Source organism: Hyla sarda, chromosome 5 (assembly GCF_029499605.1).
Source record: "Hyla sarda isolate aHylSar1 chromosome 5, aHylSar1.hap1, whole genome shotgun sequence".
Lineage (NCBI taxonomy): Eukaryota > Metazoa > Chordata > Amphibia > Anura > Hylidae > Hyla > Hyla sarda.
The window spans coordinates 351765986-351838074 of record NC_079193.1 but is presented as its reverse complement, the minus strand read 5'-3'; the positions used below and the strand labels follow the sequence as shown (position 1 = coordinate 351838074).

Genomic DNA, 72089 nt, shown 5'->3' with positions numbered 1-72089 from the left:
GTTTTCTCACAATTCTTCTGTGATTTTCACCCCAATATTTATTTTTAATAGCATACAAAATGACTGTTGTCTCAGATTTTCCCAGCTTGCAATGTGGTCGAGACCTGACTCACTAGTCAGCAGATAACAGGGAGCCTGTCTGCTTCAATGGGTGGAGAGAGCAATCTGCAAGTAATGCAGCAGCTGGAGGCACCCTGATTGAAAACCACAGGTCTGCAGCTCATTTATGTTTCAATGGGTGGGGTAGCTGATGTGTGGGAGGGAGGAAAATGGAATTATGGGATTTGTAGTCAAACAGGAAACCTGAAAACAGGAAATACAAGTTCACAGAAAGCTAGCCACAGTGTTATGGTAATCTCACAACATAGTCATTTAGCCCCAAGACAAGCGCAGATTCTTTCTAAGCATGTCCATCACTGTCTGCCAGGTACGTACTAAAATTGTCTTATGGTGGATAACCCCTTTCAGATTTTTAAATAGAAGTAATTTACAAATCTGTTTAACTTTCTGGCACCAGTTGATTTAAAAAAAAAATTATTTCCATGGGAGTACCCCTCTAAATCCTGTTTCTTTGAGACAACAGGACCTGCTAACTCTAACTCTTTTTGAAGCTCTCCACGAGTGTCCTTGGCTCTTGGACAATTCTTCTGATTCTCTTTCTCACCGATATCTTGGTATATATCTTCTTCTACATAAAAACTCTCAAACTTGAGTAGGTGGCAGATCTGGCTTATTGGCACACATGGCTCCCAACTTGTTAAAACCCCCGACCACCCCTGCCCCCCACCCCCAGGATAAGTCCCTCCCACTGCAAATCTCTTTGCAGTCTACCTCTTTATTATAATCCTAGATTTATGGAATAAATGCAGGGGATCAATACACTTATGGTGATCTACAACTGCCCTGTGGTCCACCGACCTGCCGGATCTCGTGTATTCATGTATTATGTCATTATATTAAAGGGGTACTCCGCTGCTCAGCGTTTGGAACAAACTGTTCCAAATGCTCGAGCCAGCGCCGGGAGCTCATTGACGTCATAACCCCGCCCCATCATGATGTCACACCCCGCCCCCTCAATGCAAGTCTATGGTAGGGGGCGTGACGCTGTCACGCTCCCTACCATAGACTTACATTGAGGGGGCGGGGTGTGACATCCTGATGGGGCGGGGCTATGATGTCACAAGCTCCCGGCAGCGGCTCCAGCGTTCGAAACAGTTTGTTCCAAACGCTGAGCAGCGGAGTACCCCTTTAATGATTAAATATTTTGTAAGAATTCATTGTAATCTCCAACAAGTTTTTATTAATTCAAACTTTGATGTATTTTTGCAGATACAGAGTTTTTACATATATTTAACACTATATTTTGTCAAAACATAACATGTACATGCAAGGTAGGTTAGATTTTTCACACAGTAGTAAATCATTAAATTTCTTCCCCATGGTCTTTTCCAATTTGCCATGTCCATCCACTGACCCTAAAAAATGTTCATGTCCTAGCACTGCCATGTATTGGTAGTAGAGATATAGGTATTCTGACAGATTATTAAAGGGGTGCTCCGGTGGAAAAATCAACTGGTGCCAGAAAGTTAAACAGATTTGTAAATTACTTCTATTAAAAAATCTTAAACTTTCCAGTACTTATTAGCTGCTGAATACTACAGAGGAAATTATTTTCTTTTTGAAACACAGAGCTCTCTGCTGAATCACGAGCACAGTGCTCTCTGCTGACACCTCTGTCCATTTTAAGAACTGCAAAGAGTAGAAGAAAATCCCCATAGTAAATATATGCTGCTCTGGACAGTTCCTAAAATGGACAGAGATGTCAGCAGAGAGAGCTGTGCTCGTGATGTCAGCAGAGAGCACTGTGTTCCAAAATAAAAATAATTTCCTCTGTAGTATTCAGCAGCTAATAAGTACTGGAAGGATTAAGATTTTTTTAATAGAAGTAATTTACAAATCTGTTTAACTTTCTGGCACCAGTTGATTTAAAAAAAAAAAGTTTTCCACCGGAGTACCCCTTTAAAGGAGGACATATTATAGGAATACCACTTACAGGAGGCCCATTACAGGTAAACCCACTCGGTTTGTTCCAAATGCTGAGCAGCGGAGAACCCCTTTAAGGCCATGTATTGACAACAATGGTCGTAACAGTGACACATTTTGAGTCAATCCTACCCCCAGAAAAAAGGAATTTGAAATCTCCCTATCTGCAAATAGAGGGTACAGAAGCTGTACAATGGTTTTGTAAGGGCAGACGGCAATGGTCCTGTGAGACCCCAAATACAAACCCCCTATAGAAGAAATGGGACATACCCATGCCTCTATTTCCCACAATGTAGTAGCCCATTTAACCACCCACACTCGGGTAATAGATAGTGATGGGTGGCAGGGGCCATATTCGAATTTGCGATATTTTGTGAATATATGGACGAATATTCGTCCTATGTTCGCAAAATTCGCATATTTACTATTATATTTTTTCCATGCGAAAATTCGTTATGAAATTCGCATAGTGCGCATGCACGATTATATCTTTCACCTAAAAGAAGGGAGGGATCGGTGTCCTCTGGAAGGACATATTTGCATATACAAAATATTCCCGCTCCGCACCGACCCACACAGTAAATAAGATTGGAGCCTTCTTTGGACCACAAGTTGGAAGCAGGGAGGGATCAGATCACTTTTCTATTTACACAGTACATATCATTGTTATTATGTGAACTGTGAAGGAAAAAAAAAACTAATATGCGCCATTACGAATATATATCGTTATAATCGTGAAGTGCCGATATTCGTGGTAAAAATTAGCATTTCGAATATTCACGCTCAACACTATTGGGTAAGACCTGTAACATCAAAAGTTACTATACATGAGATACCAGGAACATTATCTACATCATTTATATGTCCCTGTGGGTGGGAGGATGCAGATGGTTAGAGATAGAATTAGCAAGTCCACCATATGCTGTAATAACTCCCAATCCTACAACATTTCCCAAACTCACACCAATGCTATGAGGTCATAGAACAGGTGACACCACCAAGGAGGGGGGGGGGGGGGTGATGTGCAAAAGCGTTTACCATGTCAGAAAGCGTTCTGGGTCCATACCCTCCAGATGGTTAAAGGTGGTATTCCAGGAAAAAAATAACTTTTTTTTTATTTTATTTTTAGTTATTTTATCAACTGGCTCCAGAAAGTTAAACAGATTTGTAAATTACTTCTATTAAAAAATCTGACTCCTTTCAATAATTATCAGCTGCTGAAGTCGAGTTGTTCTTTTCTGTCTGACAAAAGTGCCGCCATCTCTGTTTGTCTCGGGAACTGCACAGAGTAGAAGAGGTTTGCTATGGGGATTTGCTTCTACTCTGGACAGTTCCCGAGACAGGTGTCATCAGAGAGCAAAAAGGACACCTCAACTTCAGCAGCTCATAAGTACTGAAAGGATTAAGATTTTTTAAATAGAAGTAATTTACAAATCTGTTTAACTTTCTGGAGCCAGTTGATAAAAAGAAAAAAAAAAAAGTTTTCCTGGATAACCCCTTTAAACCAATAGGGAATATAAGACATCCTCTTTATTGAATTAACATCTGTTATGCTTTCTTTTCTCCTTTTATATATTGCAACTCATTTACAGTGATCCCTGGTGTTATGATTACCTATGTTATGCTAATCCCTACAGAAGTGTCATACCTACTAACATATAATTCTTGTCTTTATGATCCTTACATCAATTCAGTTTTCTCATTTACATATATTTTTATATACATTTTTTTTATTCATTTACCTATACACGTACTTTGTATCCTGTACATGTTTGTGCTTTACATATATACTAAAGTTTTTGTGGAATGTTTTGACGTGCTGTTTACTTTTCCTATGGTAATGGTGTCCGGTAGACGACAACATCTGACGTCATCACTCTGTGTCGCCATGAGCATATACTAAGCTCAGGACAATGGAGAAAGGCAGAGTGCCGTCCTGTTTCTTTGTTCCGGTAACCTAACCATGTAAAGTTCTCTTTACTTGCAACCTTGGTGAGTGCTGGAAAAATTCTATTTATTGCTATTGATGGAGCAATAATTGCCCACTAGCACCTCGCACCACTGGGTGCCAATACACCTATACAAGACTAGTGTTGCTCGCGAATATTCGCAATTCGAATATTATTCGCGAATATCGCATATTCGCGAATTCGCGAATTTCGCGAATATAGCGCTATATATTCGTAATTACGAATATTCGTTTTTTTTTTCTTTGTTATTTTTTCACATTACACATCACAGTGATCACCCCTCTCTGCTTCCAGCTTGTGTGGTGTAAAGAAGGCTCTAATACTACTGTGTGAGACTGGCGCGCGAAAATTCGCATATGCGAAAATTCGCATATGTAAATTTTCGCATATGCGAATGTTCGCGTATACTTATTTTGTATATGCTAGTATTCACATATGTTAATTTTCGCATACGCGAATATTCGCATATGCGAAAATAAAACGAGAATATAACGAATATGCGAATATTCGCGAATATATGACGAATATTCGTCCATATATTCGCGAATATTCGCGAATTCGAATATGGCCTATGCCGCTCAACACTATACAAGACTGCTAGCAGAGGCTCTGATGGCAGAGTGAAACCTAAGACCATGTCAACACATAGAGAGATGGACCACCTTACAGAACAAACATGTTAATTGCAATCTGAACAAATATTACAACATTCTTTGTAGGAAAGACCAGAACTGGTTTGAGTTGTGTTGAGTTTGAGTTTCCAGACCATTACATTCCCATCTTGGGTCCAATATGCAGACTCAGTTTGGCACATTGGACGTGGATAATCCCCGGTCATGGATTTTTCAATGAACTTTCTCCAATCGTCGTTCATTTATAATAGATTATATTTAGTCATAGGTTGATTGATGGATCATCCCCATTCAAAGGTTATTTGTAATGGAAAGATATGAAGAAGTAAAGCAATCGCACTCATCACTAGTGATGAGCGGCATATGCCATATTCAAATTCGCGATATTTCGCGAATATGAGGACGAATATTCATCCCATAATGAATATTCCTTATATTCGTGACGTTTTTTTTGAATTGCGAAATTTCGCTATTGCGAATGCGAAATTAATAGCGAAATTTCACTCATCTGCGCATGCGCGCTATAACATCATGCGAGGGACGTTGCTAAGCTCTGACAACTGTGCTTGCAGAACTCTCATTGGCTCACAGGCATAAGTAGGGCGGAATTTCCACAAATATTCACATTGCATAAATCTTTCGCCTCACAGTCTCATCCCTGGGTCTTTAATGAAATGATACAAGCATTGCATTTATCAGTCGAAGGAGATCCCTACAATGTGCTCAGTTTTTAAAACAGTTAGAAAAAAAAGATGAATATTCGTAATAGCGAATTTTTATTGCGAAATTCGTAATATTCGCGACTATGCGATATTCGCGACGAATATTCGAATTGCGAATATTCATGAGCAACACTACTCATCATTCTGTAGTAGCATAATTTATTCAAGCATATTCAGTGGGTACAGTCGGGCAGGGGCGCCTCCAAGGGACGGGTCTGTTTCACGTGACAAGCATGCTTCGTCTAGCCAACGCCAATGGCGTTGGCTAGACGAAGCGTGCTTGTCACGCGAAACGGACCCGTCCCTTGGAGGCGTCCCTGCACGACTGTACCCACTGAATATGCTTGAATAAATTCTTCTGTTACAGAGTGGTGAGTGCGATTGCTTTACTTCTTTATATCTTTGCATCACCAGTAGTGTTGAGCGGCATAGGCCATATTCGAATTCGCGAATATTCGCGAATATATGGACGAATATTCGTCATATATTCGCGAATATTCGCATATTCGTTATAACCTCGTTTTATTTTCGCATATGCGAATATTCGCGTATGCGAAAATTAACCTGTGTGAAAAGTTGCATATACAAAGTTAACACACGCGAAAATTCGCATATGCGAAAATTAGCATATGTGAATTTTCGCATATGCGAATTTCCGCACGTCAGTCTCACACAGTAGTATTACAGCCTTCTTTACACCACATAAGCTGGAAGCAGAGAGGGATGATCACTGTGATGTGTACTGTGAAGAAAAAAAAAAAAAAAAAAAAACGAATATTCGTAATTACGAATATATAGCGCTATATTCGCGAAATTCGCGAATTCGCGAATATGCGATATTCGCGAATAATATTCGAATTGCGAATATTCGCGAGCAACACTAATCACCAGCTGAGCCGCCTTTTGGCCACAGTTCACACTGCTGAGAGTTGTCTCAAAGAGTCGATAGCTCCACAGTTGAAGTGCCGGACTAAGGTTCTGTAATACAGAAATCAGTATCTTTATTTGTAATGGAGCTTCTCCAGTCATGTATTATTTCACTAGATCATCTTCAGTCATGAGTTGCTTGATGGTTCAACCACATCATTAAATATTTACAATGGATAATTTCCAGTCATTGGTTATTTGTAATGAATCCTCACAAGTCATGAGGTATTTGTAATGGATCACCTTTAGTAATGGGTCATTTGTAATTGATCATCTCCAGTCATGAATTAACTTGATTGATCATCTCCAGTCATGATTTATTTGTAATGGCTCATCCATGGTTAAGGTTATTTGTAATGGCTCATCTATGGTTAGGGTTATTTGTAATGGATCATCCATGGTTAGGGTTATTTGTAATGGATCATCCATGGTTAGGGTTATTTGTAATGGCTCATCCATGGTTAGGGTCATTTGTAATGGCTCATCCATGGTTAGGGTTATTTGTAATGGCTCATCCATGGTTAGGGTTATTTGTAATGGCTCATCCATGGTTAGGGTTATTTTTAATGGATCATCCATGGTTAAGGTTATTTGTAATGGCTCATCCATGGTTAAGGTTATTTGTAATGGCTCATCCATGGTTAGGGTTATTTGTAATGGATCATCCATGGTTAGGGTTATTTGTAATGGCTCATCCATGGTTAGGGTTATTTGTAATGGCCCTTCAATCTTTAGGGTTATTTGTAATTCATCATCATTGGTTAGGGTTATTTTTAATGGCTCATCCATGGTTAGGGTTATTTGTAATGGCCCTTCAATCTTTAGGGTTATTTGTAATGGATCATCCATGGTTAGGGTTATTTTTAATGGCTCATCCATGGTTAGGGTTATTTGTAATGGCCCTTCAATCTTTAGGGTTATTTGTAATGGATCATCCATGGTTAGGGTTATTTGTAATGGATCATTCATTGTTAGGGTTTGTAATGGATCATCCATGTTTAGAGTTTTTTTGTAATGGATCATCATAGGTCATGGGTTATTTGTAATGGATCAGTCTTTAGTTATTTGATGGGTCATCTCCAGTCATAAGTTATTTGAAAAGGATCTTCACCATTAATGGATTATTTCTAATAGATCCTCCTTCATCACCATGGGTTATTCGTACTTGTGGACTATCTCAAACAAAATCCACTTGAATTAAATAGTAGTTCCAATATTTAATGTTATCAGACAAGCGCTCCCATCAGGAGTCAATGCTAATCAACTTAGATTATATTTTGTATGGTGTTCGGATTGTATAAGGTAACTGCATGAATTTCAGGACTCCAAGTACTTGCAATAGAGTGACAAAAAGACCTTGAAGAGGCGCTGCTGGTTCCAAGTTGGATGTAACAAACCAAAACCAGAGATGCAGGAGTACATAACACTGGAAGGTTTATTTAAAGAAAACAAATAAAAGAAGATTATGCATTTCGGGGGAGCCACCCCCTTCTTCAGATCAGTATACATACAGTGGATACAGTCAGACTTTAAATAGATATAAAAAAGGTGCCAACATCCTAGTGGGAGGGGCCTGAGCAAGCACTCATCACATGATGTACAGTTAAAACAGTAAAAATTTGACATCAGTAGTAAAAATTAACTTAGTTTTAATAAGAAGTAGGAGGATGCAGGAATAGTGTATTAATAATCAGTAGGATTGAAACAAAAACAGAATTAAACATTGGGCCAGTGGTGGCAACATCGGACTGTTGCTGAGAACATCCGGATTTAAAGGAGAACTCCAGAATATAAAAATTGTCCCCCATACTGCCGGAAGTAAAATAATAAAGATGTACATACATATAAGAGGCAATACAAAGTGCAGGTAATAGGAAAAACACAATAGTATAGTAACATGATGTTATAGACAAAATATAAGGCAATGTAACGCTTATAGAGATGGGGCGATTAAGGGCCGTATGGTGAACATAATAGTATGAAATACTACTAAAGTCTTCCACAACTACATGCATATGTCAGCGGTTGGTATGCTCTCCATAAGAGGTGACACAATTGTAACCAATAAAATTGGCAGAAGGACGTGCTGAGCCATAGTAAAGAAGGATGGTAAAATTATATATAAGGGATGAAAAACATAAAAATATAAATACATGAAAAAAATAGTATATAAAAAATATATGTATATATTACATACAAGATATATACAGTCATGGCCTTAAATGTTGGCACCCATGAAATATTTCTAGAAAATGAAGTATTTCTCACAGAAAAGGATTGCAGTAACACAGGTTTTGCTATACACATGTTTATTCCCTTTGTGTGTATTGGAACTAAACCAAAAATGGGAGGGAAAAAAAGAAAATTGGACAGAATGTCACACCAAACTTCAAAAATGGTCTGGACAAAATTATTGGCACCCTTTGAAAATTGCGGGAAAATAAAATTGTTTCAAGCATGTGATGTTCGTTTAAACTCACCTGGGGCAAGTAACAGGTGTGGGCAATTTAAAAATCACACCTGAAAGCAGATAAAAAGGAGAGAAGTTCACTTAGTCTTTGCATTGAGTGTCTGTGTGTGCCACACTAAGCATGGACAACAGAAAGAGGAGAAAGGAACTGTCTGAGGACTTGAGGACCAAAATTCGAAAAAACTCAAGGTTACAAGCCCATGTCCAGAGATCTTGATAATGTTGCGCACTGTGGACAAAGGCAAATCTAGAAGTTTTTCAACCCATGGCACTGTAACTAATCTGCCTGGGTGTGGACGGAAGAGAAAAATTGATGAAAGGTGTCAACGCAGGATAGTTGGGATGGTGGATAAGCAGCCCCAGACAAGTTCCAAAGATATTCAAGCTGTCCTGCAGGCTCAGGGAGCATCAGTGTCAGCGCGAACTATCCGTTGACATTTAAATGAAATGAAACGTTATTGCAGGAGACCCAGAAGGACCCCACTGCTGACACAGAGACATAAAAAAGCAAGACTACATTTTGCCAAAATAAACTCAAGTAAGCCAAAATCCTTCTGGGAAAACATCTTGTGGACAGATGAGATTAAGATAGAACTTTTTGATAAAGCACGTCATTCTACTGTTTACCGAAAATGGAATGAGGCCTACAAAGAAAAGAACACAGTACCTACAGTGAAATATGGTGGAGGTTCAATGATGTTTTGGGGCTGTTTTGCTGCATCTGGCACTGGGTGCCTTGAATGTGTACAAGGCATCATGAAATCTGAGGATTACCAACGGATTTTGGGTCGCACTGTACAGCCCAGTGTCAGAAAGCTGGGTTTGCATCCGAGATCTTGGGTCTTCCTGCAAGACAATGAGCCCAAACATACGTCAAAAAGCACCTAGAAAGTGATGGCAACAAAGCGCTGGACAGTTCTGAAGTGGCAGCAATGAGTCCAGATCTAAATCCCATTGAACACCTGTGGAGAGATCTTAAAATTGCTGTTGGGAAAAGGCGCCTTCCAATAAGAGAGACCTGGAGCAGTTTGCAAAGGAAGAGTGGTCCAACATTCCGGCTGAGAGGTGTAAGAAGCTTATTGATGGTTATAGGAAGCCACTGATTTCAGTTATTTTTTCCAAAGGGTGTGCAACCAAATATTTAAGGGTGACAATAATTTTGTCCAGCCCATTTTTGGAGTTTGGTGTGACATAATGTGTGCTATTTTTTCCTCCCTTTTTGGTTTAGTTCCAATTCACACAAAGGGAATAAACATGTGTATAGCAAAACATGTGTTACTGCAATCCTTTTCTGTGAGAAATACTTCATTTTCTTGAAAAAGTTTCAGAGGTGCAAACATTTACGGCCATGACTGTATATAGAAAATGAATGAATAAATAAGGTCCAATAATTAGAGATCAATAAAGATAAGTATAGACGTACACTCTGACATGTATGTGGATGTTCAGTGGGAAATGGCTGAGGCTAAAAGGAGAGCACAGTACACTTATTGTTCAATACAGAACCAATCCTCTCAGGAATCTAATAACCCTAACCATGTCATCATGGATACCCATCATCCACACATATCCAGACACCGTAAGAAGGGTGCCCCACAGAGACGCACCCCTTATAGGGGTCCAAGGCCCACCATTAATCAGGACAGATCATTTCAACCTCCCAGATCCTTTACTGCTTCTTCTACTCATCTGAACACCCATAAACCACGGGCCTCCAACACCCCCAACCTATATTCTACCACTGCTACATTACACAACAGGACACAGAAACCCCCAACCAGCTCACCCTTCCTTCTCCTAAGAGTGCAATCCACCTGGTCCACTCACACCCGGTAGACCCTCCGTCTACCTCTGTTTCCCCCAGCCCCATCCATCCTGACTCAGTATCCACTTCAGTCACTCTGCTGCCATCTACCACCTGCCCTTCGGCCAATCCATCTTCCATCCTATCCACAATTCCAAATGCTCAGGACATTCTGACTCAGGACATGCTAGACCTAATGGGACACCTGACGGACCAACAACCAAATCTACCTTCAGGCAGGTTCCGCACCCACTCAGACACTATCCTTGATGACTCTCTAACTACTACCACCATTACTGAGACCCCTCTCAGACGTCTATCTGTTCATCAGTTCTAGACTCCGGTCAGTACACCTCATAGGACTGACAATAGCCTGACACATATCTCTCCATCATCAGACTCTTCACCCACCAACAACACCACATTTTTTTTAGGACTCCCAATCCTAGTGAAGAGCCCCCTATACTTGTTAATCAAAAAGAACTTCTGGATTCACTCTCTTCGTACCCTGTCCCCCAGGTGTCTGAATGAAATGTTCGAGTGTAACCATTAAATGCCCATTAACCTGATATTTTCTGTTATAAACACTATCTCTATTACCTGAATAACTGGTTTGAACAATAAGTGTACTGTGTTCTGCTTTTAGCCTCAGTCATTTCACAATGAACATCCACATACATGTCAGAGTGTACTTCTATACTTATCTTTATTGATCTCTATTTATTGGATCTTATTTATTGATTCCTTTATATATATATATATATATATATATATATATATATATATATATATATCTTGTATGTAACATATACATATATTTTATATATACTATTATTTTTCATGTATTTATATTTTTATTTGTTTTTCATCCCTTATATATCCGCTGGTTGCTCTCACGACTATATATATAATTTGACCATCCTTCTTTACTATGGCTCAGCACGCCCTTCTGCCAATTTTATTGGTTACAATTGTGTCACCCCCTATGGAGAGCATACCAACTGCTTACATATGCACGTAATTGTAAGACTTTAGTAGTATTTTATACTATTATGTTCACCATACGGCCCTTAATCGTTCCATCTCTATAAGCGTTATATTGCCGTATATTTTGTCTATAACATCATGTTACTATACTATTGTGTTCTTCCTATTACCCGCACTTTGCATTGCCTCTTATATATCCCTTCTACATTTTTGTCCCATATACCATTTCTTTATCTCGCACACACTCTTGTTTCCAGCGTTATGAGCTGGTACTTTCATCTTGCATTCCCCCATGCAGTATATTCAGTGCAGTACATGCACAGCTGCTGCACTGCACCCTGCACAGTCAGTTTATTACGACACTGCTGCCGGGCAGCTGTCAGTGATCGCTGGCGTCACATACCGTTCACAATTGTTGATGTCGGCTCTTACAGTCAGCGCTGACACCACTGACAGTCTCTCTTTCTCCTGCCAAGGTTTCCCTCCTGATGATTGGACATCATCATCGGTAGTCACATCGGTCATTGGACATCGGTAATCACGCGTTCTTAGCGAAGTGTCCGTGACTACACTTCTTTCCGCTAAGCAGAGGTTTTCACAAGCGCATCAGCACATTCCTATGCGCTTCTCCTGATGTCAGTATTGTTTACATCTTAAATCCGGATGTTCTCAGCAACAGCCCAAATGTTGCCACCACTGGCCCAATGTTTAACTCTATTTTTTTATTTCAATCCTACTGATTATTAATATACTATTCCTGCATCCTCATACTTCTTATTATAACTAAGTGAATTTTTACTACTGATGTCAAATTTTTACTGTTTTAACTGTACATCATGTGATGAGTGTTTGCTCAGGCCCCTCCCACTGGGGTGTTGGCACCTTTTTTGTACTTATTTAAAGTCTGACTGTATCAACTGTATGTATACTGATCTGAAGAAGGGGGTGGCTCCCCCGAAACGCGTAATCTCCTTTTATTTGTTTTCTTTAAATAAGTGTTTTGTACTCCTGCAAATCTGGTTTTGGTTTGTTACATCCAACTTGGAACCAGCAGCGGCTTTTCAAGGTCTTTTTGTCACTCTATTACAAGTCTTCATCTAGGACTGGTTCTCCCTCTCTGGCGACCTCAGGCTTAGCACCGGTTCCAGCTTCAACTGTAACCCCAAGTGTGGGTTGATACACAAGTTTTTATTTGCTCTAAGGTGAGCAGCCACTACCTAGGGGGTCACACGCCCCCTGCCCTATTTGCTCTGATTACTCAATGGTATCACACGAGGCGACCCCTCCGGTCTCTCCCTTTTTTTTCTCTCTCATATAAGCAGGACATCAAGTAGGCTGCATCAAGCTAGTTTCCTTTTTCATCATTTAAGTGACCAGAAGGTGGCAGTGTATATGGCTACCGTTTCGTTTCAATATGTCTGAACATCTTTCCATCATGCCAGTTAGAAGGGAATAATTATTTGTAATGTGGGTTGTAGTCAATTTCCAATTCTTATATATTTTATTAAGTTCATTTTGCAGAATACTGATCTTCTAGCATCTGAACCATAGTTAAGCCTGAAGACTTGGCTTATTCGCCTGGCTCACAGCAAAACATACACTCCGGATTCTGTTCTTCGACTGGTTCAACTTGAATGGTGACTGAATGGAAGGGGAAGTTGTCAAATATGTTCCTGGTAACTTCCTTTAAAATTCGAACAGATTCTTCAGAGGCATCTTAAAAAAAATTATAAATAGCAAAGATTAATAATACATATGGTAAAGAGGGTTTTGTAGGTGACTAAGAACTGTCATTAAGACGAACCATTTAAAAAAACAATCTCTGTATGCATAAATCAGGAATCTGTCACAGCATCACCTGCACTAACCTCTTTGTGTAGGCTTGTAGTTTGGGTGACACTGATGACAATGGTACTTATCGTTTTCCGATCCATGCCTCCATACTGCCGATATTCTCGCTATTTTTAATATGCTAGTGAAGGAGCTTGGTGCACTGTGAAGTCCGGCTTGTCCTTGTGCTGAGCCTCCTCCTCGGCTGCAGAATAAAGCTCCACAGGAGACATGAAGTAAAATATCTCTGCTCACAAGAGAAATTTCATAGTGGAGGACAGGGGTCTAAATGCAGAGTGCAGCACCGTTCTGTAGCGGAGGAGGCATTTACTATGAAGAATAAATCCGGACATCACTGTGACACCCGGGGGCTTGAGCACGCCCCTGGGAGAACAAGCTCCTTCAATAGCATATTAGGGAAATCGGGAATATCTGTGGAACAGGGGCACACATCTGAAAACAGTAAGCACCATTGTCATCATGCCTGCACCAACAAGTGTGGGTGATGCTGATGCCCCACACAAGAAATGCCAGGAATGCCCCAAAAAGAATTAATTTTGGGCAGGATTTACATAACTCTTGTCCACTTTGCATTTTAGTTCTTAGGATTGTTCCAGCGAAATTGGAACTATTGTCAAGTTGGCGGTATGATATCCTAATAGAGTTCTGCTAGTGGGCACAATTACAACAACCAAACTGCCGGTTCCTAATAGGATGGGAAGGCCATAAAAATGTAAAGAAGTTTTTTTGGCCTAGTAGAGTCACAGGTTGTCTCCTGATCTTTTGTCAGTACTTCTGATGACTGACTGAGAAGGATCATGGAGTCACAAATAATATCCCACAATGCTTCTTAGTCAATCAGCAGAACTGACAGCTGTCACTGGCGCTTTGAGGGCTGTAAAGTGGGTGTAAATGTACTTGGAATTAAGTATATTTCTATTTTTGATCATTCTCAAAAATATCGATTTTCTCTAGCAGTCCTAAGAAAAGGTAATAAGATCCTTCTGCATGACCTGAGCCACCTTTGTTCTAAGTTTCAGAAACTTTTTAGACAGTTTTTTGTCATAACTGAAATGGGGTTTGGCCTCGGTAAAGGAGGGCGTAGATTAAGATGAGATAAAAATTCTATAACTGCCTAGTCTAAAAGTGCCCATACACTTTAGACTCTTTAGGCCAACGGCTGTCCGGGCATACAGGGAGTTGTAGTTTTGCAATAACTAGAGGGCAACAGTTTGGAGACCACTGCCTTAGACTAAAGTCCAAGAAGATGTTGGTTCGGTCGACTGTCTAACGTGTATGGCGGCCCACCGACTCTCCACCGACTGGATGATGTTGGTGAAGATCATGTAAAATTTTGGGCATGTAGAATTTTTTATCCTGTTATTCTGGGAGGGATAAGCAGGTGCCAGAGCTGGGCCATCTGGCTAGGTCAGTAGCAAAAAGGAGTATTAAGATCAATTCTTAAGCTGTTTTCACATCAGTCTTTAAGGCTGTATGTCGGGTTTAGTCACATCCTTATCGCTCCCCCACTTTAACTGTTATCAGAGGAGACATAAAGGAGAGTTCTAGCCAAAACTAACTTATCCTCAGGATAGAGGAAAAGTAGCTGATCGCGGAGGGTCTGAATGCTGGGAACCCCTGCAATCTCTGGAATGGGACCCAGCACCAGTGAGGAGCACTGCAAACAGCATGCGCTCCATTTATTTCTACAGGAGCGCTGAGTACAGCATCTTCAGTGCTCCCATAGAACTTAATGGAGTACGTGCGGTCTACCGGTAGACTACACATGCACCTCATTGTCAGCCCTCCCCGTGATCAGTGGATGTGGGATAAGTTAGTTTTGTGGATCCTGTGGATCAAGTTCTCCTTTAAAAAGTCCCCATACACATTACATGGTTGGCCCAACCCACTAAAATCTTTGGGTTTAGCCAAAATGTAACTAATAAATATAACCAATTAAAGGTGGGTTTTGACGAAGGTGTGGGTAAGGAGCCGCACGGGTTCATCCTTTATACCTTTCTTTGGTCTTTTCTTTTTCTCTACTATATATTATTGTTATTTTTCTTCTATCTTTTATTTGATTCGATTAGTGGATGTTTTCTTCAATATTTCTCATACTTCTCACTATCATGGTACACTCCACAGCCACATGAATGGAAAGGACAACATAAGATTCCAAGTTATACTATCCTCTCCTTTGACTGGAGCGTACGACTCAGGATAGTTGGAAAATATTAAGCACAAAGGTTATCTAGAGAGGGAAATTTTATTTTGTTTATATACCATATGATAATCACTCTGTGTTCAACATCATTTCTATCATTTGCATAGCTTGGAGACACTTTACTGATGCTGGCTTACTTATATACGTGTCTCAGATATGCGGATATGCTTTATTGATGTTTTGTATCAGATGGACATGTGAAGATGGGAATTAATGAGAACTGTCACCAATTTGTATTTTCTCTGTTTTCCTGGTCCTACGTTTCTGCTTGTTTTCTAATTGTTAATGGAACTATTTCTTGTGTTGTTCTTATTCTTTTTTCCTTTGGAAAAATAAAGGGGGGGGATCATACTTTCCTTCTGCTGTTGGTACGAACTGTCTGCTCTGTTGTCTTCATTGTCACAATTACTGCCTAGTGCACATCCTGTAAGGGTTTTCTTGTTTGTGCTGTACACTCTAGCTGGGAATTCAGCCAGTTCTATCTCTCTGCATTGTTTTATTGAATGAGTCTAGTACTACAGCTCCACATTATTTCTTTAAATGGGCATTACTTTTTTACATATTGTACATCTTCGAAAAACATTAACCTTTCTAATATACTTCATAAAAAATGTTATCTCCATTTTATAGAAATCATCACTTAAAAAAAAGATCACCAGGGATCCCAATACCATTCAGAACACATCCTGTCTGGCTGCAGCATCAACTTTGTCCCAGCTGAAGTGAGTAAGGGCGGGACTAACACTCCTCTGTGCTTACTCCTGTCCTATCAGACTCCTGTCTAAAAACAGAGAGGAGGGGTTACAGAGCAGCCTGCAGTGATTGGAGGAAGAGACCCAGCACAGGACAGCAGACTCAAGGAGGAATTGAATGCATGTTGAGTGAAGGCGGGCTCAGTGCTTGTCTCGGACATGCCCCTTCCTGAGCAGTGGTTGTCAGAATGAGTGAGCAGCAGAACAGAGGAATAAAAAAAATAAAAAAGACTAAAAGCACATTATGATGTCTGACGTAACTGCATTGCTATTCCTTGCTTAAAACACTCCAATAAAGTATACTTTCTCATTGTATCGGACGTTGTTCTAGAAGTCGCCTTTTCAGACTCCGTAAAGCCTCTTATGTACAGTGTATATGAGTGATGACTTGCCGGTGACAGACATTTTGCAGTGGCAGACAGGTCACTCAGAACCTAAGCCATTGTATTTGCTGATAGAAAAATCTCATAGCTGAGCGGCCGGTCTCAGCAGTAAAGCACATTGTGATAAAAGCTGTTGAAGGGTTGAATGACAGGTAAAGCATTGGTATAAAAGCGCAAAAAAAATGACTTTATTGGCCAACAATTGAACTTCTGTTCCATGCACACATACATTTACTGACCTGTGGCAACGTGAACTGAGACGATGACTTGGTTCATTGTTAAAGCCATGAGATGGAGGCTGTGTACCGATTTAACCCCATTCACCGCGAGAATACTCTGCTTTACAGCGCCATAATTAATCCCCCGGGGGACTCCTATAGGGCAGAATGATGTCTCATAAGATACTTAGTGATAATAACACTTATAATGGAACTTAATGCTAGTTACCTGTTCAGAAGAGTTTTACAAGTGTAGCAAACACCATGAAAGACATAGGATCGAATAGAAAGTTACAGTATCTAGTTGATGTCTTAAAGGGGTACTCCACCCATAGACATCTTATCCCCTATTCAAAGGATAGGGGATAAGATGTTTGATCATGGGGATCTGGCTGCTGGAGACCCCCGTGATCTCTGCTGCGAAACCCAAGACATCCGGTGCATGGAGCGAACTTCGCTCCATGTCGAAAGACTGGCAATACAGGGTGGAGGCTCACGATGTCACGGGCACACCCGCTCGTGATGTCACGGCCACACCCCCTCAATGCAAGTCTACAGGAGGGGGCTTGACGGCCATCACGCCCCTTCCCATAGACTTGCATTGAGTAGGCGTGGCCACGACGTCACGAGCGCGGCATGGCCGTGACTTCACGAGCTTCCGGCACTGCACTCGGCGCTCTGAACGAATGCCAGGTGAGGCAGGGAGATCGCGGGGGTCCCCAGCGGCTGGACCCTCGCGATCAGACATCTTATCCAAAGGATAGGGGATATGATGTCTAGGGGCGGAGTACCCCTTTAAGGGATGGGTGACATGTAGTGCATCAGCTGCATATTTGACGCTGCGGATGCGCTACTGCCTGTCTCGAGAGTGTGCCTCCAGCTGTGCCCGTGTGTTCTGCTCGCAGCAACAATCCGCCGCCACGAGCAGACACAGAGAAAGCTGCGTCGTGCATGCACATGCATAGTGTACTCCAGACATTGCGGCCGCTCTTGGCCTAGCTCAGGCAGCAGGGGAAGCGGCCATCATGTCTGGAGAACTGTGCATCCGCATGTGAATCGCAGCTCCCTCAATGTCTGCTTGTAGCGGCGGATTGCTGCGGCGAGCAGGACTCCCAGGAACAGCTGGAGGCACACTCTAAAGACAAGCAGTAGCGCATCCGCAGCAACAAATACGCAGTGGATGTGCAACATGTGACCCCACCCTTAATGTTATTTCCACTATATATGGTTTAACCCAGTGGTCCTCCAGATGTTGCAAAACTTCAACTCCCAGCATGCCCGGAGAGCCAACGGTTTTGCAACATCTGGAGGGCCACAGTTTGAGACCACTGGTTTAACCCCTTCATGAGAAAGCCATTTTTCATTTTGTTTCTCATCTCCTCCTAAGAGCCATAACTCTTTCAATTTCCCATAGGAATTTTCCATATGCTTGCTTTATGTGGGTTTCATGTTACCACAAAATCTATGGCAAAATAAAAAAATTTTTTGTGGGGGCGGTAAAATCTTTGGCATGGCGGCTCTGCATAGTTACAGTACAGGCGCAGGATTTTCAGATCAACTGGTGCCTGAAAGTTAAACAGATTTGTAAATGACTTCTATTAAAAAATCTTGATCCTTCGAGTACTTATGAGATGCTGTAAAAAACAGAAATTTGTGAATTTCTTTTCTGTCTGACCACAGTGCTCTCTGCTGACACCTCTGTCCATGTCAGGAACTGCCCAGAGCAGGAGAGGTTGTCAGGCTGGAAAGAACTTCCCAAATTTCTCTGTACTATATCTGTAGTATACAGCAGCTGATAAGTACTAGAAGGGTTAAGATTTTTAAATAGAAGTGATTTACAAATCTGTTTAACTTTCTTGCACCAGTTGATTTGAAAACATTTTTTTTCCACCCGAGTAACCCTTTAAAACATCAAAGGAGATTTATCAAAACCTGTGCAGGGGAAAAGTTGACCAGTTGCCCATAGCAACCAATCAGATCACTTCTTTCATTTTTCAGAGGTCTTTTTTAAGAAATGAAAGAAGCGATCTGATTGGTTGATATAGGCACTAGCCAATTTTTCCTCTGTACACTTGTTGAGAAATCTCCTTTATAGTGTCTGATCGCGGGGATCTCCAGAACGGGGCCTTTCTCTTACCTCGCTCCGGCCCTCTCCTTTCGAGATTAAAGGAGTACTCTGTGCCTAGACATCTTATCCCCAATCCAAAGGATATGGGATAAGATGTCTAATCGCGGGGGACCCCTGCGATCTCCCTGCTGCACATTCGTTTAGAGCGTCAGGTGCAGCGCCGGAGGCTCGTGACGTTATGACTGCGCCCCCTCAATGCATGTCTATGGGATGGCCGTCATGCCCCCCTTCCATTGATTTGCATTGAGGGGGCATGGCCGTGACGTCACGAGCCTCAGCCCCGCATTGCCAGTCATCCCGCATGGAGCAAAGTTTGCTCCATGCACCGGATGTCTGGGATGCCACAGCCAAGATCGCGGGGGTCCCCACCGGTGGTCCCCTGCAATCACACATCTTATTCCTAAGACGTCTAGGGGCAGAGTACCTCTTTATCTGGTTTCAAGAGTGAGGGCCCGTTCCACCAATTACAAGCTGAGGCGGGAAATCACTGCAGCTGGGGATTGGTAGAGTGGGAAGTTACTCCTGACACCTATTCTGTGGATGGGAAATAATTTTATACATTTTAAAAATACTTTTGACAGAGTCATGTGAAATGTTTTAAAAGGGTTATCCAGGAATAGAAAATTAGAGCTAATTTCTTTCAAAAACAGCTCCATGTCTGTCCCCAGGTTGGGTGTGGTATTACAAGTTAACTCCCCTCATTTCAACTGAACAGAACTGCAGAACCACATCCAACCTGGAGACAGACAGGGATTGGGTTTTGAAAGAAATTAGCTCAGTTTTTGTATTCCTGGATAAGACCTTTAATCTTTACATATCTCTCCCAAGAGTGGTATGTAAAGATATTTTCACCATCACTTACCTTCCATTAACACAAGCAGAATATCTCGTAGAACAGTAATCGTTGTGGCCAGCACAAAAATGGAGAATATAAACGTGCAAATTGGGTCGGCTATCTTGTACTGTGGCTAAAATGGAAAATTACTATTGTTACGATTGTTATTCACACATATCATTCTAAAACTATTACATTTAAATAAAAATTTAAAATAAAATTCAGCAAAAGAAGGTGCCTCTACCCCCTGACCTAGCCCACATCAACATAATGTTCTTCTGTTTTCTTCATGTCATCTGCTGTCTACTATCATGGTTACAAAAATCACTGTTTGCAGGCATACAGTAGCCCTAGACACTTTCTGCATGATATTTTATTATTCAGAAGCCTGCAAACAATAACGAGAGACATTAGACATCATGGCTACAGGTGAGAATTCATATGAATAACAATGGTTTTTACTGGAGTTGTCCTTTAACAAAAAATTATCTGAAAGTAAAGCAGGAAGCCGATCCCCAGTGCAGAAACTTTAGAATCTGCAGTAGAGGATTGAAAGGCATTGCTTTTTATGAATAAATAGTTGCTTTTGCATGGCTGACTTAAAGGGGTACTTCGCCCCTAGACATCTTATCCCCTATCCAAAGGATCTTGGCTGCGGCATCCTAGACATCCTAGACATCACAAGCGGGACGCGGCCATGATGTCACGAGCCTTCGGTGTTGCACCCAGCGTTGCACCCAGACAAATCAGGTGCCTCCTCCAGAAAGTCCACACTGTGCCTGATAGGTAAATCAAGGTTTTTTTCTTATTTCTGACCATCCATTAAGTCCTAGGAAGCTGTCCCTTGTGTAAATACTTGTGTTCTTACTATGTGAACAGTGCTGCCTCCTGAATGTAATCCTCCCTCGTTCTCTAATCAGTGATCTTACAAGGAGCCACCAATCTTATCATCAGCAGCAGTTTAAAGGGGTACTCAGCATTTGTAACATTTTGTTCTGAATGCTGGGGCAGTGGAGTACCCCTTTAATGCTTAAATCAGTGATGCTGTTGTGATGTAAATCCTTCCTTGCTATGATCCTGTTGCTCACACAGCACTTACAGAGCAATAAATATCTGCTCCCCTCACAAATTCGCGAATTCGCAAATATTACGAATATATTCGCTATATGTTCAAAATTATATGTTCAAGAATATTCATTTTTCCGCAAATGCGCATTTGTGAATATTAGACATGTGCAATTCGTTTCGGAACGAATACTAAACTTAACGAATTTTCCCGTTTTCGGGTGTTCGTTACAATCCGAATGCACAAAAAAAAATCGAATATTTCCGAAAAAGAATATGAATACGAATATACAGTTAACGAATGCATTCGTTAAGTAACGCATAATGAATAATGCATGTTAACAAATAACGAATGCATTTGTTATGAGTAAACCGAATGTAAGGAATGAATTAGATTCTTTTCATTGGGTTTACCTGAGGAAAACTTGCCTTCCTACACAGAGAAAACTGCAAAAAAAAGGTGAAAACAACAAGAATCCTAAGGTAACACCTGCTATTTATTACAAAAGAGGATCAGCAAGTGAAACTAATGTGCATTTCGTTTAGTAACGAATGCTAAACTTAATGAATTTTACAGATATAACGAAAGATCCGAATTAACGAATGCATTCGATGTTATTAACGAATGCATCCGAAAACGAAAGAAATTGCCGCGGATGCATCCGAAAAACGAATATGACGAATGCACAGCATTCCGAATATTCACAGAACCGAAAATTTTAAAAAAAATGAAAACGAACAAAACGAAAAAAACAAAATTTTTGGTTCTGCACATGTCTAGTGAATATTCGCATGTGCGCATATTCGCATATGTGAATATTCGCATATTCCTTCTTTTTCACTTGTGGGCTAATTAGAATGATGCAAATACACTTGTCAGAGGTTATTAACAAAATCCCTAGCAACCAATAGTAAAGTTGCCCACCCCCTCACTGTTTTCTTCCTTGAATACGCGAATATGCAAATATTCGCAAATGAGAATATTCGCATATGTGAATATGAGAATATAACCAATACGTGAAATTCGTGAATATAGGACGAATATTCGTCTATATATTCGCGAAGTATCGCAAATTCGAATATGGCCAATGCCGCTCATCACTAGTAGTGTGCTATAAATCATTCCCCTGCATAATTCACTTTTAAAAGCACAATCTCTTGACATAGTAGTTGCTGTCCTGTAATTGGCCAGACAAGTAAGGGAAAGAAAAGCCAGATGTGAGTACTACTAGCAAACAGAATTAGCTATGCATCAAGGAGGAGATTCTCCTGGGCTCAATCACAGCAGTGAGAGTCCTGAAATCACATTGCCTGTATTCTTAGGGGTTACTCTAATAAAACAATGCAGGTTTTTAAAATTCTTTTGAAAGTGCAGGTACACTTTGATGTAAAACTATAAAAACATGCGTCTACGTCAATGACCCCTGGTTCCTGAGAGGTTGTTTCCTTCTCCCTGTATCCCTATAGTGAACACACAGTATGCTGCCAATTCCTTTCATAAGAAGATATTATGAACTGACCTTGAAGTATATGATGAGGGCGCTGATGAGTACACTAATACTCTGAAACAGGTCTCCAATGACATGGATGAAGGCGGCACGTATACTGGCATTAGTCTGAGGCTGGTAATCGGGTGCCATATGTTGGTGTTGACCTCCTGAGTGACTGTGACCATGTCCTGTATTATGCAGGACCAGAGCCAAGCTGTCAAGTCAAAACAAGGAGAAGCAGTCATGAGTAGAACACCAGGAAATGTTATGGGCTCCGTGTTCAGGATCGACTTGAATAGAAGTTTTATAGACAATTTGAAAAGTTAACCTGAACATGTGAACTCTAGTCAGAACACATCCTCTCTACATATATTTTATTTCCTTATTTTCTGTCCAGTTTCAAACATTTTTAACAAATTCAGAATAAAGTGCAGTATATGAGGACAAATGCAAATACATATGCCTGAATCAAATGCAGCATGCAGTCTATCAGCAGCCAGACACCCCTGTGATGTCACAGCCCTATAAAATCGGCAGCCTTCTTGCAGCCAGTCACTTAAGCCTTTTATTGCAAAGAGATAGAGAGGGACAGACAACGCTGTGTGTTGCACAGAAAAGCATTTTTACAGCAGCAATTCCCCTACCAGTCACTACAGCGTTCTATTACAGAGAGGGACAGAGAGCAGTGTGTTGCGCAGAACAGCAGCGATTCACCTCAAACCCAAATTCTGCCTAGAAGCACTGATAGGGAAGGGAGTGAGTTTGAGAGAGAAAGTGCAATTTTGGGTGTAGTACACAGCGACTATGTGCTGCAGCACTGGTGTGTACTGCTGGTGTTGTACACAAATACTATTTTAAGTGTAATGGAGCGCATTGTCCTCCCCTCATAAGTGCATACCACATACGTTCATCTAAGTGGTGTACTATTTTGTTCCTGTTAAAGTCTTAAGGGTATAGATGCTGTGAAAGGCCAGGCAAAAGTACACACCAGCTGGTGTTGTACACAAATACGGTTTTAAGCGTAGTGAAGTGTATTGTACTCCCCTCATATACGCACTAACTATGTAAGGCAGAGAAGTGCCAGGGTGTGCACAGAGGAGTGGCAGAGGCCTAAATTCATCAGGCAGAGGTCGCAGCAGACTAGGGGGAGTGCCAGCAGGAGTCGCAGCGAGAGGGCTGAGCTCCCGGTATCAGCTAGTGGTCATGTCTCGACCAGCAACCCATCTGAAATCGTTGGGTTAACAGGGTCATCCACTTCATCACAAGTGACATCTGACACCCCTCAGTCAACAGTCGGTGGGTTCCTCAGACACAACCCTCAGTTGGCATGGCCCGGAAGCAGTCCCTGTCATCCCATTGCCTCTGTCCTATGCTGTTCCCTCCCACACAGAAGTATCTTATGCTTTGGGTTCAGCTCCACTATTTAGTGAGGATTATCTAGAGGACAGTCAGCAGCTACTGCCCAGCCAAGAAGTGGAGAAGACATCCGCCACTTCCTCCACTAGAAGGGCAAGTAGTGATCAGGAGAGTGGTGTGGGAGGTGGTGTTGCAAGCGTTCAGGCTCTTGAAGCAGACACTGTTGAGGAACCTGAAGAGGACATCAGTGACGTGCAGACACAACTCGATGATGATGAAGCCGATCGCACTAGGGAGCCGGGTGCAGAAGGGGCTTCATCATCATCATCAGGAGAAGGGGGTTGAAGGTTGCCCGTGAGGCAGCAGCTGAGCCAGCAAGGTGGTAGCATGGTTGTCAGTCAGCATGGTGGCAGAAGTGGAAAGTCTGGAGCCAAACGTGCCCGGGGTAGACCACCTGCTTCGCAGCAGCCTACCTTCCCGGGAGGTAATGAAACAGGGGTTCCTGGAGACGGCGGCAGTAGCAGTCAATCAGTGCGGACTGTTGGTGGGAAAATCAGCTACTAGGCGGCATGGCAGTTTTTCATTAAGCATCCGGAGGAGGTTAACATGGCCACATGCAAGATATGTCGGCAGAAGGTGAAGCGTGGCCAGGGTCCCAGTGTTGGCACCACGGCCCTGCGTCAACATGTCCAGCGTCACTATAAAGCAGCCTGGGAGAACCGTGGCTCCGATGTGGTGGTCAAGCCTGCTGCATCACCCAGTGGCACGCCGCTCCCTGTTTCAGCCAGCCAAGGCTCCACAACCTCAGCCGAAGGGAGCTGTGTGTCATACCTATCTTCTGTCACTCCAGATGCTCCTCCTACTTCGAGTCAGTAATTCCACCAACAATCCATCGGCGAAGCCTTGTCCCAGAGACAACAGTATGCGCCCACTCATCCAATGGTGCAGAAGCTGAATGTGCTCCTGTGCAAGTTGCTGGTGCTGCAGTCCCTCCCTTTTCAAATGGTGGACTCTGCACCTTTCAGAGCACTGATGGCTTGTGCCGAGCCGAGGTGGAGAGTCCCAAGCCGTCATTTCTTTGAGAAGAAGGCAGTACCAGCCATGCACAATTTTGTGAAACAGAAGATGGGCCAGTCCTTGAGCTTATCGATGTGTACCAAAGTGCACGGCAGCGCCGACGTGTGGAGCTGTAACTTAGGTCAGGGACAATACATGTCCTTTACATCCTACTGGGTCATACTGTTGTAATGGCCTTGTTTATTGTATTGTAAAAATTCTTGAAAAATTCAATAAAAACCATTTGAACCTACTGGGTGAATGTGGTTCCTGCACAGCCACAACAGCAACTTGGACAGGTCACGCCACTTTTGCCTCCACGCTCTCAGGCCATTGGTCCTGTGACAGACAGTGTGCGACTCCGCCTCCTTATCCTCCACCATGTCCTCAGCCTCCACTGCATGGACAAGTCTCAGTGCCCCTCCAGCATACCATGTGGGCAGGGCACGGTGGTAGATGCTGTTCTTCACATGGTTTGCTTTGGTGAACGGAGTCATACAGGGGAGGAACTCCTAAAAGTCATTCATGAAGAAATAAAATCATACTCCACGAAAACTGGAAATGAGAACCATGGTGACCGACAACGAGAAGAGCATCTTGTCTGCGCTGCGATAAGGAAGCATGAGCCATGCGCCCTGCATGGCACACATGTTCAATCTGGTTGTCAAGCGGTTTCTGAAGTGTTTCCCCATGTGCAAGGCCTCCTAACAATGGGAAGGAAACTTTGCATGCACTTCAGCCATTCGTACACCGCAAAGCACACCCTCCTTGAGCCACCCACACAGTAACCAATCCGTATTTCCACCTGAAAACCCTGGGAAATAGCAGTGTGTGTAGGTGGAAATAGGGAGAGGTTCCTGTGTGGGGCCACCCTTTTTAGGGTGAGTAACACTTGCAAAGAAGGGAATTAATAATGGGAGAGTAGGGCCTTACAGGGGAAGTTTTTACCCCCACCGGTTACAATGAAGTTGTTCCCTTCCACCTTTTATAGGTCTTTGCATCACATTAATACTTGGTGGTGTAGGTGGCACATGGTGTTTTTTGCACAACTTTCCTTTTTGTTTAATTTAAGAAAAAATTCCATATATAAAAGTCCATATATTTTATCCTAAGCATATTATGAAAAGTTAAGTTTTACATAATGCATATCCTCAATACTTTCTTGTGTACACTAAAACTTTTAGAAAAGAGACCGTTTTCTTCTGACTACCTGCCTCAGCTACTATTCTGATCCTGCCACCTGCCTGATGCCACACATCTGATGCCAAGTTCTCCTTTTTTCACCCATCTTCGTCACCGGGTACTGGTATTGCCACACACCGCACCACTCTGTCACCGGGTCACTTTCAGTACTCATGATGCTGCTGCTGCCACCTCCAAGCTGTCTCATTCTGCCACCATATGTTCTCCTAATGCTGATGCCAGCTTCAAGCTGTCTCATACTGCCACCATATATTCACCTCATGCTGCTGCCACCTCCAGGCTGCATCATTCAGCCACTATATGGTCTCCTCATGCTGCCGCCAACTCGAGGCTGTGTCATTAACCCCTTAAGGACCTAGGGCGTACATGTACGCCCTGGCTCCCTGGGACTTAAGGACAGTACACCCTGGCTCCCTGAGACTTAAGGACAGAGTGCATATCTGTACTCCCGTGGGAATTTCGGTCCCCGCCGGGTGCCAGGCGGGGACCGGAGCAGGATGCCTGCTGAAATAATTCAGCAGGCATCCTGTGACAATGCCTGGGGACCCTGCCCCCCCATGTTGGCTATTTGCGCCGATTCCGGGCTGATACGGTCTCTGGTGACCCGATAGCCTGGAAAATAGGGATGATCGGAGCTGTCAGAGACTGACCAGCCAATCGCAGGGCAGGGGCCGGGGTGAGAGTTCAGATCCCCCGCTCTGCCCGCCCCGGTCTGGGCAGAGCGGGGGAAGATGGCGGCGGGGGCCGTTGATGCAGGGGGACCGGCGGCAGGTACCTTGGGAGCATGCGGGGACAGGGACTGGCAAGTGGAGCAGGCAACGGGAAGGACCGGCAGGCAAGTGGAGGTAGCGACGGTCTCTGAGGCAGCAGTGAAGATCGCTGTAAAGTGATCTTTACTGCTGCTTCTAGGACTTTCAAAATTACAACTCTCAGCATGCTCAGACAGCCTTTGGCTGTCTGGGCATGCTGGGAGTTGTAGTTTTACAACATCGGGAAGGGCACAGATTGGAGACCACTATACAGTGGTGTCCAAACTGTAGCCCTCCAGATGTTGCAACACTTCAACTCCAAGCATGCCCAGATTGTCCAGGCAGATGTCCAGGCCAGCCCTTCAGATGTTGCCGAACTACAACTCCCAGCATGCCTGGGCAGTCTGAGCATGCTTGGAGTTGAGGTTTTGCAACATCTGGAGGGGTACAGTGGTCTCCAAACTGTTTTCCTCCAGTTGTTGCATAACTACAACTCCCAACATGCCCTTTGGCTGTTTGGGCATGCTGGGAGTAGTATTTTTGCTATAACTGGAGGCACACTGGTTTCCTACATTGTCTGTTTCCTAACTCAGTGTTTCCCAACCAGTGTGCCTCCAGCTGTTGCATAACTACAATTCCCAGCATGCCCTTCTACTGTCACTGCATGCTGAGAGTTGTAGTTTTTGCAAAAGCTGAAGGCATACTGGAGAGTTTGTTACCTAACACTGAGAGTGTGTTACCTAACTCAGTGTTGCAAACTACAACTCCCAGCATACACTGATAGACCGTACATGCTGGGAGTTGTAGTTTTGCAACCGCTGGAGGCACATTGGTTGGGAAACACTGATTTAAGTAACAAACTCAGTGTGTTGCAACTAGTGTGCCTCCAGCTGTTGCATAACTACAACCCACAGCATGCACGGACAGCCAAAGGGCATGTTGGGAGATGTAGTTTTGCAATAGCTGGAGGTTTGGGTACATTCACATGGGCGGGTTTACAGTGAGTTTCTCGCTGCAAGTTTGAGATGCAGCAAATTTTCCGCTGCAGCTCAAACTCCCAGCGGAATACTCGCTGTAAACCCGCCCATGTGAATGTACCCTAAAAACACTACACTACACTGCACTACACTACACAAAATAAAAAGTCAAAAACACTACATATACACATACCCCTACACAGTCCCCCCCACCCAATAAAAATGAAAAATGTCTTGTACAGCACTGTTTCCAAAATGGAGCCTCCAGCTGTTGCAAATTAACAACTCCCAGTATTGCCGGACAGCCATTGACTGTTCAAGCATGCTGGGAGTTTAGAAACAGCTGGAGGTACCCTGTTTGGGAATCACTGGCGTAAAATACCCCTATGTCCTACCCAATGCAAATCCCTAATTTAGGCCTCAAATGCGCATGGTGCTCTCTCACTTCGGAGCCCTGTCGTATTTCAAGGCAACAGTTTAGGGACACATATGGGGTATTACTCGAGAGAAATTGCCTAACAAATTTGGGGGGGGGGGCTTTCATCCTTTCACCCCTTATGAAATGGTAAAGTTGGGGTCTACTCAAGCATGTTATTGTAAAAAAAGTAATTTTTTACACTAACAACCTGGTGTTGCTCCATACTTTTCATTTTTACAAGAGGTAAAAGGGGAAAAAAGACCCCAAAAATTTGTAACACAATTTCCCCTGAGTATGGAAATACCCAATATGTGAACGTAAAATGCTCTGCGGGCGCACAACAAGGCTCAAGAGTGAGAACGGCATGTACATTTGAGGTATTTGTACAGGGGTAGATGATCATTACAGCAGTTCTGACATAAACAGCAAAAAAACACCCACATGTGACCCCATTTTGGAAACTACACCCCTCACGGAACATAACAAGGGGTATAGTGAGCCTTCGAAGAGTTTTCATTAAAGTTGGACGTGAAACTTAAAGTTTTTTATTTTTTCACTAAAATGCTGGTGTTATCTTAAATTTTTCATTTTCACAAGGGGTAATAGGAAAAAAGTCCCCCCATAATTTGTAACCCCATCTCTGCTGAGTATATAAATACCCCATGTATGAATGTAAAGTTCTCTGCTGGCGCACTACAGGGCTCAGAATAAAAGGAGCGCCATTGGGCTTTTGGAGAGAGAATTTGGCTGGAATTGAAGGCCACGTGTGTTTACAATGGCCCCATGGTGCCAGAACTCTGGAACCCCCCCCCCCCATATGTGACCCCATTTTGGAAATTACACCCCTCATGTAATGTAATATAGAGTGCAGTGAGCATTTACACCCCACAGGTGCCTGACAGATTTTTTGAACAGTGGTCCATGAAAATGAAACATTTTATTTTTCATTTGCTTAGCCCATTGTTAAAAAAGTCTGTCAAACACCAATGGGGTGTAAATGCTCACTTCACTCCATATTACATTCTGTGAGGGATGTAGTTTCCAAAATAGGGTCACATGTGGGGTGGGTCCATTGTTCTGGTAGCACGGGGGCTTTGTAAACGCACATGGACAAACAAATTCTTGTAAACGCAAATTCATTCCAAAACAAATTCTCTCTCCAAAAGCCCAATGGCGCTCCTTTTCTTCTGAACATTGTAGTGCACCCATAGAGCAATTTACATCCACACATGGGGTGCATTTTCTCCTATAACCTCTTGTAAAAATGGTAAATTCGGGGGGCGCGGGGGGGGGGGATTTTAGTGAAATGCACCTGTAGGGTGTTAAGGCTCAATGTACCCCCTGTTATGTTTCTTGAGGGGTGTAGTTTCCAAAATAGTAGGCCATGTGGGATTTATTTTTTGCTGGCCTGGCACCATAGGGGCTTCCTAAATGCGACATGCCCCCCAAAAACCATTGCAGCAAAATTTGCTTTCCAAGAGCCAAATGTGACTCATTCTCTTCTGAGCATTGTAGCATCCGCAGAGCACTTGACGTCCACACATGGGGTATTTCCATACTCAGAAGAGATGGGGTTACAAATTTTGGGGGACATTTTTTCCTATTACCCCTTGTAAAAATGTAAAATTTGGGGAAAACCATAATTTTAGTGAAAAAAAATTATTCATTTACACATCCAACTTTAACGAAAAGTCGGCAAACACCTGTGGGGTGTTAAGGCTCACTGGACCCCTTGTTACGTTCCATGAGGGGCGCAGTTTCCATAACAGTATTTCATTCTTTTTTTTTTTTTTTTTGCTGTTCTGGCACCATAGGGGCTTCCTAAATGTGACATGCCCCCCAAAAACCATTTCAGAAAAACTCACTCTCTGTGCAAAAAATGCCGAGTCCTTGCGGTGAAAATGGGTTGGGTCCTTAAGGGGTTAAGCCACGATATGGTCTCCACATGCTGCCCAAACTCCAGGCTGTGTCATTAAGCCACTATATAGTCTCCTCATGCTGCCACTAACTCCAGGCTGTGTCATTCAGCCACTATATGGTCTTCTCATTCTGCCGCCAACTCCAGGCTGTGCCATGCAGCCACTATATGATCTCCTGAAGCTGTGGCCACCTCCAGGCTGTGTCATTAAGTCACTATATAGTCTCCTCATGCTGCCGCCAACTCCAGGCTGTGCCATTCAGCCACTATATGGTCTCCTCATGCTACCGCCACCTCCCCGCTGTGTCAATCAGCCACTATATAGTCTACTCATGCTGCTGCCACCTCTGGTCACTCTCCTTTTCTGGGTCATCGGGTCCCACATGACCCAGATGACCCCGAATAACCACAGATCGCCGGTTTGTCTCAGGACCCCCCTCAGTGATATGCCGGGATGCCTACTGAACGATCTCAGCAAGCATCCCAGTCCGGTCCCTGCCCGGTAAGTGGCGGGGACCAGAGAGACACAGGGCGTACCTGTATGCCCTGAGTCCTTAAGGACTCGGGAAAGGGGGCGTACGGGTATGCCCTGCATCCTTAAGGGGTTAAAAAATGGAAGGATTCCACCCAAGGAGGGGGATAAAAAATAATGTGTCACTCCAGTGTAACAATTACAGCCCAAAAGAAATTAACACATCAGGCACATATAAAATGCATATCCCAAAATGAGTAAAGTGCAATAGATGTAAATGTAAACAATTACATGGCAAAGTTAGCTACAACGATATATAGGCACTATACTTAACCATACTCAAAGTCACTGGGCAAATGGACATCGGAGCGACATCACCCCTCCGGAGCGACACCACCCCGCCGGAGAGACACCACCCCACCGGAGCGACACCACTTCATCTTTACAATAGAAGTGTTAGCTTTCATTTTAATCCTCTCTGAGATAAAAATGTGATGATGGCTGAGAAGTGATTTCTGCAAAACAGGAATGGTCAGCCTTTATGAAGCTTAGTGACCAGTGGTGGTGTGAATGGTGGATCCTTTATTATCTATATAAAGATGTAATCTTTGATTGTAATCTAAATCGTGATAATAATGTAATGACTACTGAAAAGTATTCTCTGCAGAATCGGAATGGTCAGCCTTTCATGAAGCAGTAGTAGAGTAGATGAGCTGTGACCATCACCTATTGTGAAAGGTGAATCCTGTATTATCTACACAGGTGTTAACTTTCACTGTAATGCCTCTCTGTAAGATGACATTAAAATGACCTCTGAAAACTGATCTCTACGAAACAGGAAATGTCATTCTATAATGAGACTCAGAGTGAAACTGCAAGATTTCAGGAATATGGGTAAATTAGAAAAACAACATAAAAAGCTCCAAATAAATAATATTTGATGGTGAGTAACATAACTGTATTTTTAAAACTCAATTTGTATTCAGATTTTTTAATACAATAAAAAATATAAAATACTGAATGTAAATGTGTTAAGTCAGATAGCTTTGTTGACTTAAAGGGGTGCTCCCGTGGAAAACTTTTTTTTTTTTTTTTTTTTAAATCAACTGGTGCCAGAAAGTTAAACAGATTTGTAATTTACTTCTATTAAAAAATCTTAATCCTTCCAGTACTTATTAGCTGCTGAATACTACAGAGGAAATGGTTTTCTTTTTGGAACACAGAGCTCTCTGCGGACATCATGACCACAGTGCTCTCTGCTGACATCTCTGTCCATTTTAAGAATTGTCCAGCGTAGGAGAAAATCCCCATAGCAAACACATGCTGCTCTGGACAGTTCCTAAAATGGACAGAGATGTCAGCAGAGAGCACTGTGCTCGTGATGTCAGCAGATAGCTCTGTGTTCCAAAAAGAAAACCCTTTTCCTCTGTAGTATTCAGCAGATAATAAGTACTGGAAGGATTGAGATTTTTTTTTTAATAGAAGTAATTTACAAATCTGTTTAATTTTCTGACACCAGTTGATTTAAAAAAAAAAAAAAAACAGTTTTCCACGGGAGTACCCCTTTAAATACTTTAGAAAAAGAATATATATATTAGACATGTATACTGAAGGTAAATAAATGTATTCAAAATAATAAAGGATATTTTTACTCTCAGTGTAAAATTGTTTATGCAGTATATGAATAAATTAGAATTCAGTCTATAGAAAAGACAATGTAATAAAAAATTGTATTCTGTGATCATTAAATGTCTCAGTTTTGTGCTATTTATTTTTATTACAATTTTTGTATACTACAAAAAAGGAAAAACTACCAACAAATCAGTAACATAATAACACAACTCACACTATATTGGCGCCTAATGCACAGACAGATGTCATGAGCATCACGGCGCCGTCAATGGTGTAATCCGGATGGAGGATTCTTTCACAAGCCAGATAGACCAACACTCCCGTCACCACCCATATGGTGACCATAGAAAGCAAGGCACCAACAATTTCTAAAAAGATATAGAAAAAAATAAAATGCTGTGTTGGAAAAATTCTCCAAGCTCCAAGAAAAATTCATATTACGAGAGATATTTCATTTGCTGATATTGGGCATTTTTCAGATAATACAAGAGAAAAGCTGGTTGACTCCTTCATAATTTGCTTAAAGGGCCGTAACATAAATGTATCAATTGCTTTAGATATTGGTGGTCTTCTAAACATACACTAAACCTAGGTAATAAAGAAACAATTTTGTGGGAATATGGCACTAATATTCAATATTGTTTGAAGGAATCAGTTTCCAAAGGGGTAGGCAGGGGAGTAACTATAGAGGGTGCAGAATTAGCAGTTCCAATGGGGCCCTGGTGCCTAAGGGGTCCCCAAAGCACATCGGCCCCATGAGAGACCAGTACTATAAATGGAACATGGGGCCCTATTGGAGATTTTTCATTGAGGCTCAGAAGCTACAAGTTACTCCTCTCGGGGTAGGGCTTAGTCTTATTGGGTTAAAGTGTTTTTGCCGCCTATCATTCTTCACCCAAACACAAAAACACAAAATAATGCGTCTACGGTGCAGTATCGGGCACAGCCATGACTGTATATATGTATGTTCTGTGCCGCGATAAACAACTTAGTTACTGCAACACTCCATTTAGAGTTGTAGCATCGCGGTCAGGCGGTGGGAGAACGGGGAGGCTGAGATGTTACGGGGGGAATCAGACATCAGGGCCACAGCCGTATCGCACCCTTTGGTGCTTCGTCAGCCCCCTGAAACTGGTGAGCTGCCCCGTAATTCTTTTTCTTATGTGTTCAGTTATTCACTTGCCTTATCTCAGCGTGAAGCACCACCTACACTGATCTTTGGACTTATAGCATTAAATCAGCAGCATATGCTTACATTTTAGGAAGGAATCATAGCATAGCCGGATATCTTTTTCTGTTACTCTATAGTGGAACAACTCCATTTAGATTATTTGTAGGGGCACCGGGAGTTGGACCTCTACCAATATTATTTTGTTGACTTCTCTCAAAGGATCTGTCCAGTGATATATATATATTATTATTATTATTATTATTATTTTTTTTTTTTTTAAGGTGTCCATGTCCATGTTTTTTTCTCTATTTGAGTTTGACTTTAAAAAAAAAAACCCCGTTGAAGTGAGGGCCGCCTGGGAGGCAGCCTGCTGGATCAGAAACCTTCCCCCACTGCATTGCGTGCAAAGTTATTTTCCGAGACTATTATAATGAAACCTAAAAGCCTGTAAGGCGGTACAAATGATCTTTTAAAATAATCAGGTTGACAAAAAAAGGGAAACTGCCCGATCCCCCACTGTTGCTTTGCCCATGTCCATGTTTTTTTCTCTATTTGAGTTTGACTTTAAAAAAAAAAAACCTCACTGATTAGACTATCCTGATGCTCACTGAAGCGGCTGAGTGGGTATTTCCCTAAGTCGAGAGAGGATCAGGTAGCTGTGATCACAAGGATCCAACAAGTGTTGGCAAAGCAACAGTGGGGGATCGGGCAGTTTCCCTTTTTTTGTCAACCTGATTATTTTAAAAGATCATTTTTACCGCCTTACAGGCTTTTAGGTTTCATTATAATAGTCTCGGAAAATAACTTTGCACGCAATTCAGTTGGGGAAGGTCGGCACCCTAGCAATCCGCAATTGATGGCTTTTCCTGAGGATTGGACATCACTCACTTCTGCCTGATAAATCCTCTTAGGAAGGCAGCCTAGACCCCAGTTCTATTCCAGTTGGGATTTTATTAACATTTCTAGAAAAAAAACATTTCCCACAGAACATTGACTTCAAATTTTTTACCTGCTCTGTACCAGCCGTAGGTGAGTCTTTTTGTTGCTGGTTTTGATGACAACCACAGGGAGCAAAGACTGATTAACAAACTAGAAAGATCAACAAAAAGGTGAGCGGCGTCAGCTACCACGGCCAGGCTTCCTGCAATGTAACCACCTAAAGAAAAAGTAGACAAACTGCACTTTATTAATAAGCAATAAAAATGTCAACCTACAGAGTAAGAGTAGACTGGACCTGTGGACAATATTGGTCAACAGTTAAAGGGGTACTACGGTGGAAAACTTTTATTTATTTATTTATTTTTCATCAACTGGTGCCAGAAAGTTAAACAGATTTGTAAATGACTTCTATTAAAAAATCTTAATCCTTCCAGTACTTATTAGCTGCTGAATACTACAGAGGAAATTGTTTTCTTTTTAGAACACAGAGCTCTCTGCTGACATCATGACCACAGTGCTCTCTGCTGACATCTCTGTCTATTTTAAGAACTGTCCAGAGTAGGAGAAAATCCCCATAGAAAACATATGCTGCTCTGGACAGTTCCTAAAATGGACAGAGATGTCAGCAGAGAGCACTGTGGTCATGATGTCAGCAGAGAGCTTGTGTTCTAAAAAGAAAATAATTTCCTCTGTGGTATTAATTAAGATGTTTTAATAGAAGTAATTTACAAATCTGTTTAACTTTCTGGCACCAGTTGATTTAAAAAAAAAAAAAAGTTTTCCACTGGAGTACCCCTTTAATGAATAGGTATGTATTACACATAATACATACCTATTCATTTGTTGAGGCTAAAGATGGTATCAAATACCTAGGGATTCAGCTTTCTAAGGCTCCTCTAGGTCTAGAACAAGCTAACATGAATCCCATAGTTAATACCATTAAAGAGGCCCTGTCTAGTAAGATGCTAAAACCAATAAGCCCGACTATTAGTTCTACTCTGTCAGTGTGGAAATATGCGACCACCAAGCGCCTTCTAAATCTTATTTGTTTTTCAGAGACTCCAATAGCAGCGCTCCAACTTTTACTCATAGACACAGATCTTAAAGGGGTACTCCACTGCTCAGTGTTTGGAACAAACCGTTCCGAATGCTGGAGCTGGAGCCGGCGCCGGGAGCTTGTGATGTCATAGCCCCGCCCTCTCATGACATCACATCCCACCCCCTCGATGCAAGTCTATGGGAGGGGGCGTGACGACTGTCACGCCCCCTCCCATAGACTTGCATCGAGGGGGCGGGCGTGATGTCATGAGGGGGCGAGGCTATGACATTACGAGCTCCCGGCGCCGACTCCAGCATTCGGAATGGTTTGTTCACATCGCTGATCAGCGGAGCACCCCTTTAAATATTGGGAAAATAAAGGAATATATTCATTGTCAGATATTTCTCACGGTACAACTTTTTGTTCTTTTGAGGAAATTCGATTTACCGTCACATGATTTTTTTAAATATTTGCAAATAAGGCACTTGGTGGCTGCTATACACTGGCAGAAATCACCCTATGGGAAATATTTCATAAACAAAGATAATAGTAAGCGACGTATATCAACGACATATTCCTGCATGGCAAAATCGGAGTGTTGTGCTCTTCCTTTGTTATTTCTCCTGGAAATGTAAGGGTTAATTCATACTATGAAATCTCCACCAGATAATGCGGGCGGAGATTCTATCTGTATCTGGCCCCAGCAGAACAGGCCAGCACTAGGGACATTTGGAAATGTTCCATCTCCATAGATGGCAATGCATTTCTGAGTGGATTCTGCCAAAGGAATGAACATCTTAAAGGGGTACTCTACTGGAAAACATTTACTTTTAAATCAACTGCTGCCAGAAAGTCAGATTTTTAAATTACTTCTATTTAAAAATGTTAATCCTCTCAGTACTTATCAGCTGCTGTATGTTCCACAGGAAGTTCTTTTCTTTTTGAATTTCCTTTCTGTCTGACCACAGTGCTCTCTGCTGACACCTCTGTCCATTTTAGGAACTGTCCAGAATAGGAGCAAATCCCCATAGCAAACTTATCTTGCTCTGGACAGTTCCCTACATGGACAGAGATGTCAGCAGAGAGCACTGTGGTCAGACAGATAGGAAATTCAAAAAGAAAAGAACTTCCTGTGGATCATACAGCAGCTGATAAGTACTGAAAGGATTAAAGGGGTTATCCAGAATTTTATATATATATATCACTTGAGAATGCTGGCGTGAGGCCGGCGAAACGTCGCTTTTGTACCTCATGGAATAAAAAGCACTTTGCACTTGAATTTTGGTGTGCTGCATATTACTACGTTTATCATTAAGGAACCAGTGGACCGTGGCTCCAGCATGCGTGCACCCTACCTACATCTTTTTCATTACCTCGATGTGCTGCTTATTTTGGGATTTTTATATATATATATATATATATATATATATATATATATATAAAGTTAAACAGATTTGTAAATTACTTCTATTAAAAAATCTTAATCCTTTCAGTACTTATGAGCTTCTGGAGTTAAGGTTGTTATTTTCTGTCTAAGTGCTCTCTGATGACACGTGTCTCGGGAACTGCCCAGTTTATAAGAGGTTTTCTAAGGGGATTTGCTTCTAAATTGGGCGGTTCCCGAGACACGTGTCATCAGAGAGCACTTAGACAGAAAATAACAACCTTAACTTCAGAATCTCATAAGTACTGAAAGGATTAAGATTTTTTTAATAGAAGTAATTTACAATTCTGTTTAACTTTCAGGAGCCAGTTGATTTATAAAAAAAAAAAGTTTTTTCCTGGATAACCCCTTTAATATTTTTAAATAGAAGCAATTTACAAATCTGTATAACTTTCTGGCACTAGTTGATTTAAAAGAAAATGTTTTCCAGCAGAGTACCCCTTTAATCCTTTTTACAGAGTCTGGGATATGGAATTTTCATGGCTGAATATCCACCATGGAAATTCCATTGTGTGAATAGTGCAGCAGAATCCTACTAAAAACAATGCACCAGATTTAACGCAGTGGAATTTCAGAGCAGAATTCCGTTCAGAAAATACGTAGTGTGAATTGGCCCTGACGGAATTTTATGCAGTGATGCGAATTCCGCCATAAGAATTCACGTCAATTCTTTAAGCAGAGGTTGAAATAGGATTTTCCCTGGAAGATGTTTCTCCCAAGGAAATTCCACCGTGTGCACAGTTCAGCAGAATTCCATTAAATACATTGGGAATTTCAAATAAAAATTTTCAGTTGGATTTTGCTTGGAAATGCTGTCGTGTTAAAGGGGTATTCCGGCCATAGACATCTTATCCCCGATTCAAAGGATAGGGCATTAGATATCTAATCACAGGGGGACCCCAGCGATCTCCGTGCAGCACCCGCATTCTATGACCGGCTGCACTCCAGTCTCCGAAACCTCTGTGTTTCCGGGACTGGAGATGTGACGTCATGCCACGCCTGCCACGCCCCCTCCATTCATGTCCAACCACGGGCAGGCGGCGTGTGACGTCCCGCCTCCGCCCCCGTGTGACGTCACGCTCCGCCCCTCAATGCAAGCCTATGGGAGGGGGCTTGACAGCTGTCACACCCCCTCCCATAGGCTTGCATTGAGGGGCAGAGCATGACGTCACACGGGGGCGGAGGAGTGACGTCACACGCCGCCTGCCCCGTGGTCACCGGTAATCAGACCCAGAGCAAACATGCTCCGGGGACTGATTTTTACTGGGGTGCTGCGTGCAAGATCATGGGGGTCCCCAGCGGCAGGACCCCCACGATCAGGCATCTTATCCCCTATCCTTTGGATAGGGGATAAGATGTCTAAGCGCCGGAGTACCCCTTTAAGTTCCGTTCCATCCCTAGAATATAACAGTGTACACTTTATGAATGTTACCTGCAATTTCTGCTACAATAAACGCCAGGCAAATGGCTGCTGCAATGCAGAGTTTCTTTTTGGCCATGTTTTGTTCTTTCTGTCTGGCATCGTACGCCTTTGTATTATTGTTGTGGCAGTGGTATGGGTTAATGGACTCTTCTTCTTGATGTTTTTCCTTATTATAGTTACTTTGTTCTGCACTAAATAGAAAATAAAAACATAAATTGTAAAAAAAAAAAAAAAAAAACCTGCAGAAAATAATGGAGTATTTAAAGACAGAGTTCATTTTAAGATCACCCATATTTATGTGACAATGAATGGAAGTACCGGACAAAGGCATTGGGTTCTTATAAGTTGCTCCCACATATAAGGCATTTCCAAGGACCCTTTTTCTCCTAAAATCTTTGTTTTGAAATAACAGTTTGTAAGAAGATAAGTACCAGCAAGGCTTCACAGCTTAATTTCTTTGTTTCCAAATTGCCCTATTCAGAAAGTTATAGCTTATTTTGTTTATTTCCCATTAATGTATCAGTATGAGGGTTGTTCTTCCCCGCCCCCCCCCCCCCAAGATTATCTTAGTATTTAGAAATGGCGCCATTTTAAGGCACTTAAAGAAAACCTGTCATCAGTGTCACCTGCACTAATCTGTTGGTACAGACAGGTAGTGCAGGTGACACTAATGACAACGGTACTTACCTGGTCCCGTTCCGTGCTGTGGTTCTCAGGCAATCCTCTTCAGCATCTTCAGTACCGGGCCTGACTTGGAGCATGGGCGGAGCTTAGTGACGTCACTGCTGCTGTTTGCTAGCAGCAGGACCCAGCAGGACCCAGCAGAGAACAGCAGCGGTGACGTCACTAAGCACCGCCCATGCTCCAAGTCGGGACCGGAGCTGAAGATACCAAAGAGGATTGCCTCAGAACCACAGCACGGAATGGGACCAGGTAAGTACCATTGTCATCAGTGTCACCTGCACTACCTGTTTGCAGGTTTGTTCAGGTGACACTGATGACAGATTTCCTTTAATGCTATTTAAACTGATTCTATAAAGCATTTACCTATGGACCAGAGTAGGAAGGCCATAATACCTTCAAAACATGTTGTCTGATGTTCTTTTACACAATAACACCTTTTTCATTTTCACCACCTATCCATGGTTATCATTACAGCATTGCACGGGATCACACAGAAAGCACCTCTTTCTCCAGGACTACTGGGAGTCATGTTCCTCCTAATGTTCACCATGTGGTGTACATAACATATTACCTTTATACTGTTACGGAGCTGGATGTGGATCTTCTAACCTGTGTGGCTGATGACAAGGACCGTATCGGGTAGCGGAGTCTAAGGTGCCGCTGGTCTTCACCAGAGCCCGCCGCAAGGCAGGATAGGCTTGCTGCAGCAGGCGACACCCAGATCGCTACCCCTGACATGGCTCGACCACCCAGGTAGCTGGGCAAGGCGAGGTACCAAAGGATAAGGCAGTAGCGAAGTCAAATGTAGCAGAAGGTCAAGGCAGGCGGCAAAGGTGCGGAGTCAAATAACGTAGCGGGAAGGTCTGGAAACCCGGCTAAGGCAAACAGGCAAAATTGAATGCTTAGTCTTGGGCTAGGGGCACTGAAGGTCTGGCAGGGAAGTGTGGAAGGTGCAGGGACTTTATAGATTAGTGTCAGATGTACAACTAATTATGGGCGTACTGGCCCTTTATATTTCAGAGCTCCAGTGTGCGTGCGCCCTAGGAGACGAGGACATGCGCGCTGAAGCTGAGACACAGTGGAGGGGGCAGCAGCAGAGCGTGGTGAATAATGGACTGGGACTCCTGCAATGCGAATCCCAGCCCCGCCAGCAGCCGGGGACACAGTAACAATGTGCTCGCGGTCGGTGCGTGTGGCCAGAGCGCGAAGCGTGACATATACGGCCTGCGTCACTACTCTACCCAGTACTCTACCCAGTGAACAGAGGGAGAAGAGCAGTGTCATCAGCGGTGCCGGCTGTCGATCAAACCTAGTAGGAGTGGTTACAGCCCAGATCAGCGGTGACTACATGAGAATGCCACACACTCTGGGACTACTTGCAGGGCATTAGCATACGGCGCAGGATGATATCATATCCAAAAGCAAGGACAGCCTGGAGGGGACATGGTGAGAAAGCAGATTTTAAGTGTTGCTATTAGTTATATGGGGTAAAATTTGATGACTGGTCCCTGTTAATTCCCATCCCCCTGTTAAGCCACCTAGATGCTGTCTGTCTTATTGAAGGTGGCATATAGGTGGTTAAAAAGCTCAGATCACCATGTGTTTACCATGCTCGATATGCAGAAAAAATTGGAAACACAAAAGGGAAGCGCAACAATGTGCCATAAAAGTTTTCAGATATAACGAAGACAAAGAGGTGAAAAAAACGTGCTCACCTTCTGGTGTTGTGCAGTGGGCACAACACCATATCGCGCTTGTATCCCATTGCAAAGGGAATAGTGAAATCAGGGGGTGCAGCTCACACCGTGGCGTCCTGGGATTCCTGGACGTCTGGAGAATGCAAGAGGTGAAGATCCCCGGGGCTCCGGTTCATGTGTAAAAAAGGTGTGTTCGAGCGCTCACTCCTGTAGAATAGCTTGGCTGGGATCGTGGCAGTAAGAAGTAGCCGGACACGGTTAAAGATATAATAACCGGATTTTATTTGGATAGATCACAGATAACGCGTTTCGAGGGGTGGGACCCCCTCTTCGTCAGATCATTGAACCGGAGCCCCGGGGATCTTCACCTCTTGCATGTGTTTACCATGACATACATGCATAGCATTCCATAGGGACTATTGTATTTGGTCCTCTGATATAAAAATGTAGAAGACTGTCAGCAGAAAAGGACCATTTGGTCCATCTATTTTGAATCAGGGGTAAGCTTAGACTTTATCAATCGCTGGACCAGCTAGGGTCTAGTATATACAGGACCATCTACAGTATATACGGTATGTAAAAACTCTAGATGTCATCTGCTTGGGAGCTATGGGACCCAACTAACAGTCCTAAGTATTTGTCCTTTAAAAGGTTTTTTTTTTGGTGACTTCTCAGGATAAGCTGTTGTATGGAGAAGGAGCACTATTTATAGCCAGGCTATAAATTGCATATGATACCAGATTTCTGCTCTGTAAGCTCCATCTCTAATTTCAGTTGTCTCTGAACTAGTCGGTGTAGACTTGTTCCTCTGATGTCTCCATACACACAGAAGAGCTGATCCTGTACCCCTCAGAAGCAGCAGCACAGAGGACATTTTAGATCATTACTGAGCAGTTTAAGCTGTGAATCCACCACTGTGGCGAAATCTAATACTTATTAAAATCTTCTTTAGTTTCTCTGCAGCCTATCTGTATGCTTTTGGCTCTTTCCAGCAACTCCCACCTCCACTCCCTCTTCCCTCCTATCCTCTCTATGGACTTTTATGGGCAGAATGTAAGTTGACCCCTCAGGAAGAGGAAATTCTGTCTTTTCTCTCAAAATGCACTTGAGCTGTTTTTCAGAGTAATTGATATGTTTAGAAGGGGCAACAGGAAAAGAGCCTGATGAGGAGATAGAGAATGTTTTCTCTGTTAAAGGGGTACTCAGCCCCTAGACATCTTATCCACTAGCAAAAGGATAGGGATAAGATGTGTGATCACGGGGGTCCCACTGCTGGGGACCCCCGCAATCTTGGCTGCGGCACCCCAGACATGCGGTGCACAGAGCGAACTTCACTCAGTGCCAGATGACTGGCAATGTGGGGCGGAGGCTTGTGATGTCACTGCTGCGCCCCGCTCTTAATGTCACAGCCACGCCCCCTCAATGCAAGTCTATGAGAGGGGGCATGACGGCTGATACGCCCCCTCCCATAGACTTGCATTGAGGGGGCGCAGCCATGACATCACAAGCCTCAAGGGCTGCACCCAATGCTCTAGACGAACGCCAGGTGCAGCAGGGAGATCACGGGGGTCCCAAGCGGCGGGACCCCGGCAATCAGACATCTTATCCCCTATCCATTGGATAGGGGATAAGATGCCTATGGGCAGGGTACCCCTTTAAGGTATACTAAAAAGAGTTCCTCTTTCTCTTGGGGACCTAGGATGTCTGTGCCTTGGACAGCTCATTTATTGTAATAGGAAATTTGCAATGTGCCATTTCTCCTGTGAAGGCGCTATAGAGGGATCGAACACTTGCTGACAGAATAACTCACAGTTAACATTTGATGCAGACATATTTACATAATTGAAGGGCATTCAAGGGTAGACATTCTCTTTCTTCCATAATGCAGGTCTTTCTGTCCACCTTGTGTAATCAGTTTACATCATTCTATTATTACAATGTTTTTTGTTTTTTTTTTATTCTCAATTGTAACAAAGTAGTTTGATGCCTTCAGATTTTCAGATCCATAATAGTCGTCATTATTCTCTTTTAAATATCTCTATTTCTTAATGAGAGACTCTGCGGCGATGAGAATAGCAGAATGTTCATTATTGAAGCTGATTGTTTCCTGATTGTGATTTATAGAGCGGATTGTCAATCTGAACCTTCGCCTTGGAAACTTGCCAGGGTATTGCAGTATCAGAGAAGACCAATTCTATTACTCTCAACGTGGTCAGATGAACGGTCCACTTAGATCACACACTTGGTTACATAAATATAAATTGTTTATCAGTCTGACTTCCGAATACTGGTGAACGAAGTAATGATAAGAAAACCCTCCATTATTACAATACAAATATTGAAGGGATACTCTGCCCCTAGATACCTTATCCCCTATGCAAAGGATAGGGGGTAAGAAGTCTGATCACGGGGGGTCCGCTGCTGGGGATCCTCGTGATCTCGGCTACGGCACCCCAGATATTCAGTGCACGGAGCGAACTTCGCTCTGTGCCGGATGACTGACCATGCGGGAAAACAGCCATGCCCTGCTCGAGACATCACGGCCACACCCCCTCAATGCAAGTCTATGACTGTGCCGGATGACTGACCATGCGGGGAAACAGCCATGCCCTGCTCGAGACATCACGGCCACACCCCCTCAATGGAAGTCTATGACTTGCATTGAGGGGGTATGGCCGTGACGTCACGAGCAGGGCATGGCCGTTGCCCCGCATGGTCAGTCATCCGGCACAGATGGCTCTGCACCCGACGCTCTAAACGAATGCCAGGTGCAGCAGGGAGATCGTGGGGGGGGGGGGGGCAGCGGCGGGACCCCTGCGATCAGATATCTTATCCCCTATCCTTTGGATAGGGGATAAGATGTCTAGGGACAGAGTACTGCTTTAAGTCTTTCATCTCTAAAACAATCAGGCTACATCTGTGTCTTTGCCTTTTGATCTCTATAGCACTCTAGCTAAACAATGGCCACAAAGTCAAGAATTTTTTTTTAAAACTATTTGTTGATACTTTACAAGAGCCACTTGATTTGAATCTGTAGTAATGGCCCGCTCAGCCAATCACTGACTGAGGTAGGACACCGGGACTGAGGAGGCGGTCAGTGCCGAGAAGAGTCCATATCGGAAGTAGAAAAAAAGTGACAAGAGGGGAACTGTATGTTGTTACAGCAGAAGCTGCAGGGGACTCAGGTTGGTAAGTATGGCTTTTTTATTTTTAGAGTGACCCAGAAAAATATAAATCATTTTTTATCAATTAGATGGTAAAAAGAGCAGCTACAAAGTAAGGAGGATCCTGCATGTCATGGATAGTCCGTTCATTTCAGAACGCACCATGTTGTAATGATCTGATTCCCACAATACCTAGAAGGAGAAACCACTGCAGCAGAAGCAGACTGCTTTCCTTCAACTATGGTTATGGTCAAGATGCTCAGTACTGTTCTATAACATCTTCCATGCTGCTGCTGCTACTAAGGGTTTGAGATAAATATATAGGGGGGCAGGATCAACTCTTCTGAGTTTGCAGTGTATGGGAGACATCATAGCAGCTAGTCGACACTACTAGTTCAAAGATAACTAAAATCAGAGATGGAGCTTACAGAGCAGAGATCTGGTAGATAGTGCTGTTCGTCATGTACGTACACAACAGCTTATCCTGAAAAGTCACCTGAATAAAACTTTTTAAAGGTTTAATATTTAGGACTGTCAGTTGGGTCTCATGGCTTCCGAGCAGATGCACATCTAAAATGTTTGCATGTTGATGGTCTTCCAAAGTTCAACCATTGTATATAACAAATACAATTGAAGTTTTCTTTATTTAGCAGATAGTAAAATTCCAAGTACCCAACATCAGAATGGCACATCCAGAATACTAACGCATTTCAAGCACTAAGTGATTTTACTCACAGTCTATATAGTGTCATGTACAAACATATAAAATAAATGCTAGCCAATCCAAAAACAGGAATCAATAATGAAAACACATGAATGGTAAGGATAAGAGTGAAGAAGAAACCTCTTGGCATATCTACATAACATACATCTCCTATCCCCACAAGAAAAAAATCCCCTAGTAGATAACCAATTTCTGCTCATTCATTTTTCTACATATTCACATCTTAATCCTTCCAGTACTTATCAGCTGCTGTATGCTTCTTTTTTACTTTATTTTCAATCTGACCACAGTACTCTCTGCTGACACCTCTGTCCATGTCAGGAACTGTCCAGAGCAGGATAGGTTTGCTATAGGGATTTGCTCCTAGTCTGGACAGTTCCTGACACGGACAGAGGTGTCAGCAGAGAGCACTGTGGTCAGACTGGAAAGAACTACACAACTTCCTCTGTAGTATACAGCAGCTGATAAGTACTGCAAGGATTAAGATTTTTATATAGACATCATTTACAAATCTGTATAACTTTATGGCACCAGTTGATTAAAAAAAACTTGTTTTACACCACAGTACCCCTTTAAGACAGAGTCTGAATGTAGAATTGGTGAAAATTGTTTTGACTGCATTAAATTCCCTACTATAAGCTGTAGAGAATACCATACCACCTTTTATCATTGATTGCATTATTATTTTTGGGTTTGGCATAATGCTGTATTTTTTATTTTATTTTTGGAATCTGATTAGAAGGAATACTATACACAATAGGGTAGCACAGTGGCTCAGTGGCTCAGTGGTTAACACTGTTGCCTTGCAGCACTGGGGTCCTAGGTTCAAATTCCACCAAAGACAACATCTGCAAGGGGTTTGTATGGGTTTCCTCCCATACTCCAAAATGTGTTGAAAGTTAAATTTAGGTTGTGAGTATGCAGAATCTGTGTGCACTATATGAATAAAGAATTACAATAAGACTTAATAAAAAGCAAGGATTCTTGAGACCTGTTTGAAATATAATGTATTGCTCCCTCAATCATCCACATTCAGAGTCTATTACTGGCATCCCATCTAACGTGAGCCATATATACTTGTTCTTACAAGAAAATGTATCTCATTGACATAGGACCTGTTGGCTGTCTTTGAAGGGGTACTCTGCTGTCCCAGCATTCGGAACCTTTTGTTCTGAACGCTTGGAGGGGGCGGTGGGGGTCTTGACATCTACACGCCCCTTAATGCAAGTCTATGGGAGGGTGCTTGATGGCTGCCATGCTCCCTCCCATAGACTTACGTTGAGAGGGTGTGTCGTGACATCACAAGGGGCATGGTCGTGACATCATGACCCCCGCTGCACGGACCTGGCATTCTAAATGAACGCCAGGTGATGCACAGAGATTGGAGGGGGACCCCCGCGAGGGACCCCCGCGATTTGACATCTTATCCCTTATACTTTAGATATGGGATAAGATGTCTAAGGGTGGAGTACCCCTTTAAGAAAAACCTGGACAACTACGGATAATGGTTTGTGGGCCAGGCCCTGGGACCCCTCCAGAGGCATAACTTGTAGCTTCTGGGCCCCGATGCAAATATAATACTGATCTCTTATGGGGCAGATGTGCTTTTGGGCCCGCTAAGGCATCAGAGCCCCGGTGAAAATGCTACCTCTGCACCCCCAATATCTTCGCCCCAGGACTCATTGGATATGATTCTCCTGAATGATATCCTACAGGTAAATGTAAATAAATAAAAAAAAACATTTTCTTTGCCACCAGTTTTATTTTACATAAAAACTAAATAAATCAAATTGCATAGAACATGTGGCAACAGCAAGATGAGACATTTCTTCAACTTCTTCTTCTACTCCTCCGGCACATTGGTTACACTTGATGGACGTGTCTTTTTTCAGCCTTGCTATGTATGTAACTATTGAAATGTACAGATTAAAGGGGTAGTCCAGTGGTGAAAAACGTATCCCCTATCCTGAGGATAAGGGATAAGGCCAGATAGCGGGTGTCGACCTCCGCACGAAGCGGCGGCCGACACGCCACCTCAATACATCTCTATGGCAGAGCCTTCGGCTCTGCCATAGAGTTGTATTGAGGGGGCGTGTTGGCCGCCGCTTCATGCGTAGGTCGACACGCCACCTTCCCGCGGGCTGTCGGGGCTCTGTACAGGAGATCGCAGGGGGCCCCAGCGGTCGGACCCCCCGCGATCTCAAACTTATCCCCTATCCTTAGGATAGGGTATAAGTTGTTCACCACTGGGTTCACCACTGGACTACTAATTTAACCATAAAACACTCAGATATTAAATTAAATAAAAAAAATAAAAAAAAACATAGAAGGATTTAGAGAGAGAAGCTAAAAGGTTAAATTTAATGGGGTTATTCAGGGATAGTTTGTTCCTTATGGTTTATTATATGTTGTATTGTTAGGAGTGTTACCTTATTTTTAATGTGACTTTTTAATACACTTACATACATTACACTATTGGTGTATTATTTGCAGCATAAAGTTTATTTATCACAGACAATGGTAGGCCATAATTCTATTACACAACTATATTCAGCCTAGGCAAGTCTGGAGTACTGGATATTTAGCTCACAGAGTATTGTCCAGACTGTATTCATTTGTTAGTAAAGAAGACGACTAGCTATGAAGGCATTTGCAACCTGATTTTTAAAGAGAATCTTTCACCTGTACAGTGGTCCCTCAACATATGATATTAATTGGTTCCAGGAGAACCATCATATGTTGAAACCATCGTATGTCGAGTACAGATGTCTATGTAAAAATGGTAATTGGTTCTGGGGCCTCGGAACCATTGTATGTTGAATACATATCTCTATGGGAAACTGCTAATTGGTTCTGGGATGACCATTGTATGTGGAGTGTATGGGGAGTGTTTAACAAACCAGGGTGCCTCCAGCTGTTGCACAACTACAACTCCCAGCATGCATGTACAGCCATTGACTGTCTGGGCATGCTGGGAGTTATAGTTTTGCAACAGCTGGAGGCACACTGATAAGGAAACATTGATGTATGGGGTGTATAGTGTGTATATGTATTGTATGTGATGTGTGACATCGCATATAGTACTGTACAGTTCTTTAAATACCTTCAGGGGGGACAGAATGTCCTCCATTACCATCCTGCCGACTACAGCTCTATAGGAAAGGAAGGGGAGGGCAGCCAGCAGCTCATTGGATGCCTGCAGCAAGATGCTGCAGGCTATTGGCTATGGCTGCACTGGGGGGGGGGGGAGGGGCTTACACGGAGCTCACAGTGGTAGCCTGTGTGAGTTAGCAGGACAGCATGTGAGTAACAGGAGGCAGAACGGGGCACACGGGGCACATTAAATAACTATCTGTCAGTTGCTGAAGTTGTCAGCGCTGTCAGATAGCTGTTTGTACGATGGACCCGACACACAGCAGCATCATTTGTCGATGCTGCCTTCAACATACGATGGGCTCTGAGAGGCCATCATATGTTGAAATGATCATATGTCGGGGCCATCATAAGTCGGGGGGTCACTGTATTTGCTGCTGAGATCTGCAGATACAAATGGACAACTGTTAGGGTATAAAGGCAAATGGTACCGTTCCTGGAGATAATGGTGGCTGCCAAACATATAAAATCTCCTTGTTATTTTTCAGCCTGGTGTCAAGGAGGAAGAGCTGAGCTGCTCAAGTGCCACTACCTAGACTGCCTCCCTGCTTACTCTCTTCTTCCCGCAACTCCTTGTCTGATGTACAGAGCTTTACAAGTAAATAAAGAGGGGCCTAGGGAATAAGGTCGAGTGAGGAGATGTGCCAGGCTGCGGCACTTGACCGACCTCATTGACTTATTATGGTATCTGTTAGGGTTCTGTGATGGTTTCCACCAAATTACCATAACTAGCTTACCTTGCGACTGTCATCTATCTAACTCTCTCATATCTATCTCATATCTATCTATCTCATATCTATCTATGTCATATCTATCTCATATCTGTCATCTATCTCATACCTATCATCTATCTATCTCATTTTTATCATCTATCTATCTCATATCTATCTATCTACCTATCTACCTGTCTATCTATCTATCTCACATACATATATATATATATATATATATATATATATCATATCTATCTATCTCATATCTATCTATCTATCTACCTATCTACCTGTCTATCTATCTATCTCATATCTATCGCATATCTATCTATGTATCTATAATCTATCTCATATCTATCTATCTATCTCAGATCTATCTATCTCATATCTATCTATCTCATATCTATTATCTATCTATCTATCTATCTCATATCTATCTCATATCTATCTATCTCATATCTATTATCTATCTCATATCTATCTATCTCATATCTATCTATCTCATATCTATTATCTATCTCATATCTATCTATCTCATATCTATTATCTATCTATTTTATATATATCTATCTATCTCATATCTATCTATCTATCCACGAAAATAGATGCAGCACACCACGTAGTAGAATTCAAAGGTGGATTTATTCCATGACGTGGAAGAAACAACGTTTCACCGGCCTCACACCGGCTTTCTCACGTGCAAACATGTGACATTATTCGGGCTCTTACCAGTCCTCTCATTACAAAGCAGTGACATTACTAATTACAATTTGCATATGTAAACAAAACAGAGTCAAGGTATCATAATCATATACATGAAGATCAGTGCATATATTAGTACAAATTATATATCCATCATATGTGCAATATATATATCCTTTTCATTGTGCACAATCGATCTGTGTTTCACAACCTGTGCATACAAAATATAGTGTCCATCCTCCTGTGTTTACAAATGACCTACTGAGACACCGCCAGGACACCATCCATCCAGGACGCCGAGTCAGCATGGTTCGGCCAGGAGCCACGGTGAAACCGCTGACTTCTGGTATCCGGGTTACATCACTGTGCGTCCTTAGCAACCTATGTGCTGCCGCTTCCAGCGCCGCTGCCTGTGCATGTTCTGTATTACCAGGAGAGCGTCCTTAGACACATCACAAGTTGTGATGCATTAGCACATGCTCTGAATGGAAGGAAAAGCGTCCGTAGAAACACAGCAGGTAAATTCAGGATACCAATGACTATCAACTTCCATAATAGTATAGGGCAGATTAAGTAAATCCCGATATTCCCAATATTTAGTAACCAGCTAGGTAGTGTGATTACACGGGTTCAGGAACTTCATCCAGCCTTATTAGCAGACATAATAGTCCATAATATTATTATGGGTAATTCATGCTAAAAAGAACAATGACGCCACTGACACATCCATAGCATTCTGGCTGGGGCAAATACACTGCATTCCCCTGCGTATAGGGTATTTAGGGAGGTGCTTTTTCGGTGTAAATCATGCACATGGATAACACCGACACCAGATTGGAGATGCTCTGGTACATAGGACCAATGGCATCACTAACAATCCGTTATCCCACAGCCCACACAGTTAATAGGAAGTGTCAAACCGCACCCTGTCATACACGAAATTCTCTCACTCTGTGGCCGTAACAGTGTTCCCCTTAGATAAAACAATCGTATGGAATTTGCTTTTTGTTTTCTTGAATCGACGTGAAGAATGACAGCTGTTGTTGTGGAAGACACATCACTAGGTTACTATAGGCAAGAGAAAAAGGGAGAAGAAGAAAAAGAGGGGTGGCAAGTGGTCCTGGTTGGTGTGGCATCATGGTCAGTCTCAGGTGTAGACAATCCTCTAAAATAATAGAAACAAAGAAGATTAATATTTCGTATTTTCACATCACACTACATCATATACCAAGGTTTCTGTGAACGCACTGTAGGCTATATCCGTTAACGCTTCATCATTTTGCGCAACACAGTGAACTCAACATTCAGTCCATTAGTCCATTTCAGACTATTAAGCATATATATCCATTTCAATTCCCTAGTTTGTAACTGGGTCAATCTATCCCCCCCTCTTTTCAGAGGAGGATTGTGGTCTACTACCATGCATTTCAAATCCTATTCGACGTGTCTGGCATCCACGAAATGTTTGGATACTGGCAGGTCACAACGTTTTTTTCTTATAGAATATCTATGTTGATTAAGCCTTGTTCTTAATTCGCATTTCGTCTCCCCAACATATATTAACTTGCACAGACACCCTAATATGTATACAATGTGATCACTCTCACATGTGGGGTAGATTTTTATGGAGTTAACCTGTTGTGTGGTAGGATAAACAAACACATTACCTTTTTGAATACATTTACAACTAATGCACCGTCTGCATGGAAAGCAACCTTTAGATTTCACGGATAAGTATTTTTGTGTTTTACTAGTACTCCCTGTTAAATCCGACTTGACCAAACGGTCCTTTAAATTTCGTGCTCTACGGTACAACATCAGAGGTGGAATTCTGTAATTTCAGGGTAACTGTTTTGGATTAAATGCCTTCTAATGGATTATATTGTGGAAATGTGTGCACGGTTGGATTTATCTTTCTTAATAACTTGTGGTTTACCAAATTGCCTCTCTCTTTTGACCTTATTCACATGACGAGAGATAACATTAGGAGGGTACCCCCCTCTCTAAACTGGTTTACCTTTCGGTTTACTGCACACTCAAATTTTGGATAAGAATCTGTTATGCGGCTGACTATATGGAAGTGAGGAGACCATTGGTCTTGGATTGGAGGACTCAAATTTTAACAGGGAATTACAATCAGTAGGTTTATAGTAAATATTAGTGGAAAGTTTGTAACCTACGATGGTGACCTCTGTGTCCAAGAAGCTGACTGAAAGAGTCTGAAAGAGTAAAGGTGAACTATAAATCAGGGTCAATACTATTCAAAAAATTCTTAAACTCGTACAACTCATTGGCTCCACCCTTCCAGATTACAAAGATATTGTCTATGTATGTCCACCACCCCAGGAGCTTCCTGGAGTGGTGGGACACAGAAGAACTCCTCCTCAAAATCCGCCATGACAATATTTGCGTACGTGGGCACCACATAACTACCCATGGTGGCCCCACGTAATTGAAGGTAAAATGTTTAATTGAATATGAAATAGTTGTTCTCTAAAACAAAGGACAACTCCAGAATCAATTCGACCTGTTTAGAAGTAAATTCGGTTCTCATTAAACCTTTACTGACTGCTCTCAATAGAGGTATAGAGAGACACAATGTCAAATGTAGCAATTATACAATTGTCTGAGAGAGTAATGGATGTAATAATAGAGAGGAAGTGCATGGTGTCCCGTAGAAATGATTTTGTATTGGTGGCCAATGGTCTTAGAACTTTATCCAAAAAAATAGAAATATGATTTGATAAGGAACCTCTGCCAGAAACTAAAGGCCTACCTTGTGGATCTATTAGGCTTTTGTGAATTTTGGCAGGAGATATAAAACTGGTGTAATAGGAAACTCTACCAATAGAAATTCACTCAATTTTTATCAATGATGCCCTCTTCCAATGCTTTGTTTAGAATACACTCTATTCGGCGCAACATTTCCATCTTAGGATCCATGTTTAGTATTTTATATACTGCCCCATTACCTAATTGTCTCTGTGCTTCGATCCATGACCACAACCCCACCACCTTTGTCAGCTGGTTTAATGATGAGGCTGTGGTCATGGATCAATTCTTACATAGCTAAGATTTCCTCATGTGCCAAGTTAGGGTGTCTCAAACGTTTTTGTTGTTGTCTGAGATTTGCAAAATCACTCTTAAGACAATCCAAAAATGTAGTAATGGCATGTGATTCCACTGGTGGTTGGAAATTACAATACCCCGGCAGATCATATTGTTTGTATTCAATGAAACATTTTACCTTCAATTACGTGGGACTGCCTTGGGTAGTAACGTGGCGCCCACGTACGCAAATGTTGTCATGGCGGATTTTGAGGAGGAGTTCATCTATGTGTCCCACCATTCCATGAAGCTCCTGGGGTGATGGAGATACATAGACGATATCTTTGTAATCTGGAAGGGTGGAGCCAATGAATTGAATGAGTTTAAGGATTTTTTTAATAGTATTGACCTCTATTTACAGTTCACTCTTACTCTTTCAGACAAGAAGGTCAGCTTCTTGGACACAGAGGTCACCATCGTGGGTAACAAACTTTCCACTGATATTTACTATAAACCTACTAATTGTAATACCCTGTTAAAATTCGAGTCTGCCCATCCAAGACCAATGGTCTCCTCACTTCCATAGTCAATTACTAAGAGACAGGCATATAACAGATTCTGATACAAAATTTGAGTGTGCAATAAACCGAATGGTAAACCAGTTAAGAGAGAGGGTACTCCCCTATTGTTATCTCTCGTCATGTGAATAAAGTCAAAAGAGAGAGGCAATTTGGTAAACCACAAATCATTAAGAAAGAGAAATCCAACTGTTTACCATTCATTTCCACATATAATGGAATATCTGGTAGTATTGCTCAATCCATTAGAAAACACTGGCATTTAATCCAAAACAGTTATTCTGAAATTACAGAGTTCCAAGTTCCACCTCTGATGTTGTACCGTAGAGCATGAAATTAAAGGACCATTTGATCAAGTCGGATTTAACAGGGAGTACTAGTAAAACACAAAAATACTTATCTGTGAAATCTAAAAGTTGTTTTTCATGCAGACGGTGCATTAGTTGTAAATGTATTCAAAAAGGTAATGTGTTTGTTGATCCTACCACACAACAGGTTAACCCCATAAAATTCTACCTCACATCTGAGAGTGATCACATTGTATACATATTATGGTATCTGTGCAAGTTAATATATGTTGGGGAGACGAAATGCGAATTAAGAACAAGGCTTAATCAACAAAGATATTCTATAAGAAAAAAACGTTGCGACCTGCCAGTATCCAAAAATTTTTTGGGATGCCAGACACGTCAAATCGGATTTGAAATGCATGATAGTAGACCACAATCCTCCTCTGAAGAGAGGGGGGGGGGGGGATAGAGTGACCCAGTTACAAACTAGGGAATTGAAATGGATATATATGCTTAATATTCTAAAACCTAATGGACTGAATGTTCAGTTCACTGTGTTGCCCAAAATGATGAAGTGTTAACGGATATAGCCTACAGTGCGTTCACAGAAACCTTGGTATATGATGTAGTGTGATGTGAAAATATGAAATATTAATTTTCTTTGTTTCTATTATTTCGGAGGATCGTCTACACCTGAGACTGACCATGATGCCACACCAGCCAGGACCACTTGTCACCCCTCTTTTTTCTTCTTCTCCCTTTTTCTGTTGCCTATAGTAACCTAGTGATGTGTCTTCCACAACAACAGCTGTCATTCTTCACGTCGATTCAAGAAAACAAAAAGCTAATTCCATACGATTGTTTTATCTAAGGGGAACACTGTTACAGCCACAGAGTGAGTGAATTTCGTGTATGACAAGGTGCAGTTTGACACTTCCTATTAACTGCGTGGGCTGTGGGATAACGGATTGTCGGTGATACCATTGGTCCTATGTACCAGAGCATCTCCAATCTGGTGCCAGTGTTATCCATGTGCATGATTTACACCGAAAAAGCACCTCCCTAAATACCCTATACGCAGGTGAATGCAGTGTCTTTGCCCCAGCCAGAATGCTATGGATGTGTCAGTGGCGTCATTGTTCTTTTTAGCATGAATTGCCCATATGAATAATCATGGACTATTATGTTTGCTAATAAGGCTGGATGAAGTTCCTGAACCCGTGTAATCACACTACCTAGCTGGTTACTAAATATTGGGAATATCTGGATCTACTTAATCTGCCCTATACTATTATGGACGTTGATATTCGTTGGTATGCTGAATATACCTGTTGTGTTCCTAAGGACGCTTTTCCTTCCATTCAGAGCATGTGCTAATGCATCACAACTTGTGATGTGTCTAAGGGTATGTTCACACTACAGAGTGTGAACGGAATCTCCGCTCGCTGAATTCAGCGAGCGGAGATTCAGACTGGCAGCCGGCGGTGGCGGTAGGACCGTGCGGCACTGCGCCGTCACCATTGACGACTATGCAGTACTCGCGGACTTCGCGCAAAGAATGAACATGTTCTTTCTTGCGCAGAACAATTTCAGTGGCGGAATTGTCCGCCGCTGAAATTCCGCAGTGTGAACGAGTCTCGCGGAGACCCATTCACACTAATGTTAAGTTCACACCACGGAATTCCACTCGCGGAATTCCACGGGAATTCCGTAGTGTGAACATACCCTAAGGATGCTCTCCTGGTAATGCAGAAAGCGGCGCTGGAAGCGGCAGCACATAGGTTGCTAAGGAAGCACAGTGATGTGACCCGGACACCGGAAGTCAGCGGTTTCACCACAGCTCCCGGCCGAACCATACTGACTCGGCGTCCTGGATGGATGGTGTCATGGCGGTGTCTGAGGAGGTAATTTGTAAACACAGGAGGATGGACACTATAGTTTGTATGCACAGGTTGTGAAACACAGATCGATTGTGCACAATGAAAAGGATATATATATATTGCACATATGATGGATATGTAATTTGTACTAATATATGCACTGATCTTCATGTATATGATTATGATACCTTGACTCTGTTTTGTTTACATATGCAAATTGTAATTAGTGATGTCACTGCTTTGTAATGAGGGGGCTGATAAGAGCCCGAATAATGTCACATGTTTGCACGTGAGAAAGCCGGTGTGAGGCCGGTGAAACGTTGTCTCTTCCACGTCATGGAATAAATCCACCTTTGAATTTTACTACGTGGTGTGCTGCATCTATTTTCGTTTATGGATGAGAGAACTGGAGGACTGAGGTTCTGAATATGCGTGCACCCCAACTTATCATCTTCATTTTTCTGGATGTACTCTTTTATTGGGAATGTATCTATCTATCTACCTCATATCTATCTATCACCGATCACTGATAGTTGGGATGAACAGAGTCTGGTACTTTGGGTCCATTACACCCTGGAAAGCGCTAAAAAAAAGGGAGAATGCTGTGTCTTGGCCCCATATGTGCTATACATTAAATTAAGTGATTGTGGGGTGGTGATACAGGGGTTAAACTCTTGTCCATTATGAGTGTATAATTTTGCTATTCCCTTGCCTGTCTAATGTTGCCGGACACAAAGATGGCGCTTACACTGACGTGCGTTGAGCGTTAATGTCATGTGCATTATTGCACTGAACGTTACGGACATGCGCATTTCAGCGATCACAGTACGTCACAGTTAGCTCTGCCCTGTATCCATGGTTACGGAGGATGCTGTTGTATGATTGGTCACAGCTCCTGTGCATCCGGAAGTCACTTTATGCGATTGTGTTCCGGACCTGTGGACGCTGGCGTTCCTCAACACGAGAATGGTTGTCTACTATAAGCATCATGACCGGTAAAGCAATGGGTTTTATTATATACACATAGGGGGAGATTTATCAAAACCCATCCAGAGGAAAAGTTGCTGAGTTGCCCATAGCAACCAATAAGATCACTTCTTTCTTTTTTCAGAGGCCTTTTCAAAAATGAAAGAAGCGATCTGATTGGTTGCTATGGGCAACTCAGCAACCTTTCCTCTGGACAGGTTTTGATAAATCTCCTCCATGGACACTGTCACTTATATCATTTATCAGGGATTGCACAATGGTGTAAAGCGATCGACATTGATGTGTGTATTGATACACAGTAAAGATGTATTGTAGACTTATTATGCACTGATTATGTTTATTTTGCACATTGTAAAAATATGTATTACACTGTGTTTATACTATTATGCAAATAGATGATGCCACTAATTATGCTAAGTGTGATGATGTCACTGTTTGGGGGATGTGTACTTAAACCTCTCTGTATCACTTGTAATTAGAGATGAGCGAACTTACAGTACAGTACACTTACATCACAAACTTCTCGGCTCTGCAGTTGATTACTTTTCCTGCATAAATTAGTTCAGCTTTCCAGTGCTCCCGTGGGCTGGAAAAGGTGGATACAGTCCTAAGAGACTCTTTCCTAGGACTGTATCCACCTTTTCCAGCCCACCGGAGCACCGGAAAGGAAAGCTGAACTAATTTATGCAGGAAAAGTCAGCAACCACCGAGCTGAGAAGTTCGTGACGAATCGAATTTACTGTAAGTTCGCTCATCTCTACTTGTAATCACTTGAAAATGGTGATCACCGAAACGTTGTCTGCTACATTTTGCTTCACGGACATTGGTGTGCTGCATATATTTCCTTTATTTGTGGTGAACCGGAGCACCGAGGCTCTAAGTGCCTGCACCCACTTACAAACTGCAAGTATTGTCTGGAGGTGCTGCTTACATTTGGACTATCTATCTATCTATCTATCTATCTCTATCATATCTATCTATCAATCTATCTCTATCATATCTATCTATCAATCTATCTGTCTATCTATCTCTCTATGTAGCAACAATTGTAGAAGCAGCACAACAAGATTGAACGTACGATTAGCAGGGTGCGAGCGGACCAAAAGCCAGTCCCAGTTGCAGACTGTAGTAATAGATCTAAAACCACAACAAGTCCAGTGTGCTTTATTAACCCATGATCAAAAGTGGATTCAACGTTTTAACGGCATCACGCTGTCTACAAAGTATTTATTCAGCCACCAATTGTGCAAGTTCTCCCACTTAAAAAGATGAGAGAGAGGTCCTGTAATTGTCATCATAGGTTATTACCTCAACTATGAGAGACATAATGAGAAAAAAAATCCATAAAATCACATTGTCTGATTTTTTAAGAATTTATTTGCAAATTATAGCGGAAAACAAGTATTTGGTCAATAACAAAAGTTCAAGTCGATAATTTGTTATATGCCTTTGTTGGCAATGACAGAGGTCAAACGTTTTCTGTAAGTCTTCACAAGGTTTTCACACACTGTTTCTGATATTTTAGCCCATTCCTCCATGCAGATCTCCTCTAGAGCAGTGATGTTTTGGGGCTGTTGGTAGACTTTCAACTCCCTCCAAAGGTTTTCTATGGGGTTGAGATCTGGAGACTGGCTAGGCCACTCCAGGACCTTGAAATGCTTCTTACAAAGCCACTCCTTCGTTGCCCGGGCGGTCTGTTTAGGATCATTGTCATGCTGAAAGACCAAGCCACATTTCATCTTCAATGTCCTTGCTGATGGAAGATGGCTCCATTCATTCTTTCCTTTACACGGATCAGTCGTCCTGGTCCCTTTGCAGAAAAATAGCCCCAAAGCATGATGTTTTCACCCCCATGCTTTACAGTAGGTATGGTGTTCTTTGGCTGGAACTCAGAATCATTTCTCCGCCAAACAGGACAAGTTGAGTTTTTACCAAAAATTTTACTTTGGTTTCATCTGACCATATGATATTCTCCCAATCCTCTTCTGGGTCATCCAAATGCTCTCTAGAAAACTTCAGACAAGCCTGGACATGTACTGGCTTTAGCAGGGGGACACGTCTGGCACTGCATGATTTTAGTCCCTGGCGGCGTAGTGTGTTACTGATGGTAGCCTTTGTTACTTTCATCCCATCTCTCTGCAGGTCATTCACTAGGTCCCCCTGTGTGGTTCTGGCATTTTTGCTCACCGTTCTTGTTATAATTTTGACACCACGGGGTGAGATCTTGCGTGGTGCCCCAGATCGAGGGAGATTATCAGTGGTCTTGTATGTCTTCCCTTTTCTAATAATTGCTCCCACAGTTGATTTCTTCACAACAAGATGCTTGCCTGTTGCAGATTCAGTCTTCACAGCCTGGTGCAGGTCTATAATTTTGTTTCTGGTGTCCTTTGACAGTGTCTCTTTTGCCATAGTGGAGTTTGGGGTGTTTCTGTTTGAGGTTGTGGACAGGTGTCTTTTACACTGATAAGTTCAAACAGGAGCCATTAATACAGGTAATGAGTGGAGGACAGAGGAGACTCTTAAACAAGAAGTTACAGGTCTGTGAGAGCCAGAAATCTTTGCTTGTTTGCAGGTGACCAAAAACTTATTTTCCACTATAATTTGCAAATAAATTCATTAAAAAAATCAGACAATGTGATTTTATGGATTTTTTTTCTCATTCTGTCTCTCATAGTTGAGGTATATCTATGATAGAAATTACAGGCATCTCATCTTTTTAAGTGGGAGAACTTGCACAATTGATGGCTGACTAAATACTTTTTTGCCCCACTGTACCTACCTGCCTATTTCATATTTATCTACAGTATTTATTTATCTATCTATATCTAAACTAGCATTCAACTATAAAGTTTCAATTGTTTTAGAAAATAATTAAATTTAAATTTGTTATGCTATATTTACACAGAGTATTTTGAGACGCTTTTTATGAGAGAAAAAATGCGGATAATTTGCATCCGTTTTTAAACTTCTCTGTGTAAATCTAAATCTAGAGAGTGTGGTCTCCAGCTGTTGCAAGCTGGGAGTTGTAGTTTTGAAACAGATGGAGGCACACTCTTTGGAAAACACTGATCTTAAAAAAAAATTTGAGGTATTTTTTGCATCCGTAGATATAAGCGGCATGACACATTTTTTTTTTTTTTTTATTCTATAGATTTACATAGAGCATGTTCATTTTACGGACACATTATATATTTTTATTTATTTTATTTACTTATTATATATATATATATATATATATATATATATATATATATATATATAATTTATTTTTATTTTTTTATAAATATTTTATATATTTATATATATATTTTTTTTATGCCTGAAAATACCCTGTGTGAACATAACCTTAGTCAAACGAAAATGTCATTATACAACTTTTTATGTGCACAAAAACATACTACGATAGGACTATTACATCTTCTACTATACATAACACCACATTCAACTTAAATGAAGCAATTTTACAAATACAGGAAAATTTCATTTAGAAAATCATTAAATACATTTTTTTACAAACATTATATTAAATATCATTTTGACTAAATTAAACACCAAATTTATTTTTAATTAAAATAATTAAAGTTAAGTAAAGTTGTGTTACCTGTCAGTAGTTAGCGAATACATCTTTGTCGCTTTGTCGCCCACCAGGTAGGCTTTTTCCAATCCTTTCATTGTTGTTGGTAAAGTTTCTTGCATCCTCCAAATTTTTTGAAAAAAATTGAAAAACAATCACGATCCTACATATTTTGATAAATCCTTCTTCTTCTCGGAACGCGTAGAAGAGCCGGTGTGGTCACTCTAGGGGATTTGTCTGTCAGTATCTATAATATAGGTGCTCTCTTGGCCGGCTGCAGGACATGAATGACTTCAATATCAGTAATAGACTTGGAACAGAGGGATCTGCAATTACGGGCGGCTTTGTTTGAATAGTCGAATGGAGTCTTTGCCTCAGAGAGCATCAATAGACAAAGCCCTGAGCTAAGGAAAATGTAACCACTAATAATGTCCCTAATGTTGTACGTCACCTAGGAAAACGGAGTTAATGTGATGGGACAAGACAAACACTTCAGCTTTCAAGACAACATATCAGGTGGCTCTTTAGTTAGAATTCTGACCTGAATGTTTATTTATTTTTGCTTGTTTTTTATTGAAAAAGTTCTGAACGGAAAAAAAAAGGGGGAAAAAGGGGCAAATGCCCAATTGGGCCTTACAGAGGTACTCCAGTGGCAAAAACATTTTTTTTAAATCAACTGGTGCCAGAAGGTTAAACAGATTAGTAAAACTTCTATTCAAAAATCTTTATCCTTCCAGTGCTTATCAGCTGCTGTATGCTTCAGAGGAAGTTGTGTAGTTCATTTCAGTCTAACCCCACTTGTTACGATTCGGCAGGTTGGATGTGGATCCTCTGTGTCAGCAAGGGATTGGCGTGGACCGTGTCGGTAGACCAGTTCTAGGGTTGCTACTGGTTTTCACCAGAGCCCGCCGCTAAGCGGGATGGTCTTGCTGCGGCAGTAGCAACCAGGTCGTATCCACCGGCAACGGCTCAACCTCGCTGACTGCTGAGAAGGCATGGGACAGAAAGACTAGGCAGAGGCAAGGTCAGACGTAGCAGAAGGTCGGGGCAGGCGGCAAGGTTCGTAGTCAATGAGGATAGCAGAAGGTCTGGAACACAGGCTTTGGACAACACTAAACGCTTTCACTGGCACAAGGCAACAAGATCCGGCAAGGGAGTGCAGGGGAAGTGAGGTTATATGGACAGGGAGCAGGTGGGAGCTAATTAGGCTGATTGGGCCAGGCACCAATCACTGGTGCACTGGCCCTTTAAATCTTAGAGAGCTGGCGCGCGTGCGCCCTAAGGAGCGGAGCCGCGCGCGCCAGGACGTGACAGCCGGGGACCGGGACAGGTGAGTGACTTGGGATGCAATTCGCGAGCGGGCGCGTCCCGCTATGCGAATCGCATCCCCGCCGGCAATGTCAGTGCAGCGCTCCCGGTCAGCGGGTCTGACCGGGGCGCTGCAGAGAGAGGGACGCCGCGAGCGCTCCGGGGAGGAGCAGGGACCCGGAGCGCTCGGCATAACACCACTGCTCTCTCATTGACACCTCTGTTTATGTCAGGAACTGTCCAGAGCAGGAGAAAATCCCTATTTTTAAATAGAAATAATTTACAAATCTGTTTAACTTTCTGGAACCAGTTGATTTAAAAAATAAAAAAAAACTGTTTTCCACCGGAGTACCCCTTTAACTATTGTGAAGATGTTAAAATTTGATTAGTGTTGCAGATATTATTTAGAAGGCACATCCAGTTTCTGGTGTCTTATGGGGGGGTAGAAATGCACCAGCATTATAAAAAGAACATGGTAAGTAGTCCTGTTATACGTGTTCATTGGGGCTCCTGAGCTTCAGATTTCATTGTATGGTGCATTTGGGCACTGAACGACACTACACTGTACTTTTATATAACTTTGTGAAGTCTGTTTCCATGATTGAGATATTGATTAACTTCCAACTTTCACCTGTAGTGTAATGAACTTACCTGACCCCGCTCCAGTGCCACCTCCAGTTCTCTCAACATTGATTCTAGAGAAAGGAAGGAAGGCGCCTCATGTGCGGGATCAGTAGATCTTGCAGGTGGGGGTAGGGGAAGATGATTCCCAAGCCGCTTACCGAAGTTGGTTGTGCGCCCACACACAACAAGGTTAGGAGCAGAAGAGATATGAAGGCAGGTCCACTGCAGCCCTCCTGGATAGGTGTAGAATCAAAGGCGAATGACCAGGGAGTCAGGAGTTTGTCTGGCGCAGAGAGGAACCATCAGACAGCCAAGTAAAATCAATGGATTTATTAGATGCAACGCGTTTCGCTGCGCATGCGCAGCTTCATCAGGCATGCGCAGCGAAACGCGTTGCATCTAATAAATCCATTGATTTTACTTGGCTGTCTGATGGTTCCTCTCTGCGCCAGACAAACTCCTGACTCCCTGGTCATTCGCCTTTGACTCAACATTGATTGGCCGCATGCTTTGTTGTCCTGACTACAGCCCTTCATGTCTAGGGGCATTCGTCACTGTATGATGTTGGAGGTGGGAGTACTGGGTCAATCAGCTTTGGTGCCAGTGCTCACACCTCCCAGTGGCGGGATATTCAAACTTCTCTAAGTCTGCAGCACTTGCCCGTGGTTGTGGTTAATACCCTTCACGCGTGTTCATCTGACCTCACCTGACCTAACCTTTGCTTGTGACCTGACTTTACCTTCTGCCTTCTGATTTTGTACTACCAGGTTTTGACTCTTGCTTGTTCTGATGTTGATTTTGATCTTGTTTGTGTACTGCTCTGCCCTCTTGGTTTTTGACTTTCTGACCTGTTCCTGGTTAACCCCTTGTTTTCTGATTTTGTGCATCTCTGCCCATGTGCAGTTGACCTAGCTTGTCTGATTTCCCTGATGCTTCTGTGCACTTATTCCAGCATAGGGACCATAATCCTGTTGGGAGGGGGGGGGGGCAGCCATTTAGAGCGAATCTTCTAAGTAGGTAGGGGCAGTGTTTAGGGCAAGATTCAAGTCTGCATTGTTTCCTACGAGACATGACATGCTGTCCTTTTTGTCCAAGCTAATGCCCCTTCCCCTCCTTTGGAATGAAAGAAGGTGGTTTTCTGCACACTTTTTTATTATTTTTATTTTTTTTGCACCAGGTATCTATTGACTTTTATTCATATGGAAAACTACTATAGCAAATTCTTGTGCAACTCAATTTTGCTGGTGTGTGTAGCAACCAATAGGATTGCTGCTATCATTTTCCAAAGGGCCACCAATTTCCTCCAGTGTTTAATATAAAACTTTGTAGGCAGGATTGTCATCCCATCTACTTTTCCTTGGAGAATCCATGAAGGATAAAGTCATTTCGGACTTGTCCGTTATAGGAAGGTACATTATGAGTTTTTTTGGGGGTATTCAATTAAATATTTTTTAATAAACTCTGCCTATGGACCCCACTAAATGGAAATAATAATTTAGCAAAAAATTTTTTTGTAATGTTGCAGCTTGGAACTACTAAGTGACTTGCAATTATATACTGTATAGATCACATGACTAAATGACTTTAAGTACTATTATGTGCATGACACTACTTAAAGGGGTAGTCCGCTCCTAGACATCTTATCCCCTATCCAAAGGACAGGGGATAAGATGTCTTATTGCGGGGGTCCCACCATTGGGGACCCCAGTGATCTCAGCTGGGACACCCCAGACATCTGGTGGACAGAGCAAACTTCACTCTGTGCCAGATGACTGGTGATGCAGGGCATAGGCTCGTGACTTCATGGTTACACCCTGCTCGTGATGTCACGGCAATGCCCCCTCAATGCAAGTCTATGGGAGGGGGTGTGACGTCCGTCACGCCCCCTCCCATAGACTTTCATTGAGGGGGAGGGGTCATGATGTCAGAAGCATGGCATGGCTGTGACGTCAGAAGCCTCCGGAGCTCTAAACAAACACCCGTTTAGAACGCCGGATCTCTAAACGGGTGCAGCTTGCCGGACCCCCGCTATCAGACATCTTATGCCTTATCCTTTGGACAAAGGATAAGATGTCTAGGGGCAGAGTGCCCCTTAAATAGTTGTGTTGTGATGTCTGGGGTTTTACATGGGTATACGATGTGGATGCTATATGGCACTACTTTGGAAGTAATTTGCTAAATAGTCCCAATGTGTGAACACTATAGGGATAAATAAAATAAAAATTACTACAGCCAAAACTTAGACTAGACAGTGGTCTCCAAACAGTGGCACTGGCTGTAGGCGGTTTTTATTTAGTGACTTCATTATGTAGAATAACTGAGGGATGGGCACAATATTATAATGCAATCCGAACCTATTGCTGTAGGGTATAGTTTTATGAAGACATAAGCTTAAAAAAGTTAAAAGAAAGTATTGCCCTGAAATAAGTTATTGTTTATGTCATTTTACTATTTTCTTTGAAATGACCCTTTTTTGTGAACAATGCATCCTCTGGCAAGAGTGATGACAAAATCTATGTGATTACTTGTGGGATCTGCTCCGGGATCCTCCTTTGAAGAGACATGTCATCATCGTCCTTTGTGAGCCTAAACCTAAGACTGTAGCTCTTTGTTGTATTTTACGTCTCTCCCAGTCAGCACGGGTTATTTAAACAACAGGAATAATGTCAGGTTTCATTAAACAGTCCTAGTATTGTCAAGACCCATCTCAGCTGGACCCACCTCACTGCTTAAAGGGGTACTCCGATGCAAAACATTTATATATTTATTTATTTATTTATTTTTCAAATCAACTGGTTCCAGAAAGTTCAACAGATTTGTAAATTACTTCTACTAAAAAATCTTAATCCTTCCAGTACTTATCATATATTGCACAGTATTGTCACATGTGAAAAGTATAAGGCAATGTTATATCAGTAATACACAGTAGCAACACTACAGATATTCAACAACCATCAGTTCAGTGTAAAATGGCCCTGTAGTGGGACACTGCACATGGTCAGGTGTGATGTCCCAGTACAGGACATGGTCCTGTACTACCTTTAGGCCCTGTCAGGTTGAGTCCCTCAGTGACCTGGGGGCTCCCCTGCATGGTCTCTCCCTGTTGTTCCATAATGTTGTGTGTATCACTTTAATGCCTAGACAGACTCCTAATGTATAGAGCAGATGACCTGTGGGATGACTCAAGGAGCTGTGAGTCTGTCACATGTTATGTTGTCACATATTCTCCCAGAGAACACCAGCGTAACCTATGACCCGCAGCTTGACCAAAGGGCTTTAGTCCAGCCCCCCACTATATAAAGGGGCGGCCATTACAATTTCTGGTCTCTTACCATCTGCTACTGAGCACAGCAACCACCAGAGATCCCAAGTGATCAGCATCTGGAAGACCCCAAAAGCTACAGTAATTCCAGTAAGTCTCAAGTCTGTGTCTGCTGTCACTGAAACTAGTCAAGTCCTGCATATAGTCAATTCAAATCCAATCTCAAGTCAAGTTAATTATAAGTATATTGGTCCAGCAAGCTGCGAGGTCCTCTGGGTCCTGGCCACTTCTCTGGGAATTCTGGCCAAAGCTGTGAAGATAATTCCATCTGTCTTAGACTCAGTAAAGCCTCCGTCTGTCCATAACTGGTTGTGGACTCTCATTTCACTACTAGCAACTGGGATAGCAGAGAAGCCGGGCATGTGGCGTTCCAGAACCTTAAAACCGCACTGGTGTCACGAACACTAGGGGTTAATACCAACCTGGTCCCGGGGTTAATACCATCTGATCCCACCACTCAGCCGGGCGTGTGGTGTTCCGGAAGCCTAAAATCCCACTGGCATCACAAACACTGGGGGTTAATACCATCTTGCCCCCGGGGTTAATACCATCTGATCCCACCACTCACACCACCACACCCATGGTCCCGCCATACACCCGTGGGTCACCACACAGGCATTAAAGGGGTGCTCCCCTGGAAACATTTTTATATATATATATATTTTTTTTTATCAACTGGTGCCAGAAAGTTAAACCGATATGTAAATTACTTTTATTAAAAAATCTTAATCCTTCCAGTACTTATCAGATGCTGTATACTCTTTTTGAATTTCTTTTCTGTGTGACCACAGTGCTCTCGGCTGACACCTCTGTCCATTTTAGGAATTGTCCGGAGCAGGATAGGTTTGCCCAGGGGAATTTGCTCCTACTCTGAACAGTTCCTGACATGGACAGAGGTGTCATCAGAGAGCACTGTGGTCAGACAGAAAGGAAATTCAAAAAGAAAAGAACTTCCTCTGTAGTAAACAGCAGCTGATAAGTACCGGAAGGATTAAGATTTTTTAATAGAAGTAATTTACAAATCTGTTTAACTATCTGGCACCAGTTGATTTAGAAAACATTTTTTTCCCAGTGGAGTACCCCTTTAACAGTTTCTCAATAAAATTTCAGGGTACTAGGCATTCTGGGTAATAAAATCTAATCCCTAATTCCCACACCACTTTCTCTTTTTGCTGGCCCATTATGCTTGCTGTGCGACATGTGATCTTTATTAGAATGTTGTTGTAGTGCAGTACGAGAAACGAGATAAGACGGCACTCACGGTTTCATGCAGTGGTTCTTTATTTGAGGAGCAGGTATATCGGGACAGCAACATGCTGGAGCGTTCCACAGGGTAGAGCAACACGGTGTTTCGCCGGTGGCTTCTTCCGGCTCTATCGGAGCCAGAAGAAGCCACCGGCGAAACACTGTGTTGCTCTACCCTGTGGAACACTCCAGCGTGTTGCTGTCCCGTTGTACCTGCTCCTCAAATAAAGAACCACTGCATGAAACCGTGAGTGCCGTCTTATTTCGTTTCTGCATTATCAAGTACTTACCTTGGTTACAGACGTGCACCGCGGACTTAGCTTGTCTAAGGAGGAACAGCCAAGTGTGTGTGCCTCTGCTTGAGTGACATCCCAGGTTCATTTGAGTGTTTGTGGTGGTGCTCGTCTCTTCTACTGCTTCAGTATCCATTCTATGTAAGCTTTAGTGTTGGTTCTTTAGCCTTGTACTGTGTGTTGTGCTCCTGTGCTTAGCCTGTGTTATTTACTGTACTCTTTTTCGGAGAATGCCCTATTACGGCACTCCATATTTGTGTATTTTCGATGACTGATTACGAATTAAGTATCCCAAGCCATTACAATGTATATAAAAAGGGTAAGAAAAAGAATTATTAGAAAGTGACTCTAATGCTAAGCTCATACGGCGGAATGTCCGCCCCCGGAAAATTTACAGGCGGACATTACACGGACAGCGTGGAACATGCCGGTCTAGGACCACTTGGAAATGCACTCCATAGACGGCAATGCATTTCCGATCGGATTCCACAGAAAAAAAATTGACATCGACAATTCTTTCCGGGGAGGACGGAATCGGAATTTCCACGGCCGATGTTTCCGCCACGGAAAATTCTGCTCTCATTCAGCAAATGACATAGAATCATGCATGATATGTACATGGGGATCTTTATATCAAGAGAATGTTAAATATTTTTTCATATTTTTTTTTTCCTTTAATGCAATAGTTGCTAAAAACCTTCACTAGATGGCAGTATTTTCCCACACTACAAAATATCGAATTCAGAAGAAAAATACCGTATTGGCTACTTTTCATGTCATCTCTTACATTTATCAGGTATTCATGGACCTTGGTTTATGTTAATAAAATAAAGAGATGCAGATGTGACGTGTTACCGTCCGTTCTTATTGTTGTGTACATGGAAGGTTTTATGCTTTAGGTTTTATTATCTAATTCAATACATATAGAGCGGATATTTGCGTATTTACTGTGCGCTGTCAATAAATGATCTAATACATATTATAAAGGGGGTAATAATGAAACAGCAATATGTCAAAGGACTGATCTACAAACCAGGATATACATGCTATCCCATTGCCTTATTAACAGTGTAATAACAGTGTTTCCTAACCAGGGTGCCTCCAGCTGTTGCAAAACTACAACTCCCAGCATGCCCGTACGGGCATGCTGGGAGTTGTAGTTTTGCAACAGCTGGAGGCACCCTGGTTAGGAAACACTGCCTTATAAGATTAGTGGGTGGGAATCAAGATCATATGCTTAAAGGGGTACTCCCGTGGAAAACTTATTTTTTTTAAATCAACTGGTGCCAGAAAGTTAAACAGATTTGTAAATCACTTCAATTAAAAAATCTTAATTCTTCCAGTACTTTTTAGGGGCTGTATACTACAGAGAAATAAAATTAAAAAAAAATGCATTTCCTCTGATGTCATGACCACAGTGCTCTCTGCTGACCTCTGCTGTCCATTTTAGGAACTGTCCAGAGCAGCATATGATTGCTATGGGGATTTTCTCCTGCTCTGGACAGTTCCTAAAATGGACAGCAGAGGTCAGCAGAGAGCACTGTGGTCATGACATCAGAAGAAATGCATTTCTTTTTTGGATTATTCTCTTTAGTATACAGCCCCTAAAAAGAACTGGAAGGATTAAGATTTTTTAATAGAAGTGATTTACAAATCTGTTTAACTTTCTGGCATCAGTTGATTTAAAAAAAAAAAAAAAAGTTTTCCACGGGAGTACCCCTTTAACCCCTTAACGACCAGGCCATTTTACACCTTAGCACCAGAGCGTTTTTTGAACATCTGACCACTGTCACTTTAACCCCTTAAGGACCAAGGATGTACCGGTACGTCCTTGGTCCTGCTCCCATGATATAACGCGGGGTTACACGGTAACCCCGCATCATATCACGGCGGGCCCGGCGTCATAGTGAAGCCGAGACCCGCCGCTAATAGAGCGCAGCGCCGATCGGCTAAAAGTGAAAGTGAAACCATGCCGGTTAACTCAGTGGGCTGTTTGGGATAGCCGCGTCCCGAACAGCTTACAGGACAGCGGGAGGGCCCCTACCTGCCTCCTCGCTGTCCGATCGCCGAATGACTGCTCAGTGCCTGAGATCCAGGCATGAGCAGTTGTTACGCCGAGCGCTCCGGGTCCCCGCTCCTCCCCGGAGCGCTCGCTTCTCTCTCCCCGCGGCAGCGCTCCGGTCACGTCCTCTGACCCGGGGCGCTGCGATTCCGCTGCCAGCCGGGATGCGATTCGCGATGCGGGTAGCGCCCGCTCGCGATGCGCACCCCGGCTCCCCTACCTGACTCGCTCTCCGTCTGTTCTGTCCCGGCGCGCGCGGCCCCGCTCCCTAGGGCGCGCGCGCGCCGGGTCTCTGCGATTTAAAGGGCCACTGCGCCGCTGATTGGCGCAGTGGTTCCAATTAGTGTGTTCACCTGTGCACTTCCCTATATCACCTCACTTCCCCTGCACTCCCTTGCCGGATCTTGTTGCCTTAGTGCCAGTGAAAGCGTTCCTTGTGTGTTCCTTGCCTGTGTTTCCAGACCTTCTGCCGTTGCCCCTGACTACGATCCTTGCTGCCTGCCCCGACCTTCTGCTACGTCCGACCTTGCTTTTGCCTACTCCCTTGTACCGCGCCTATCTTCAGCAGCCAGAGAGGTGAGCCGTTGCTAGTGGATACGACCTGGTCACTACCGCCGCAGCAAGACCATCCCGCTTTGCGGCGGGCTCTGGTGAAAACCAGTAGTGGCTTAGAACCGGTCCACTAGCACGGTCCACGCCAATCCCTCTCTGGCACAGAGGATCCACTACCTGCCTGCCGGCATCGTGACAGTAGATCCGGCCATGGATCCCGCTGAAGTTCCTCTGCCAGTTGTCGCTGACCTCACCACGGTGGTCGCCCAGCAGTCACAACAGATAGCGCAACAAGGCCAACAGCTGTCTCAACTGACCATTATGCTACAACAGTTACTACCACAGCTTCAGCAGTCATCTCCTCCGCCAGCTCCTGCACCTCCTCCGCAGCGAGTGGCCGCTCCTGGGATACGCTTATCCTTGCCGGATAAATTTGATGGGGACTCTAAGTTTTGCCGTGGCTTTCTTTCCCAATGTTCCCTGCATCTGGAGATGATGTCGGACCTGTTTCCCACTGAAAGGTCTAAGGTGGCTTTCGTAGTCAGCCTTCTGTCCGGAAAAGCCCTGTCATGGGCCACACCGCTCTGGGACCGCAATGACCCCGTCACTGCCTCTGTACACTCCTTCTTCTCGGAAATCCGAAGTGTCTTTGAGGAACCTGCCCGAGCCTCTTCTGCTGAGACTGCCCTGTTGAACCTGGTCCAGGGTAATTCTTCCGTTGGCGAGTATGCCGTACAATTCCGTACTCTTGCTTCAGAATTGTCCTGGAATAATGAGGCCCTCTGCGCGACCTTCAAAAAAGGCCTATCCAGCAACATTAAAGATGTTCTGGCCGCACGAGAAATTCCTGCTAATCTACATGAACTTATTCACCTAGCCACTCGCATTGACATGCGTTTTTCCGAAAGGCGTCAGGAACTCCGCCAAGATATGGACTCTGTTCGCACGAGGCGTTTCTTCTCCTCGGCTCCTCTCTCCTCTGGTCCCCTGCAATCTGTTCCTGTGCCTCCCGCCGTGGAGGCTATGCAGGTCGACCGGTCTCGCCTGACACCTCAAGAGAGGACACGACGCCGTATGGAGAACCTCTGCCTGTACTGTGCTAGTACCGAACACTTCCTGAGAGATTGTCCTATCCGTCCTCCCCGCCTGGAAAGACGTACGCTGTCTCCGCACAAAGGTGAGACAGTCCTTGATGTCTACTCTGCTTCTCCACGTCTTACTGTGCCTGTGCGGATGTCTGCCTCTGCCTTCTCCTTCTCTACAGTGGCCTTCTTGGACTCTGGATCTGCAGGAAATTTTATTTTGGCCTCTCTCGTCAACAGGTTCAACATCCCGGTGACCAGTCTCGCCAGACCCCTCTACATCAATTGTGTAAATAATGAAAGATTGGACTGTACCATACGTTTCCGCACGGAGCCCCTTCTTATGAGCATCGGATCTCATCATGAGAGGATTGAACTTTTGGTCCTCCCCAATTGCACCTCGGAAATTCTCCTTGGACTTCCCTGGCTTCAACTTCATTCCCCTACCCTGGATTGGTCCACTGGGGAGATCAAGAGTTGGGGGTCCTCTTGTTCCAAGAACTGTCTAAAACCGGTTCCCAGTAACCCTTGCCGTAACTCTGTGGTTCCTCCAGTAACCGGTCTCCCTAAGGCCTATATGGACTTCGCGGATGTTTTCTGCAAAAAACAAGCTGAGACTCTACCTCCTCACAGGCCTTATGATTGCCCTATCGACCTCCTCCCGGGCACTACTCCACCCCGGGGCAGAATTTATCCTCTCTCTGCCCCAGAGACTCTTGCCATGTCCGAATACGTCCAGGAGAATCTAAAAAAGGGCTTTATCCGTAAATCCTCCTCTCCTGCCGGAGCCGGATTTTTCTTTGTGTCCAAAAAAGATGGCTCCCTACGTCCTTGCATTGACTACCGCGGTCTTAATAAAATCACGGTTAAGAACCGCTACCCCTTACCCCTCATCTCTGAACTCTTTGATCGCCTCCAAGGTGCCCACATCTTCACTAAATTGGACTTAAGAGGCGCCTATAACCTCATCCGCATCAGAGAGGGGGACGAGTGGAAAACGGCATTTAACACCAGAGATGGACACTTTGAGTATCTGGTCATGCCCTTTGGACTGTGCAACGCCCCTGCCGTCTTCCAAGACTTTGTCAATGAAATTTTTCGTGATCTGTTATACTCCTGTGTTGTTGTATATCTGGACGATATCCTAATTTTTTCTGCCAATCTAGAAGAACACCGCCAGCATGTCCGTATGGTTCTTCAGAGACTTCGTGACAACCAACTCTATGCCAAAATTGAGAAATGTCTGTTTGAATGCCAATCTCTTCCTTTTCTAGGATATTTGGTCTCTGGCCAGGGACTACAGATGGATCCAGACAAACTCTCTGCCATCTTAGATTGGCCACGTCCCTCCGGACTCCGTGCTATCCAACGCTTTTTGGGGTTCGCCAATTATTACAGGCAATTTATTCCACATTTTTCTACCATTGTGGCTCCTATCGTGGCTTTAACCAAAAAAAATGCTGATCCCAAGTCCTGGCCTCCTCAAGCAGAAGACGCCTTTAAACGACTCAAGTCTGCCTTTTCTTCGGCTCCCGTCCTCTCCAGACCTGACCCTTCCAAACCCTTCCTATTGGAGGTTGATGCCTCCTCAGTGGGAGCTGGAGCTGTTCTTCTACAAAAAAATTCTTCCGGGCATGCTGTCACTTGTGGTTTTTTCTCTAGGACCTTCTCTCCAGCGGAGAGGAACTACTCCATCGGGGATCGAGAGCTTCTAGCCATTAAATTAGCACTTGAGGAATGGAGGCATCTGCTGGAGGGATCAAGTTCTCCTGTTATTATCTACACCGACCACAAGAACCTCTCCTACCTCCAGTCTGCCCAACGGCTGAATCCTCGCCAGGCCCGGTGGTCTCTGTTCTTTGCCCGATTTAATTTTGAGATTCACTTTCGTCCTGCCGATAAGAACATTAGGGCCGATGCTCTCTCTCGTTCCTCGGATGCCTCAGAAGTTGAACTCTCTCCGCAACACATCATTCCACCTGACTGCCTGATCTCCACTTCTCCTGCCTCCATCAGGCAGACTCCTCCAGGAAAGACCTTTGTTTCTCCTCGCCAACGCCTCGGAATCCTCAAATGGGGTCACTCCTCCCATCTCGCAGGTCATGCGGGTATCAAGAAATCTGTGCAACT

At 43.0% G+C, this 72089-nt stretch overlaps 1 protein-coding gene across 4 annotated transcripts; it reads right to left on the bottom strand.

The window, feature by feature from the left end:
- Window positions 1-12646: 12646 nt before the first annotated feature.
- SLC30A8 (solute carrier family 30 member 8) lies at window positions 12647-59741 on the bottom strand. Of its 4 annotated transcripts, none has more exons than XM_056522642.1 (8): window positions 59499-59741; window positions 38287-38468; window positions 34442-34588; window positions 32476-32629; window positions 22511-22694; window positions 19953-20058; window positions 16984-17118; window positions 12647-13271 (listed from the first exon to the last, which is right to left on the bottom strand). In XM_056522642.1, the coding sequence occupies exons 1-8, from the start codon at window positions 59591-59593 to the stop codon at window positions 13126-13128; spliced, it is 1149 nt and encodes a 382-aa protein (XP_056378617.1). In that variant the 5' UTR covers window positions 59594-59741; the 3' UTR covers window positions 12647-13125. The 4 variants fall into 4 exon arrangements, with proteins under 4 accessions (XP_056378617.1, XP_056378616.1, XP_056378620.1 ...); XM_056522641.1 differs by lacking the exon at window positions 59499-59741 and adding an exon at window positions 48067-48268 and having other exon boundaries at window positions 38287-38470; XM_056522645.1 differs by lacking the exon at window positions 59499-59741 and adding an exon at window positions 49377-49523 and having other exon boundaries at window positions 12660-13271.
- Between the last annotated feature and the right edge of the window lie 12348 nt (window positions 59742-72089).

Bases quoted from the DNA above. Each gene is read 5' to 3' on its own strand.
- SLC30A8 (XM_056522641.1), bottom strand. From the start codon at position 48,162: ATGTTTGGCAGCCACCATTATCTCCAGGAACGGTACCATTTGCCTTTA. The intron at 34,589-38,286 runs GTAACATTCATA...CTTTTTCTTTAG, and splicing joins TATTGTAGCAGAAATTGCAG to GTGGTTACATTGCAGGAAGC. The intron at 20,059-22,510 runs GTCAGTTCATAA...TTTCCATTTTAG, and splicing joins CCCTCATCATATACTTCAAG to CCACAGTACAAGATAGCCGA.